The sequence below is a fragment of the Dipodomys spectabilis genome, unplaced genomic scaffold (genome assembly GCF_019054845.1).
Source record: "Dipodomys spectabilis isolate Male_0828 unplaced genomic scaffold, ASM1905484v1 ptg000039l, whole genome shotgun sequence".
Taxonomy (NCBI): domain Eukaryota; kingdom Metazoa; phylum Chordata; class Mammalia; order Rodentia; family Heteromyidae; genus Dipodomys; species Dipodomys spectabilis.
Window position 1 is genome coordinate 10,761,397 of NW_024870716.1, and position 69,853 is coordinate 10,831,249.

Below are 69,853 nucleotides of genomic sequence, written 5' to 3' on the forward strand. Positions count from 1 at the left end.
CAGTGGTGGGTGGGAGTAGAATTAGGTGCAAGTGATGGAAGGAGTCAAAGTAGGAATAGTGCAAGGCAAGCTGCACTTCCCTGGGAGAAGTGTAGTATTGGAGGTATGCATTAGATTGAACAAAGAAGGAGGAGCCTTTAATCTTGGAATAGGCTAGGCAGATGTGCTGGGTAAGAAAGGCATTGAGGGGAATAGGGAGGGCAGAGTAAGCAGATGAGGAGTGAAACCAACAAATCCAGCCTCCATCTGCATATGAGATATGTTGTGACTTGGAGATAAAGTGAAGTTGAGGGATCTTTTCAGGCCTGTGGACTGAAGGAGAGGATTGCCTGCTACTCCCTTGAGAGGGAGGGAAGAAGAGAGAACAAGGCCAAAAAAGGGTGACAATTGACATGGCTGGTGGGCTGTTGTTTATCCACCAAGGTTGCTGGCAGTGGGCCTGTGGGAGAAAATGGGATGAGATTGGAGTCACTAGGTGACTCCAGAATAAAAAGGTAGAGTAGAAGAGGAGTGTGAAATTTTAAGCTAGGTTGGGGGAGTGTGAAATTTAAACTAGGTTGGGGACAGTGTGGTGGAAGAGTAGAGAAGAGAGAGAGGGAGTGGTATGGGTCAGAAAAGGGAGTGGTAGTTCATGGAAGGGTTTGACTAGAGAGAGATGGTACCAAGGGAACTGTTCTGGAAGGTTTACAGTGGTGGGGTAATTAGGGTGACCATGTAGGGACCAGCCCATTTTGATTGTAGGGACTTGGGAGAGTGAGTTTTGAGGAGGACCCTTTTGCCTGGGTGAACCTTAAGGTCATTTGGACTGGTAAGAACAGGTTGGGGTGAGAAGGAGTCTCCTTGTTCCTGAGGAGTTATCTAAAGAGCAGAAAGGTTAGAGGTGAAAAACCTGATTGCCGAGCAGAGGAAAGGAATAAAAAGAGGAAGCTATACATTGGTTCAAATGGGCTAAGGACAGAGGACTGCTACCCTAATCAAGTGAGGGCAAAGGGCAAGAGACAAGAGTTTACTAAGATGAGTTTTAATGATGTGGCTAGCCTTCTCAACCTTGCCAGAAGACTGAGGGCACTGGAGGATGTGAAAGTTCCTTTTTATGTGGAAGGCCTCAGCTGTGAGTTGGGTGAGCCTAGAAGGAAAGCCAGGCCCGTTATCAGATTGGAGAGAAGTATGAACACCAAAATGGAAAATGATTCCCGAGGATAAAATAGAGGCGACATTGGAAGCATCCTCTGTCGTGGGGGAGGGGGGATACCTCAATCCATCCTGAGAAGGTGTCTACCGTTGTGAGCAGGTATTTGACTTTTTGTGTGTGGATTCATATGTGTGAAATCAGCTTGCCAGTCCTTACCTGGCACATGGCTTTGGACTTGATGGGTAGGAAGGGGTGAACATGAAGTCCCCCTTGACTGGAGCATTTTTGACAAAGGAAGACAGGCATGGACAATAGATCATAGTAGCTGAGATAAGGGGTAAGTGTAAACTGTGTGACCTGTGTAAAGCAGGGGTTTAAAGGCCATGTGGGTAGAGGTGTGAATGTCAGTAAGAAATGGGCCTGGGAGTCAGGGAGGACATATAACCCATTAAGAATGAACCAGCCCTTTGACATAGTTGCCCCCTGGGTAGTGAGCTCACAATGTTCCTGAGGAGAGTATGTAGAAAGAAGAGTTGGAAAAGCAAGAAGCTGAGGAGCTGGAAGGGATGCAGGTGTGAGTATGGACTGGGCTGCTAGTTTAGCCATCTGGTCTGCAAAATTACTCCCCTTAGTAATGTGATCTGTGAAGGCCTGGTGTCCTTTACAAAGGAGCCTGGGAGGGGAGTTGGGCTGCCTCCAGGAGAGACTTAGTGAGGAATCCATTTTTAATGGAACCCCCTTGTGTGATCAGAAGTCCTTGTTCCTGCTAGATGACTGCACAAGAGCGGAAAATGAGGAAGACATATTTTGGGTCCATGGACATATCCAGTTGGACAGATATGATGCTGGGGGCTAAGGAACCCAAAAGCAGAACTCCAACAAAAAAAAAGCCTCAAGACTGAATCACACAGAGAATAAAGGATAATGACAGGTTAAGCAGAGTAAGGGCCAGGGCTAAGGGAAGTTCCTTTATGAGGGTGTGGGAGGGGGTTGAAATAGGTTTTGTGCAGTCTAAGGGTTCAGAAAGGTCACCGCTACACGCTTCTTAGAGGGACCTGGCAAGAAGAGAAAAGTTGGAAATCCACACCCAAAGAAGGAAAGAAGCTCCAATTTAGAAGTTGGGGTAGGGAGGGTAGAAAGGAGGGCTTTGTGGTCTGTCCTGATAGAACTGGTGGTTGGAGTGAGACACACACACCTCCAGGAAGGTAGCAGACTGTAAAGAGATCTGGGGCTTTTTTGGAGAAACAGAATAGCCATGGTCAGCCAGGAAGTTAAGGAGACAAACAGTGCTGGAGTGTTGGAAAGAAAGGCTACAGAGAAGATTATCCACGTACTGGAGGAGAAAACTTGGGGACAGGGCAAGGTGGAGTGAATCAGAAACAAAAGCCTGGCCAAAGAAATGTGGACTGTCCCAAAAGCCTTGAGCGAGGACTGTATAGGTGAGCTGCTGGGAATGACGTGTCCGGATCTGTCCAGGTAAAGGCAAAAAGGTCCTGACATTGTGGGTGTAGGGGAACAGTGAAAGAAGCATCTTTAAGGTCTAGGCTGGAAAAGTATTTGGCTTGTGGGAGATGGTGGATAAAAGGGTGTTGGAATTGGGCACTATTCTGTCAATGGGAAGGATAGCTTCATAGAGAAGGTGCAGGTCCTAAACAAGGCGAAAGGAGCCATCAGTGTGATAACAGGAAGGATGGAGTATTGCACAGAAAGTTGGTGAGTCCTGAGGTGAGAAGCCTGGTAATAATGAGCTTAAGGCCCCTAAGATGCTTAAGAGCAATAGGTTTGGGGGTGGAGGGAAGGTGAGGTAGGCCAGGAAGAGAGACCAATACCAGTATGAGGGGAGTGGCTATAATGGAAGTCCTGATATCCCGCATGGCAGGGTTTACTTCTGAAGGAGGGAATGAAGGATGTATATCTAGGAGCAAGTCAGGGACATTATGGGTGAGGAAGAGAGTCACAGAGGGAAAGTTGTACGCGTAGCCTTGAATCTGGAGAGCATTTGGCAGTCCAAAAAGGTCATGGAGCAGTGTGAAATAACTAAAAACAAATGGGAAAACTGTGAGCCCTGAAAGGTAGAGTAGAGGGGTGTCATGCTGGGATGCTAGATGATGCCATCAATACCCACCATCGTTACAGAATAGGGCATGGTGGTTCTCAATATTCAAGCAAGGTCAAAGAGGTGGCCCCAGTATTTATTCCAAAGGAAATCAGCTTACTTGACACTAAGATCATTACCCTGGGTTCTGAGCCCCTGATGTGCTTTGGGGCTGGGGACCCTCAGCAGAGTCTTCATGGGCTAGGCCTAAAAACCCAGGCTGGGGAGGGGCTCCCAACCCTCTCTGGGAAATGGAGCTGCCCTCCCTAGAAGGGGTGGTGGTCTATCAGTCCTTTGGCCCTTTGAGGAATGGAAGAATTGACCCCCCAGTGTCATGCTTGGCAGCAGTGAGGGCGTGGCCCAGGAATCCAGGAGGTGGTCTGGGGTTTGGGGCAGGCTCAGCACAATGTTCAGACTGAGAACAGTTAAAGCAGGGCCCTGAAGGCTTTGTCCAAGAAGACTTGGCAAGCTGGTCTTGGAAACACTTGGCGAACCCTGTAGAGCATTAGCCAGAAGCTGATATTTGGCCTGGTCTCGTTGGAAGTGTGTCACAAACTTGCATGTACTTTTTAATTATTGAGACACTAGAAAATAAGGCTCAAATGAATCATGCAGTAATTTCAAGAATTTCAAAGAATTGACAGTCTGGAGATTGAATTACTGCAAAAGCAATCACTTATTGATACATTTGTCTCACAAGAGACACAACAATGGAAGCATTATTTGGTCTTATCATGTACGTTTATGTTTTGTTGAAGAAAGCTTCAGACAATAACTATATAGATAAATAAAATCATTATAGGTTGCAGTAGTTGTTAAAAGGGAAAACAAATAGGGTACTTAAAAGAAATTTAGGGGCAGGTAGTTTAAAAATAGCATAGAACTTGTGGAGGAGATGGGGAAAAACCAGTTGTTTAAGGATACAGGTGGACCTGTTGCAACAATGAGAAGTACAAGTTGTCATGTCCAAAACGAGCTTTACAAGTTCAGTGTGGGGGAGGGGGTGGGGGGGGGTGGAGGAAGGGGGGAAAGGAGAAGGATTGGGATTGGGGGAGGGGTGAGGCTGGGAAGGGATGTGAAGGGTAAACAAAGGAGGAGGCTGCAATGCTTGGTAAGAAATGTACGCATTATCCTGCCCATGTAAGTGTAACCCCTCTGTACAGTATGTTCACAAATAAAACTAAATTAAATTAAAAAAAATAAAACAAATAAAAATAGCATAGAGAGTTCTGTCTTATGGAACACAGATCCAAAAATAATAAAATAGTAATAATAAAAATATAAATTCCTAATAAAAACAATTAGACAGGGCTGGGAAGGTTGCTCAGTGGTAGAGCGCTTGCCTTGCATGCTCAAGGCCCTGGGTTCGATTCCTCAGCACCGCATAAGCAAAAAGAAAAAAGCCAGAAGTGGCGCTGTGGCTCAAGTGGTAGAGCGCTAGCCTTCAGCTGAAGAGCTGAGGGACAGCGCCCAGGCCCAGAGTTCAGGCCCCATGACCGGACCCAAAAAAAAAAAAAAAAAAAAAGAATTTAAGAGGCATGAAAGAGAGAAATGATATTTCAGGTCCAGGCAATGATGAGTCATCTCATACCTAGAGGCAAAGGAAGAGATGGATATGGAGAAGACAAAACAAGATAACCTCACAGATAGACCTAGGCCTAGCAGGACTGAAAGCAGTTTTTATTTCTGTAATTGAGGAAGGGAAAAATCACTCCACCCAATTTTATGAGGAATAAGAAGGACCTCATGCAACTTTTAAAAATGTATATTTTCTTTCTCTCAGTTCAAGTCCAAGGCCTCATCATCTCTTTCTTAGTGTCAGTTTTCTTCCTGTATCCTCCAAAGGTAAAGGGAAGTGCATCACACAGTAGTGTGTGTGTGTGTGTGTGTGTGTGTGTGTGTGTGTGTGTGTGTGTGCATGCCACTACTAGGGTTTGAACTCAGGACCTCATGCTCTTACTTGGCATTTTTGGTCAAGGCTGGCATTCTACCATTTCAGCCGAAGCTCTACTTCCATAGGCAGGAGGTCTTTTTTGGTTTGTTTTTGTTTGTGCTCATACAAACACTTGAGCTCTAGGCCACTATCCCTGAATATTTTTCCTCAAGGCTAGTGCTGTACACTTGAGCCATAGATGCACTCCCACCTTTTTTGGTGGTTATTGGAGGTAAGAGTCTCAGAGATGTTCCTACATGGACTGGCTTTGAGCTTTGATCCTCAGGTCTCAGGCTCCTGAGTACCTAGGATTACAGGCATTGTCCATCAGCAGTAGCTGATGGAAATTCTGGGCTCTATGGATGGGCTTCAGGGCTCATCAGAATGCCTTAAGTAAGAAACAGGATTTTATATGTGTTTGTGTTCCTTGCTGTGGTTAGATTATTGTTAAAGAGCATCAGTGTTTCTCCCACGGGCCATTGTTTACATGAGGGGGAGGCAGTGCTACTAGGTCCAGGTTTTGAAGGACTCATGGCATCCTCAGAAACCTGCATGTTAAAAACCCAGTGTGCCTTCTTAGTCTTTTTAACCCCCAATGTAATTTCCATACACCAGATGCTGGCCAAAGTCCTTTGGATTGAAAATCACTGGGTATTACATTATCCCAAAGAAGATTTGAAAACTTTGCTTCCTAAGCTTTATTTGCTACATTTCAGGATGATTTTTTTTTGGGGGGGGAGTCCGGTCTTAAGGCCTGAACTCTGGGCCTGGGTGCTGTCCCTCAGCTCTTCAGCTCTACCACTTGAGCCACAGCGCTACTTTGGCTTTTTTCTTTTTGCTTATGTGGTGCTGAGGAATCGAACCCAGGGCCTCATGCATGCAAGGCAAGTGCTCTACCACTGAGTCACTTTCCCAGCCCAGGATGATTCTTTATGACTTGGCATAAACAACTTACAGAGACTGCACAGAGAGGGCTGGAATATCACTTAGATATATTAACACATTTTGGGGGGAACCCAGAGGAAAGAGAAACAAATACTAGACGTGTGCTGAATGACATGTATGAATCTGAGTTCAGAAGTTCAGGCTGAGCCACTGTCCCAGCCCAGGATGATTCTTTTATGACTTGTGATGAACAACTTACAGAGACTGCACAGAGAGGCTGGAAATATCACTTAGATAGATTAACACATTTTGGGGGGAACCCAGAGGAAAGAGAAACAAATACTAGACATGTGCTGAATGACATGTATGCATCTGAGTTCAGAAGTTCAGGCAATTCTAGAGGATCATAGATTTCACGGTGGCTGTAGAAATACATGGCTTCATATGCAACAACAAATATCTTTAGAAATGAAGAGGGTTTCTGGCCCAGTGGCCCACACCTGTAATTGCAGATTCCTGGGAGGATGAGAATAGGAGGATCATGATTCAAGGCCAACCTGGACAGAGACATTTGAGAGAGCCTATGTCAAATACAGAAAACAGAGCTAGAGTCATGACTCAAGTGGTAGAGCTGACCAGCCTAGCACAATTGAGGCCTTAGTACAAACCTCAGTATTGACAAAAGAGTTGGGGGAGGGAAAAGAATAGGTTCATCCATTAAATAAAAAGGCTGGGGATGATGTCAGGACAGGACAGTAGGAAAGTGTTGGGTCATAGAACTTTTCTACAAGTATGTATCTGGGAATTAGGGTTCAGGTAAGTTGCCTACCTTACCTGGTTGGTGATCAATTGATTTGCCCTGCACCATAGAACAAAAGAACAGAGAACCTGACATTGGAAAAGATATCTAGTATTCCGATAGGAAAGTACAAAGCAAAATACAATTGAATGGCAAACGTGGCTATATGACTTTCTTATCTCAGCTCGTTGATACATTAGGCAGGAGATCAGCTGAGCTTCAGCTGATCAGCTTGGGAAATATAGCCAGACCCCATTTCAAATTAACAACAACAACAACAATAATAGTTAATAATAAAATACTCTGGGGACAAATTAAGTACATGTATATCAATACATGCCTGGAAGGAATGCCATCATTTGTTGGAAAGAGACCTGACAATGTCTATGAATTACTTTTAAAGATAAAACTATCATGATGAGTAAAACAACCTATTTTCTGAAATTAAAGTACAAGTATATAATGAGACAAAATAAATATACAAACAGTATCAAGAGGCAAGATAGTTGTTGGGACTGAAAAGAGATAAGAAATAGTGATATGCTGAGAACGTAATATAAACTTGCAATAAGTTTCAAGAATTTTTCTGTTTTGTACATATTTGTATTATAAAAATACTGTACAGAGGTTACAGTTACATGAGTAAGATAATGAGTACATTTACCTCTTTGTTTTCCCCCTACCATCCCTTCACTTACCCACTCCTGAAATGCTCCCTGCCCCCTCCCAGAAGTTATAAAGTTCATTTTCAACATAGTGTCTTGTACATCTCATTGTTACAATGGGCCAACCTGTATCCTTATTTCAGCATTTTGTTTTTTCCTTTCCCCTCCCCAAATTAGAACAATGCATATACAAGATTCAGGGCACCAGAATCAACTACAGTGAAAATAAGGGTAATACCATACATAAGAAACAAAAAAATCGCATGGTACATTAAAAATACATTAAAAAACAACAGCAAGAAAGATACAACCACTTGTGTCTCTATCTTGGGGTTCATTTCACTTAGCATCATCTTATATGGTCATATGTACATAGCTTTTGAGCATTTCTGCTTGTCCTAGACATATACTAGTTATTGCAAATAAGGGAAACCATGACACCTATGTTTCTTTGGGCCTGGCTTACTTCACTTAATATAGTTTTTTCCAAGTCTATCAATTTGCTAACAAATGGGGCAATGTCATTCTTTCTGATGGAGGCATAGAACTCCAATATATGTATATATGTACCACATTTTCTTGACCCAGTCATCTACTGAGGGGTATCTGGGTTGGTTTCATTATCTTAGCTATGGTGAATAATACTGTGATAAACCGAGTTGTGTTGGTAGCTTTAGTATGGCCTTGTTTGTGATCATGTGGGTAAATGCTCGGAAGTGAGATTGCTGAGGGAGCTCTATGTGTAGTCTTTTGAGGAACCTCCATACTGCTTTCCAAAGTGGTTGAACAAGTTTACATTCCCACCAACAATGCAGTAGGGTTCCCTTTTGGCCACATCCCCTCCAGCATCTGTGGTTATTAGATTTCTTGTTATAGCCATTCTAACTTTGTGAGGTGGAATCTCAATGTTCTTTTGATTTGCATTTCTTTTATAGCCAGAGAAGTTGAGCATTTCTTCATGTGTCTATTGGCCATTCTTATTTCCTCTTCAGAGAAGTCTCTAAGTCTTTAGCCCACTTATTAATCAGGTGATTGTTTCTTTGAGGATTTATTGTTGGAGGAGTTAATTTTTTGAGGTCTAAGCATATTTTCAATGTGAGGCCCTTGTCTGTTGTATGGCTGGTGAGGGTCTTCTCCCAATCCGTGAGCTTTCTCTTGATGCCCAGCCATTCATGCATTTCTTATGTATTACTTTGAAAAGTCTCAGGATATACCTCAATAATAGAGTGCTTACCATCCAGGTGCAAGTTCTTGGGTTTGTTCTCCAGTGCATGAAAATATGTATATGACGTTAGAAGAGTGGTTTTGAAAAGAAATTGACAGCATTTAGAACTTAACAGGCATTCCCTGTCACATTTCTTGTTTCATTGCCTAAGTACTTCCTTTAAAATTATTCAGTGTTTTGATGTATTGCCTAAAACTAGAGTAATACTTTACCAAACATAGACCATCCATAGCCTTTAGATATAGATACACTATTGCAGGCCCTGAAATAAAGGAAAATGGGAAGAAAGAAGACAACTATCTTTCTCTACTCAAGGTGACAAAGAATTGTTAGAGGTAGATGGTATGTATTGCAGAACTCAGGCTACAAAGATGACTTCTTTAGGAAAAACTGTAACCATATTTCCAGGTTTTCCCCCTCCACACATTTGAGTTAATGCATTCTAGAAAGAGTGAGCTACAAACCTAGAAGTCATCGGCAAAATCCTCCCTTCCAGTTCCACAAGAACCATAAGTAGGTGGACAGGTGTGCGGTAGAGTGGCAGCCTTGTCACATCATCATGCTCTGCTTGTCCAGTTGTTGATCCAGCCAGAGGTTGCAACCCAATAAGGAATAAAGGACAACTTCATTCCAACCTGTCTTCAAGTTCCCAACTTTACTTATAACCTGGTATTAAAAGGGAATTAACTTTGGAATAAAATCCTTCATGGATGGTTTTAACTATATTATTTGCACATTATTTTGTACTTTATCCCTTAGTATCTGCATAGGATAGTAGCTGTATGGAGTTTTTATGAAGATGAAGTGGGCAAATACATGAAAGCTCACTGCCCACAACCTGCTCAGAAAATACTGTCAGTAGTTTGGGTTTTCCATTGGTCCTAGGCTTTGAACTCAGAGTGAGCTGGGCACTGTTCCTGAACTTTTCTGGCCCATGGCTAGTGCTCCACAACTTTATTCACAGCTTTTTGGTAGTTTACTGAAGCGACTCATAGACTTTCCTGCCTGAACTGACTTCACACCAGAATCCTCAGTTCTTAGCCTCTTGAGTAGCTAGAATTAAAGGCGTGAGCCACTAATCTATGTATTTCCTGCAGTCTGCCCCTGCACCCTCTTTTAATTTTCCTCTCACTGTCTAGCTCATTTACTGTCTTTCATTCCTGGCCCTTTGGCTTCTCTAAATGACATTTCTGTGGAGGAATTGGGATTCTTTGCTGTGCTTTTTATGAATAGCCACCAGAGGGCGACATAATAAGATACAGTGCTACTCACCTAATCACACTAGACATGCAAAGTAGCCCCTACTAGGTACCTGTGTGAAATCAGCCATTCAAAAATGAAGAGACCTTAGCCAGCTCCTCCACAGCTCCTTATTTTAAAAACGGAATGCTGAACATTTAAACACATTCAAGCAAGTAGGAAACTGACATGTCCAATTTGTATAACTACTTGATTATATATATATTATGTATTAAGCAAGTAATAATGTTTTAAGTGCTATTTCTAATTGTTTTTGGCCAAACTAGTGCTTTGCCACATGAGCCACAGCTCCACTTCCAGTTTTTGGGTGGTTACTGGGAGATAAGAGTCTCACAGCCTTTCGTGTCCAGGCTAGCTTCACACTGATTGTCTGATCTCAGCCTCTTGAGTAGCTAGAATTAGAGGCTGAGCCACTGGTGCCTGGCAAAAGTGTGTGTGTGTGTGTGTGTGTGTGTGCCTGTGTGGATTCTGTGTGTGCGTGTGTGTACATGCATGTGTATGTGCACCAACACACATCCCTATTCTGGTTCTTGAAGTCAAGGCCCTTTCCTTTTACTTGGACTTTTTGCTCAAAACTGTCACTTTACCACTTGAGCCATATTTCCACCTCCAGCTTTTGCTGGTAAAATAAAAATGAGAATCTTTTCTGTTTGTCTGCCTGTGCTGTTTTTGTTCACAGATCCTGAGGTCTCAGCCTTCTGAGTAGCTAGGATTACATTGTGAGCCACTATTACCCAGCATTAACCTAACACTTTATATTTATGGGACAACCCCAGTTCTGAATTTAACTGAAACTAATGGTTATGTGGAGATATTGAGAGGTACAGAAACATGGGAAGGAGAGTTTTCTGTTGCGGTTGTTCATATTTGTTTCAGAAAAAAGACCTGCAACTCTAATGTGTGTTGTGCTGTTCAGAGAGAAGAGAAAGCTTGAGACACTAATTGTAGAGAATGGGAGTCTGAATGAGGTAAAGAAATAGAGTGTCATTGAGATGACTAAAATGGTCTTAAGAATTCATCTGAAGTTGATGCTCATGAAGGTAAAATGGATATTATTCCTTGCTGAGTGGGTTTTCCAGCAGAACTAAAGTACCTTTGTGCTGGGGGAAATCACAGGTGATGAGAATCAGTGATTGGTCAGTACAGTTGGGAGCAATACGACAATGTCAAAATGTTCATTAAGATTATCAGCCTGGTATGGTTGTACACAACTGTCATGCCAATATTTCAGAGGTTGAGGCAGGGAAGTTCATGAACTTGGGACCAGCCTGGTCTATGTAGTGAAACTCTGTCTTAGCAAGCAGGCAACACACACACACACACACACACACACACACACACACACACACACACACACACACACACACACACACACACACACACACACACACACACAGAGACATCCAGAGAGAGAGAGACTTAGGTACTGACAAACCACAATTTTCCATCTCATTATAAAGAAAACTTCAATGGACACAGGTTTCAGAGTTCCCTGGGAAATGGAAATTCCCCTGAGAAGGTAAAGGAGAAGAGGAAGGACGCTTGCAGACAGCATGAAGTCCTAGGTCTCCAGGACCCCTGCTTTCCATCCTCTCATGGCTAAGGCCACGACTCAGGTTACCATAGTTCTGTTTCCTCTCAAGTCCCATTCTTCTTCTTACATTAACCTTCTTTGTGAAGATTTAGGGACACATTGAAATTGTTAAGGAACTGGGACCGTGATTTAGCTCTTTAGACCAACCCTCTTCCATGCAGCTTCCAGCTTCACGAAATGGTAGAAACCATAGGCAAGACAGGAGAGGCATCGTACCGTCTAGCATTTTAGAAATGAAAAAGTACAAAAAAAAGAAAGGTTATCTTTGATATGTGACTCTTTTTACATCTGCTAATCCTTCATTTATCAGTCAATTATTCTGCCAATTATTCCACAAGTTTATATTGAGTAAATATTATTCATCAGACACTGATCTTTCTCACCCCAAAGACTTTGTATTCAGACTTTGTGCTTCCTTTTTCAACAACATATCCCAAACCAATCATTTCCTAAGGGATACTGATGAGATTTCATTTATATAATTCAGTCCAATATGTGCATCATTGGGAATAACTGTAACCATATGCCAAGCTCTCTCCTTAGGACTTTATAAAAAAAAAGATGCATGTTTGTGCTTGTAACCTGCTATGAACTAAGCACTACTGTGATCTCCATTAATAATATGAACAAACCAATCCAGGTGCCATTGGTTCATGCTTGTAATCCTAGCTACTCAGGAGCCTGACATGTGATGATCATGTGTCAAAACCAGTCCAGGCAGGAAAATCCTTGATACTATACTTAACTACCGAAAAAAAAAAAGCCAGAAATGTACTTGTGGTTCACTTGATAGAGCACCTTCCTGGAGAAAAAAAAGCTCCAGACACAGCACCCAGACCCTCAACAGAGGTCCAAGGACTGATACTAAAAAACTTTTTTTTTTTTTTTTTTTGTTTTGTTTTTATTTATTTATTTTTTTTATTTTATTTTTTTATTGTAAAGCTACTATACAGAGGGTTACAGTTACATGAGTGAGGTTATGAGTACACTTCCTCTTGAACATTGTTACCCCCTCCATTGTTTTCCCCCTACCATCCCCTCCCTCCCTCCCTTCCCCGAGGTTCTTTTTTTTTTTTTTTTTTTGATTGTGATTAAATGATTACATAATTTCAAAGTCACAAGTTCATTCTAACTTCCCTGGAGCAAATTGTCTACCACAGTCTGTAATATATAACAGTGTTCACATGTTATATACCATATTTGTGATCAGCAGCATGAGGATATTTAGTAGTGGTTCAACCAGATGAGCGGGAGTTCTTTGTTTCTTAAGTCCTGTTAGTTTTGTCGTATCACTAACCTTTTGGATTTAGCATCCACTTATGAGGGAGACCATGTACCGTTTGTCTCTTCGTTCTTGGCTTACCTCGCTCAACATGATTCCTTCTAGCTCCATCCATTTCCCTGCAAATGCCATTATTTTGTCATTTCTAATGGCTGCATAATATTCCATTGTGTATAGATACCACAATTTTTGGATCCATTCATCTGTGGTGGGGCACCTAGGTTGTTTCCATATCCTAGCTATTGCGAACAGTGCTGCAATAAACATGGAGGTGCACGTGTCCTTGTATATTGGTTCCTGTTGTTCAGGGTAGATGCCTAGAAGTGGTATGACTGGGTCGTAAGGGAGGTCAATCTTTAGCTTTCTAAGGACCCTCCAGACTGCTTTCCAAAGTGGTTGTATAAGTGTACATTCCCACCAGCAGTGTAATAGGGTTCCTCTTTCTCCACATCCCCTCCAGCATTTGTCGTTGGCTGATTTGTGGATGTGGGACATTCTGACTGGGGTAAGGTGGTATCTCAGGGTTGTCTTTATTTGCATTTCCTTCACCACCAGGGATGATGAACATTTCCTCATGTGTTTCTTTGCCATTTTTATTTCTTCATTTGAGAAGTCCCTCTTTAGTTCCCTTGCCCATTTAGTAATTGGTTTGTTAGGTTTGGGAGGGATTAGTTTCTTGAGTTCCCTGTATATACAGGATGTTAACCCCTTGTCTGATATATTGCTGGTAAATATTTTTTCCCAATTAGTTGGTTGTCTTTCTAGCTTAGTTGCGATAGATTTAGCTGTGCAGAAGCTTTTTATTTTAAGGTAGTCCCATTTGTCGAGTCTCTCTCCAACTTGTTGTGACCCTGGGACTCTGTTCAGGAAGTTCCTTCCTGTGCCTATTAGTTCAAGTGTCTCTCCTACTCTGTCCTGCAGTAGTTTCAGAGATTCAGGTTTAATGTTAAGGTCTTTAATCCATTTTGAGTTGATGTTGGTGCATGGTGATAGGCTGGGGTCCACTTTTAGTTTTCTGCATGTGGCTGCCCAGTTTTCCCAGCACCAGCGGTTGAAGAGGCTGTGTTTCTTCCATTGTATGTCTTTGGCTCCTTTGTCGAATATCAGCTGGCTGTAGGCCTGTGGATTTATATCTGGATCTTCTATTCTGTTCCATTGGTCTTCGGGTCTGTTTTTGTGCCAGTACCATGCTGTCTTTGTGATTATAGCTCTGTAGTAGAGTTTGAAGTTCGGCATGGATAGCCCTCCCATATTGTCTTTATCCCCTAGAATTGTTTTGGCTATTCTAGGTCTTTTGTTGTTCCATATAAATTTTTGGACTGTTTTCTGTATTTCAGTGATGTACGTCATTGGGATTTTAATAGGAATTGCATTGAATTTGTATATTAATTTTGGAAGTATCACCATCTTTACTATATTAAGTCGGCCTATCCAGGAGCATGGGAGGTCTTTCCATTTCCTAGTGTCTTCTGCAATTTCTTTCTTTAACTTTTTATAGTTCTCATTAAATAGTTCTTTTACATCTTTGGTTAGGTTAATTCCTAAATATTTTATTTTTTGGGAGGTTATTGTGAATGGGGTTGCTCCCTTTATTTCCCTCTCTTCCTGTGCGTTATCAGTGTATAGGAAGGCAACTGATTTTTGTGGGTTTATTTTGTATCCTGCTATTTTGCCGAAGTGACTTATGATTTCTAAAAGTTTGGGGATGGAGTTTTTGGGATCGTGGAGGTATAGTATCATGTCGTCTGCAAAAAGGGATAGTTTCACTTCTTCTTTCCCTATGCGGATCCCTTTAATGTCTTTTTCTTGCCTTATTGCCCTGGCTAAGGGTTCTAGGACTATGTTGAAGAGGAGTGGAGACAGTGGACATCCTTGCCTTGTTCCTGTTTTTAGGAGGATTGGTTGTAGCTTTTCCCCATTAAGTATAATATTGGCTATTGGTCTGTCATAAATGGCTTTTACTGTTTTTAGAAATGTTCCTTCTATTCCTATTTTCTCCAGAGCTTTTAGCATGAATGAATGTTGAATTTTATCAAAGGCCTTTTCTGCATCTGTGGCGATAATCATGTGATTCTTGACCTTGGCTCTGTTGATATGCTGGATTACATTTATTGACTTACGTATGTTAAACCATCCCTGTGTCTCTGGGATGAAGCCTACCTGATCATAGTGTATTATTTTTTTTATGTGTTTCTGGATTCTGTTAGCTAGAATCTTGTTAAGGATCTTTGCATCTGTGTTCATCAAGGAGATTGGCCTGTAATTCTCCTTTTTGGTTGGGTCTTTGCCTGGTTTGGGGATGAGTGTGATATTGGCTTCGTAGAATGAGTTTGGGATAGCTCCCTCCTTCTCTGTTTCTCTGAAGAGCTTGAGGAGTATGGGTATTAGTTCTTCTTTAAAGGTCTTATAGAATTCTGCTGTGAATCCATCTGGTCCTGGGCTTTTTTTTGTTGGAAGACTTTTGATAGCTTCCTGTATCTCATTATAGGATATTGGCTTATTTAATTGGTTAACTTCTTCTTTGCTCAGTTTGGGTAACTTGTATTTCTCTAAAAATGCATCCATTTCCGCCAGATTTTCTTCCTTTAGAGAGTATAGCTTTTGAAAGTAGTCTGTTAGAATTGTTTGGATGTCTTGGGTACGTGTTGTGATGTTTCCCGTGGCATCCCTAATCCTATTAATATGGGTTTCCTCTCTTCTTTTTTTAATTAATCTTGCCAACGGGCCATCAATTTTGTTTATTTTTTCAAAGAACCAGCTTTTTGTTTGGTTTATTTTGGTTATGGTTTTCTGATTTTCTAATTGGTTAATCTCTGCTCTCAATTTGGTTATCTGGCTTCGTCTAGTAGCTTTAGGTCCCATTTTTTCTTGTTTTTCTAGCTGTTTTAGTTGCAACATGAGGTTATTTACTTGGTCTGTCTCCATTCTCTTGATGTGGGCACTGAGGGCAATAAATTTGCCCCTCAGGACTGCTTTTGCTGTGTCCCACAAGTTTCTTTGTGAGGTGTTTTCATTTTCATTGAGTTCTAGGAAATGCTTTATTTCTTCTCTGATCTCTTCTGTTACCCAGGCCTTGTTAAGGAGTGTGCTGTTCAATTTCCATGTATTAGAGAAATTTCTGCGGTATGCTTTGTTATTGAGAGCTAGCTTGATTCCACTGTGGTCAGATAGGATACAGGGGATTATGTCGATCCCTTTGTATTTGCTTAAGTTCCTTGAATGAACTATGATATGGTCTATTTTGGAGAAAGTTCCATGAGCTGCTGAGAAGAATGTGTACTGTGTTGTTTTAGGGTGAAATACTCGGTAGATGTCAGTTAATTCCGCTTGAAGTATGGCCTCACTTAATTTGGTAGCTTCTTTGCCAATCCTCTGGTTGGTAGACCTGTCCTTTGGTGAGAGTGGCGTGTTAAAGTCTCCTAGTATTATCGTATTGGGATCTATTTTATTCTGTAAGTTTGAGAGCATTTGTTTAACATACCTGGGTGCACCGATATTTGGGGCATATAAGTTGATGATGGTTATATCCTCCTCTTGGATTGTTCCCTTTATTAATATGTAGTGTCCGTCCTTGTCTTTCTGTACTGATTTTAATGAAAAGTTTATTTTGTCAGATATCAGGATAGCTACACCTGCTTTCTTATTGGGGGAATTTGATTGGTAGATCCTTTTCCACCCCTTCACTCTGAGTTTGTTTGTATGTTTGGCTGAGAGGTGGGTCTCCTGAAGGCAACAGATGGATGGGTCTTGTTTTCTGATCCAGTCCTCAGTTCGTTTTCTTTTAATTGGCGAATTCAGCCCATTTATATTAAGAGAAAGTATAGAGAGATGCATTGTTGTCCCTGCCATTCCGTTTTCCTAAGTTTTTCTTCTTTCCTTTCCTCCTGTGCTTGCTCAGTTAGACTTTGAGTAATGCCTGTTTGGGGCAGGTCCCAGTTCCTGGTTGCTTTCTTCAGGTTGTGTCCCCCCTCTTAGAATTCTTTGTAATGCTGGCTTAATGTTTATGTATTCATTTAGTTTTTCTTTGCTATTAAAAGTTTTCAGTTCTCCATCGAATGTGAATGCTAGCTTTGCCGGGTATATCAGTCTGGGTTGGCAGTTATTGGCTCTCAGGGCTCGTATGGTGCTTTCCCAGGCTTTTCTTGCATTCATTGTTTGTGTGGAGAGATCTGCAGTGATTCTAATTTTTTTCCCGTTGTAGTATAGCTCCTTCTTCATTTTTGCTGCATGCAGGATTGTTTCCTTATTATTCAGATCCATCATTGTTACTATTATGTGCCTAGAAGTGTTTCTCCTGGGATCTTGCTTGTTGGGTGTTCGATAAGCTTTTGTGATGTAGTTAAGATGGTCGTTTTTGAGGTGGGGAAAATTTTCATTGACTATCTTGTTAAATAGGTGTTGCATTCCCTTGCTCTGGAATTCCTCACCTTCGTCCACTCCGATTATGCGAAGGTTAAATTTTTTAGCATTATCTGCTTGCTCTTGAATTTCCCTTTGGTTTAATTTGAGTGATTTTTCCATATCTGTCACTTTTTGGTCCAGTTGGTGTATTCTGTCTTCTGTATCTGACACTCTACCTTCCATTTCATTCACTCTGTTGACCGTGGCTTCTATTGTGGTTTGCATGGTGGAAATGGATCCCTTTATGGATTCAATGTTGGTTCTCAGAGTACTGATCTCACCTCTCAATGAGGTGATATCAGTATGCATTACCTCTAATTTGGCGTTTATCTCACTTCTTACTGAGGTTTGTGCAGCTTCTATTTTTGCATCCAATTTTTGTTTGATATCCTGTATATCTTTTGATAGTTCATCCTTGTGCTCTTTCAATTTCTGATCCATTTCTCGCTTTATTTCTTGAGTCATTGCCTCCAGCAACCCTTGGATGTAGTTTTTGTCTTCCATTCCTGCTTTGCTCCCACTGGGGCTCTCCCCTGCGTGGCTGCTGGCTTTTGAGGTGAGCTTGCTGTCCTGGGTAGTGGTAAACCTTGTGATTTTTCTCTGTGATTTTCGCATGGGGGTTCAGGAGACTGCTCTTCAATCTTGTTTTGGTGTGTCTGTCTTTGCTTGGTTGCTGATTCTCTATTGGTAGAGAGAGTCTGTGCCTGATCTGGATTCTGTTGGGAGCCTATTTCCAGCTGCTATTCACTTAGGATTCTCAGCTCTCTGCTGTAGCAATTCCCGCCTTTGGAAGGGTTGAGCAGCCTAGACTGCTTGTGTTTGCTCCTGCGGGTGCTCTTGGGAAGATCAGATGCTCTGGATGCACTCTCCCAAATACTGGAGTCTGCTATGGGCTCCTGATGTGTTTTTGTTTGTTTGTTTTGGGCTGGTTGTGGGCTTGAACTCTAGGTTTGGGTGCTGTCCCTCAGCTCTTCAGCTCAGGGCTGGCACCCTACCATTTGAGCCACAGCCCCACTTCTGACCCTTTTTGCTTTGTTCAGGCGCCGGTCCCCTGGCCTGGTTCCGGCCCCAGCCTGGAGCGCGCTCGTTAGGCCTGTGCTAATGTGTATACCACCTTGGTTATGCAGCCTGGAGGACACAGTTCAAATTTCTTCTACTGTTGGTAGTCTTGACCCAGGGGCACTGTTCCTGGCTTGAGCATTTAAGCTCCCTTCCCGGGGCGCTCTTGCTCTGGCCTGGCCAGCAGAGTGTGCTCCACCGGCTGGTGGGGCTCTCGAACAGTTCCCAGTTTTAGTGGGTCCTGTGCTCCGGGTGTTGGGGTAGGGAGTCTAGGTCAGGGTCTGGGGATTCCCTCCAGCTCTGGTCTCCCTTGATGGATTCCCTGTCCCCTGATGGGTACTCACCCTGTAGGTCGTCAGTTGTTGTTGCAGTCCGTCAGTTGTTGTTGCAGTCCGAGTTCAGTTGGGGTGGTTGCGGGCTGGGTTGGGCGGCCCCCCGCCGGGTCGTTGCGATCGCGATTGGGCGGGTAGTCTGCTGACAGGTCCCTTTGTGGCGCTGCTGGTGCCGGGCGGCTTTGGCGGGATGGAGCCTCTCCGCTCCGGTGGAGAGTGATGGGTGGGGTGGGATCCTCCTGGAGACTCCCGGCTGGTAGGTTTCTCTGTTTCTGGCGATCCGCTGTTCTGCAATCCGGTACCTGGTGATCTGCAAGCAGCCCCCTGTGTCTCTGTGGCTCCGGCAGCCCCCGCCGGGCCGGCTGGCCGGCGGCTTGGCGCACTGCCGCGCGGCCAGTAAAGGTTGGGGGAGGGGTCTTCGCTCTTCTCTGTTCTGAAATTCTTCTTTTCCTCTCTTTCTTTTTTTGTTATTTTCCACCTCTGGTTTTTCTCTGAGTGTTCGTCTTTTTGTTGTTGTCGGTCTCTTGGGGAGATTAAAGGTTGGAACTCGAACTCTCTTTTTGGTTGGAGAGAGCTGTGGCGTTTCCCTACTGCCCCGTCGCCATCTTGAGAACCCCGTCTCCTAAAAAACTTTTTAAAAATAAATCTGCCATGGTCACTTTTATATGTATTCCTAGCTACTCAGGATGCAAGGCTAGCTCCAGGCAAAAAACACAAGGCCCTTACTATATGGAAGAGCAACCTATACTTTAATACTACTTGCTTTATTGTTTACAATATCCAAGGCATGGAATCAGTGTATCTGCTAATATATGTGTGAATAAAGAAAATTATACACACATATGTATATTCATATATATAGATATGTACATGATACACATAAATCACTAAAACTATCTATGTTTGTTTATATTTGCATTATTATATATCATGTAACATGTACAGAATACCTATATCAAATATATCACCTTCTATGCATGTATAAATATATACACACCCACAGAGAGGAATCATTTTCTGTGATAAATCCCAAGGAAATCCTGCCATTATCAACAGCATTTCTGAACCTGGAAGACATCCTACTAGTGAAATAAGTCAGATGCTGAGACAGATATGAATACATCCATTTACACATGGGAAATAAAACAACTGTGCTGTGTAGGCGCGCGCGCACACACACACACACACACACACACACACACACACACACACACAAAATATGAAATTTCCAGGTAGATAATCCAAGTTATATTAAGCATTTGAAAGCAAACATGTATTATTCTATGTAATACAAAGATAGCAATACAGTTCAAACAGACCCCAAATCTCAGTTGTACAGAACAAAAATATCATTAATGAAAATGCAGCTTTGATTCTGACTTCAGTATTCTTTCTTTATTTTTTTAATTGTCAGGGTTGTGTATAGAGGGGTTTCAGTTACATAAGTAAGCTAATGAATACATCTCTGTCAACTTTGTTTCTTTTTTTTTTATTATTATTGTGAGACTACCTTACAGAGGGGTTACAACTACATGGGCAAGATAAAGAGTACATTTCTTATCAAGCATTGTAGCCTCCTCCTTTGATTCCCCTTCATATCCCTTCCATTCCTCCCTCCGCCCCCCCCCACGCAATCCTCCCCGCCTCCCCCCCCACCAAAGTTGTAAAGTTCATTTTCGACATAACGACTTGTACATCTCATTGTTGCAATGGGTCCACCTGTATCCCTATTTAAACGATTTGTTTTTCCCCTTCCCCTCCACAAATTATACCGATATCAAATACAGTGAAAGCAGGGGTTAAACTGGGGGAGGGACATACAAACAACAAAGAAATAATCTTATAAATCTGTTAGAAACAATCACATGAAAGAAAAAAAACATTTGAACACATATCTTAGGGTTCATTTCCCCAATATCACCTTATTTATTTATTTATTTTTATTGTGAAAATACTATAGAGAGGGGTTACAATTACATAGGCAAGATAATGAGTACATTTCTTATCAAGGATTGTTGCCTCCTCCTTTGTTTCCCCTTACCATTTCTTCCCATACTCCCTCCCCCATCCTCGCCCCCCCCCAAGGTTGTAAAATTCGTTTTTCTTTTTGTTTTTTGGGGTCCGGTCATGGGCCTGAACTATGGGCTGAGCGCTGTCCCTCAGCTCTTCAGCTCAAGGCTAGCACTCTACCACTTGAGCCATAGCACCACTTCCGGCTTTTTTTTCTGGTTATGTGGTGCTAAGGAATCGAACTCAGGGCCTCATGCATGCAAGGCAAGCACCTTCCCAGCCCCTAAAGTTCGTTTTTCTACGTAACGACTTGTTGTTTCATTTCTTCATACGATTCGTGTAGAACTTTATATGAAGATGTTGACTCTTCTCATTTGCTTTTTTTTTTTTTTTTTTGGCTTGTCCTGGAGATTGAAATCTAGGCATGGGTGCTGTCCCTGAGTTTCTTTTGCTCAAGGGCAGCACTGTACCTCTTGAGCCATAGCACCACTATGGTCTTTTTGGGGTAGTTTATTGGAGATAAGAGTCTCATGGAGTTTTCTGCTCAAGCTGGCTTCAAACCAGGATCCTCAGCTCTCAGCCTCCTGAATAGCTGGGATTAGAGGCATGAGCTAGATGTTGACTTTTATTATTTTTTTATTTTTTTTTGAGTCTGGTGGTGGGGCCTGAACTATGGGCCTAGGCGCTGTCCCTCAGCTCTTCAGCTCAAGGCAAGCACTCTACCACTTGAGCCACAGTGCCACTTCCAGCTTTTTTCTTTTTGTTTATGTGGTGCTGAGGAATCGAACCCAGGACCTCAGGCATGCAAGGCAAGCGCTCTACCACTGAGCCACCTTCCTAGCCCCTAGATGTTGACTTTTAACATGTCTCCATATTGTAAATTTTTGGGTTCATTTGTTTTTCCATTCGTTTACTGATTTCTTTAACTTCAACTCATGTCATTACCCTGCTCCTTACAGGGGAACTGAGGCAGAATGAGGCCCCCTAGGCTCCTCTGTAGAATTTATATCGAACCTTCTCTTGTCCTGGCCATCAAAAGTAAGAATACACAAATATGCTTTGAGGTGTTTTCTGATGGGTTTTATGAATATATATTAATTAGATATAAACAGGAAGAACTTTTTATGTGTATGCCGGTCATGGGGAAGAACTCAGGGCCTGGGCACTGTGTGTTCAAGGCAAACACTCTAACACTTGAGCCATAACTCCACTGCTAGATTGGTGGTGGCTAATTGGTGATAAGAGTCTTAGGAACTTTCCTGCTGATACTTGCTTCAAACTGTAATCCTCAGATTTCATTCTGTTGAGTAGCTAGGGTTATAGCAGTTAGTCTATGGCACCCAGCCCAGCAAGAACTTTTGTCAGTGTATGTGGTGCTTGGAAGGGAATTGTAGCTCGTGCCTCGCACAGCCTGTGCTAGTGCTCTAACACTGGACTCCACAGCCAACCCAGGAACATTCTTAAAATTAAGGAATAGTAATATGCTTTGTGGTCACTTGTTTTCTAGGAGAGATAGACCACAGTGGACAGCCTATAGCACACATAGCTATGTTGATGCCCTTCCAGCCTCTGCATGAGTCCTTTCCTCTTAGACATAAAGTTGGCAAGAGAATATTCATTTCTCTTCTATGAATGCTTTTTTATATGCAGTGTGAGGGTTTGGACTAGTGGTTTTGCACTGGCTAGTTGAGCACTATACTACTGGAGCCAAGTCCCCTGTCCTTTAGCTAATATTATCTTTTTTTGTTTTTTTTGTGGTCCTGGGGCCTGAACTCTGGGCCTGGGCGCTGTCCCTCAGGTCTTTAGCTCAAGGCTAGCGCTCTTCCACTTGAGCCACAGTGCCACTTTCTGGCTTTTTTCTTTTTGCTTATGTGGTGCTAAGGAATCAAACCCAGGGTCTCATGCATGCAAGGCAAGTGCTCTACCACTGAGCCACCTTCCCAGCCCCTAATATTATCTTTTTATTATAATAACATTTATTCAGTTATTACATACTTATCAAGTATCTGACATAGACCAGGCAAACAGAACAGAAACAGGAATTACTTTTCATTCTTTCAGCAATGGCTACATCTTCATCATGAAAAAAAAATCAGCCTACTGAGTTCGCCTCCATCCATTGTTTGGTTAATCTTTACATATAGGTTTTTTTTTTTTTGGTCGGTCGTGGGGCTTGAACTCTGGGCCTGGGCGTTGTCCCTAAGCTCTTCAGCTCAAGGCGAGCGCACTACCACTTGAGCTACAGCGCCACTTCCGGTTTTCTGGTAGTTTATTGGAGATAGGAGTCTCACGGTCTCTCCTGCCCGGGCTGGCTTTGAACCACAATCCTCAGATCTCAGCCTCCTGAGGAGCTAGGATTACAGGCGTGAGCCACCAGCGCCCGGCTAGGTTTTAAGTGTGCTTTCATATACTGCATAATGTCATAGACTATTAACTAGTCCAAAGCATGTCTGAAAGATCATAGGACTTACCATTAGTTTAATTTCTGTTTGACAAAGCAGCACCCAGTGAAGTAAAACTCTTCCTTTTGGTGGCATGGAACAGTATGGTACTTGACTGCCAGACGTCCATTTTTAGAAAAAGCCAAAGCACTGGGATGTAGTATACCACATAGTGTACTAAACTGCAAACTTCTCAGGATGCAGTTTTCCTTGCATCCTGAACACAAAGCATCAGTTACAAGGAGCTTGTAAGTAACTACTGAAGATAAAAATGGAAGCATAGCCAATGATGAATATGTCTTCAAAGTATCATAATTGACTTTCAAGCAGCTCCTGAAGACCAAGTTTGCTGATATTCCAGAGTTGCTAGCTGTTGTTCCAAGCAGGATTGTTCCATTTATATTTAAGGCCTTTTCTAAGTGATTCAATTTTTTTCTATGATATGCATGACTACTTGTCTTCTAAGTTTTGCATCTCTTAGGGAAGGAGTTGGATGACCAGGTGGGTATACCGCTATCTTGGTGTCCTCGGGCCCACGTCTCTCACCGGAACCATACCTCCTAACATTATCTTTTTGAGATAGAATCTCCCTAACTTTTCCTGGACTGGCCTCAAACCACAATTTCTCTGTCTCAGTTTCCTGAGTCAGTGGGATTATATGCATGCATCAATCATCCTGCAAAGCAGTCTTCTTTTATGAATCCCAAATAAATGCAACATGGATAGATAAATTACTCTCAAAATGTATACATTCTATAGTATCTATATCCTTATATATATAATACTTGTATACTTCAAAGCAACCTTCTTATAAGTGTATCACACAAGAAGCAAATAAAGATATAACAGTCTAGCCAGGTGCCAGTGGCTCACACCTGTAATTCTAGCTACTAAGGAAGCTGATTTCTGAAGATCAAGATTTGAAGCCATCCCAGGCAGGAAACTGTGAGATGCTTATGTCCAATTAATCACAGAGAAAGATGGAAGTGGCACTGTGGCTCAAGTGATAAAGTGCTAGCCTTGAGCAAAAGGAGCTCAGGGACAGCCCCCAGGACCAGAGTTCAGCCCCACGACCAGCCAAAAAAATTAAAACTAAAACTAAAAAATAAATATCTCTTCTGTCACACAACATAATTTCAAGGTAAGAATTCGTCTAGAGAATTGGAATATGCTTGGTTGAAAGGCAAAATGTGAGAGGAAAACAAATTAACCTAATTCCATTACACTAAATGTACTACTAATTAGTACTTTACTAGCTGACTTTTCACGTATTTTAAAAGTTGAACTAGGCCAGGTGCTGGTGGCTCACGCCTGTAATCCTAGCTACTCAGGAGGCTGAGATCTGAGAATCACAGTTCAAAACCAGCTCAGGCAGGAAAGTCCATGAGACTCTTATCTCCAATAAACCATTCAGAAAACTGAAGTGGCACTGTGGCTCAAGAGGTAGAGTACTCACATTAAGCTGAAGAGCTGAGGGACAGCACCAGGCCCAGAGTTCAAGGCGCATGACCGACAAAAAAAAAAAATTGAACTACCTCAGTTCTGTTAGCATTTTAGGAAGTTTATGCAGAAATTGAATCAGGGACACTAAAGTATGTGAGAATATTCAGATCTGTGTAATTTACCAAGTGAAATTGGAGATGGAGACAGAATCAGAAAAGAACTTGGAGTTACATGATTTTACCGCCTGAGTGCGCTAGAGATGGCAGGATTCAGTTCTCATGAAGCAGGAGACTTTCAAAGGCAGCTTTTCCAAGCAAGTGATCTTCCCATTGTCCCTGCTCCCTTCACTGCCACCTGCACGACAGACAGGTGTCATGACAGATGTACCATTTTGTGTCAGAAATCACAAAGATGATTACAGTTTAAAAGACAGAAATTTTACTTGTTTGCTTTCTGAATTACATTTTCTCTGATAGACCACAATCTGAAATGTTGTTTGTATGGGAAGAAGGAAAACATTTCTGTGTTCATAGAATGAAAAAGATAATGTTTTTCTGCTCACAGAGGAAACAAAATACATTTTTACTTACTAATATTTGACAAAACAGTAAACTATACTAACTCTGAGAAAGTGACAGTATTGAGGGAGGGGGAAGGAAGAAGGCTGATACTCAGGTTGGAATTCAGAGGTTTGTGCTGTTGGTTTTTTTGAGTTTTTGTTTTTTTTGTTTTATTGTTTTATTTTTGCTGATGGCTGGCTCTACCACTTGAGCCAGTTCAGCTTTTTTGGTGGTTAATTGGAAAAACTGTCTCTCAGACTTTTTGCCTGGCCTGGCTTTGAAATTCAATTGTCTAGGTCTCTGTCGCATAAACACCTGAATTATAGGTGACTGACTGAAGCGTTATCATGTATCCTGTCTCTTTGTTTTGTACTTTGTTGTAACTTTGAGTCTTTTGTCTACCTGAACTCTTACTATTGTAGTCTACTTTGCTCTCATTCAGGACAGTGCAGGGTGGGTGGGTCATAAGACCGGACTGAAGGCCACACAACCTGTGACAGGAGACTGATGATTTAGTGGTGGCTCAGGCCATGTAGAGACCTGAACAATCTTCCTTTGCTAGCTCCTGCTCACTTTAAAATGCCTGTGGCTTAAAGTAAGGGTGAAGTGGCTAGATCACCTGCTCACAAGCAAGAAATCCTGGCTCACACATAACGTTACCTGCCAAAAAGTACTCTGAATTGAAACCTATCCATTTTTCATGCATTCTGATGATGGTCTCTAACTTGCAAGCTTTTCATAACAAGTAAGAACCACATTGTTGGGAAAGCACCACACACAATTCATTCCCTGAGAAGACTGTGGTCTCTGTTTTGTTCTACCTTTAGTTTCTCCACGCTACCTTGGAGTTTATCTGCTTCTGCTACCTGTGGAATATTTATTTCATCTCTTTCCTACTTTTGGGGGTGGGGGGCTGTGGGGCTTGAATTCAAGCCCTGGGCATTGTCCCTGAGTTCTTTTGCTCAAGTCTTGCTACCACTTGATCCACAGCATCACTTCCAGCCTTTTCTGAGTTGTTTATTGAAGATAAGAGTCCATGGACTTTTCTTCCTGGTCTGGCTTTGTGAATCATGAACTTCAGATATCTCAGCCTTCTGAGTAGCCTGGATTACAGATTTGAGCCAGCAGCCCCAGGCTAGGGATATATTATATATAATTATTCCTCTGATATCAAGGAGATATCAAATATCTACCCAAAGCCCTGCGTTGGTGGCTCATGCCTGTGATCAGAGCTTCTCAGGAGGCTGAGATCTGAGGATCTCTGTTCAAAGCCACACCAGGCAGAAAAGTCCATGAGACTCTTCTCTACACTAAGCCACCAGAAAACTGGAAGTAGCACTGTGGCTCAAGCTGTAGAGCACTCGCCTTGAGCTAAAGAGCACAAACTAGGACACTACCCAGATCCAGAGTTCAAGCCCCACAATCGACAAAGAAAAAATTACCCACTTTTCTTTGTATTGAAATAGGAATATCATGTTTTTAAAGTTTTTTATAGCATAGGTGATACACAGAGTGGTTATAGTTACATAAATTAGGAATTAAGTACATTTCTTTTGGAATAGTGTCACCCCTCCTTTATTTTCTCCCATATTTGCCCTTACTTCCCTCTCCCCAGAAGTCATACAGTTCAAACAGTGTCTAGTGAGTAACACTGCTGAATTAGCTTACTCATTGTCATACTGTTTCTGTGCTTTCCCTTCCTCTCCTCACATCCAATAAAACTGCATACACAATAAAGATACAGAAATTGAAAACAGCGACAAAAGGGAAAAAATAGGAAGTGCAAACATTAGAATAAAAACCCTCTTGTTAATGGAGGGGGTAACAATGTTCAAGAGGAAGTGTACTCATTACCTCACTCATGTAACTGTAACCCTCTGTATAGTATCTTTACAATAAAAAAAAAAAACAAACCCTCTTGTTCCATTCCTTGGAATTCTTTTCAATAAGCATCATTTTATATGATCACATGCACATAGCTATTGAGCCTTTGTGATGAAGTCTGAATACCTTTGTTTGTTTGTTTGTTTATGCACATCCTGTGGATTGAAGTCAGGCCTTGGGTGCTACCCCTGAACTTTCTTTGCTCAAGACTAGTACTCTACCACTTGAGCCACAACTCTAATTCTGTCTTTTAGTGATTAAGTGGACATAGAGCCTCATGGACATTCCTACCTCATCTTGCTTCCAAACATGATCCTCAGATCTCAGCCTCCTGAGTAGTTTAAATTATAGGCAAGAGTCACTGGCTCCGGGCCTGAGTTTCCTTCTTATACTGAAGCCTAGTGTATATTACGTAGCATGTTTGTATATCACAGGGGCTCCTAATTTGATTTTCTCCCCTACAGATAAGTCACTTCAGTTCTTTGTTTTGTTACTTGAAGTGACAAGCAATCAATCTTAAGAAATCCATTACCTGATCCTGTTTACTCCCAGTAGGCCTGAATTGATCAAAATCCTTTCTTAGGGTTTTTGTTAATATAAAGTAGCCAAGGTTTTATTAGAAAAATGATTTTTATGCAAGAAAACATTAACCACATGGAGCTTCTGAGAGCATTAGAACTCTCATAGTTGGCTGCATAGAATTTTAGAAAAAAAATGTTAGTAGTATCATCATACCTACAGATTCATTCTTTGCAAGTTGGGTTGAACTCCTCCAGCCGTCCAAGAAAACTTGTCCATGAACTCTTCTCACAGTAGCATGCTCTTCCAGCCCATTTCACTCAAGGTGATGGAAATCTTTCATTCCACTTAATAGAGCCATCAGCCTGCCGAGTGGGCCACAACCTGGAGTCCCAGGAGTGATGAGAGGTTAGATGGGCAGCAAAGAGCCAGGGAGAGAGGGGCCGGACCTGAAAGAGCATCTTAGGACACGTGCAGAGATGGCCTGTGGGACTTGTCCTCTGAGAGCAGCCTGCCTCCAGGGAGGGGAATGCAGTCAGGGCAGCGACACCGAGTTTTCTGCACACAAACGGATTCTGTTCCCTCTTTACTACTCATGCTTAAGTAGCTTCTAGATGATTTGGGAACTACTGAGGAAAAAGTTGATAGAGTGTGTGAAACATGAAATCTCCTAATTTTTTTGTACCCTTGACATTTTTTTTCAATTAGAATGTGTTTAGTCACAAGTAATGGAGAATTCATAGCTATTTCTATGTGTGGAGCTGTTAGGGGTGTTGATTTTGCTTTTCTCACAGATTGTTAGTTCAGTAGGTAGTAGTTATACAAATCAATGTTCCAAATCTTTTATTTTTTGTGTTATTGTTATAAATGGTAATTCCTGGTAATGGGAAAGAGTACCAAAAATACCTGTAGTAGTCAAGATGTTAATTTGCCGACTCTGCTTGAAAACACGAAGGCCACAAACCAAGCAATCATTAGCTCTTCTACTTCCAAGAATATTGAAGAGGATCTCAGAAAAAGAAGAAAACCACCCAAATTTGTAGGTGTGGGTACTTTCTGTTTTTGCTTTATGCAAAGAACAAACCTGAATGTTGCCTGCCGAGTTGGCTTCTTTTGAAAACCCTGTGGTCTAAATGCTCTATCTCCCAAAATAGTGCAGAAATGAGCTGGAGAGATGAACTTTGATGAACTGAACTGGAGAGATGAACTGATCCCAATCAGATGGATCCATGAGGTGGGGGCTTTGGGGAGATGATTAGGTCATGAACTCTAATAATGGGATTTGTGCCCTGGAAAAAGAGCCCCCAGGAACTGTCTTGCCCCTTCCCATACATAATATACTGAGGACATGCCATCTTTGAGAAAAGTGTTTTGTTCTAGAAGCCCCAACAGATGAAGAAGAATGAAACTCTGTTCCTGCCATGTCTGTCTGTAGTTTCTCAGATGGTTACTTCATAGTACACTTAATCTTTGAGTATTCATCTTATTTCTAAGTGTTTTACATGGGCTACTATTAATGAATCTTTCAGTTTGAGAAATGTCTTCTTGACTTCTAAGTAAGGATTGAAGGTTTGTCCCTCTTCCTCTCTTAGCTGCCCAATTAGAAAACACGGAGTATACCTTATTTAAAGACTATGTAGATACTTATGTAAGTGGCAGAATTGTATGATTATATTTCTGTTTTTGAACAATTTGTACTGTTTTGTCCTTGTTGAGAATGAATAATGATCATCTTTGGCATGAACTTAATGTACTCTGTGCTTAGCACTAATGAAATGTCTCCCATTTTCCTACTAGGAGTTCTTAACATCGCTATTCTAACATCACAGTGCCCTCTTCCATCTTCCTAGAAATCCTCATCCACCTGATTTTCCATTTCACAGTGTAAATATTTTAGACCTTTCATGAGTGAAGATGTCTTTAGTATATGTTCAGACTTGATTATTCTAGTTGAGATAGATAAAAAAACCACTTTACATATAATTTCACTTAAGACTTGTCTACACTTTAGATTCTATTTTCATTTTGTTTTTGTTTTTGTTTTTTTGGGGTCTGGTCGTGGGGCCTGAACTCTGGGCCTGGGTGCTGTCCCTCAGCTCTTCTGCTCAAGGCTAGCGATCTACCTCTTGAGCCACAGCGCCACCACAGGCTTTTTTCTTTTTGCTTATGTTATGCTGAGGAATCGAACCCAAGGCCTCAGGCAAGCAAGGCAAGCGGTCTACCACTGAGCCACCTTCCCAGCCCCTCTATTCTCATTTTGAATAAGAACTATATCCTAATTCTACCTGGATTGTGTAGGGGTGGGTGCACCCATGCATGGGCTTGAATTCAGTGCCCAGGTGGTATACCTTGGCTTTTTTGCTGAAGGCTTCTGTTCTACCACTTGTGCCACAGTTCAACTTCCAGATGTTCGATGGTTAATTGGAACTAAGAGTATTGTGGTCTTTTGTGCCTGGTCTGGTTATGAGCCACAACACTCAGATCTAAGCTTCCTGAGCAGTTTTGTTTACAGACATGGGGTACGAACACCTGGTTCGTTGGAATTCTTTTTCAATGATAAGGTCTCCTTCTGCCTCCCTACATCTTCCTATGTCAGCTTCTATATGCTCATCCTAAGTTTTTATATTTTCTATGAGTCACTTAATTTTACCTCTTATTCTCATTGCATTAGGTAGAGAAAGGAACGAGTCACCAATTACAGAATTGCATGCCTCGGTTGAGATGGAGCTGGGATCGGCATCTGAGTGACTTTCCTGAAGATCTGGATCATAGTCAGAAGAGGTTGACCACTGCCTCTGGAAGCTGAGGACTGGAGGAACGGTAGGGGCAGGTATGGACTTGCCCATGGAGGGTCACACTCCCGGGCTCCCTTTGGGTACCTGAGGATCCTTCACAAAAGTGACAGCTGTGTGTGGTGTGAGGGGCTTACAAGGCAGGTCCTGAGAGGGAATGTAGACAGAGTTGGTTACACTGGCGGTGTGAGTCCAACCATCGTCACAGAGAGGATCTTTGACCTTGCCCTTCCATCTGTAGCCAAGGACTCTTCATATTCATAAAATATCTGGGCTCTTCAAGAAACGCTTGCTTGGCTTTTAGCTTTGAATGTAGAGCTTGTTTTGAATATACTACTAGATTAGTTTTAAATTGAGTGAATTTCTTCTATGTGGATTAATATCAATACATGCCCAGGGCTAAGGAGGTGGTTCAGTGGTAGAGCGCTTGCCTTGCATGCACGAGGCCCTGGGTTCCATTCCTCAGCACCACATAAGCAAAAAGAAAAAAGCCACAAGTGGTGCTGTGGCTCAAGTGGTAGAGCGCTAGCCTTGAGATGAAGAGCTGAGGGACAGCACCCTGGCCCAGAAGTTCAGGCCCCATGACCGGAACAACAAAAAAGAAAATACATGCCCATCCACATAATCTTACCATCTCATAAGGCCGAATTTGGAGAGATCAAGGTTTAAGGCCAATTTAGGCAAAGAGTTAGCAAGACCCAAACTAAAGAAAAAGCTGAGTGCTTGGTCATGGGTCTATACTTCCAACTATGTAAGAGTCATAGGTAGTACAAGAGCCTACCTGAAAAAAAAAAAAAAAAAACCCAGTCTAAATGAAGAGGCAAATCTAAATAAATAAAAATGAAATGAATAAGTTTTCTTTTTGTTTTGGTCGGTACTGGGGCTTGATCTCTGGGGCTGAGGGCTGTCCCTCAGCTCTTCAGCTCAAGGAAGCACTCTTAAGCCATAACACCACTTCCAGTTTTCTGCTGGGTTTATTTGTAGATAAGAGTCTCACAGACTTTCCTGCCCAGTGGCTTTGAACCGCAATCCTCAGATCTTAACTCCTGAGTAGCTAGGATTATAGGCATGAGCCACCAGATATGAAATAAGATTTTTAAACTAGTAAAGTACCTACCACACATATATTGACCTTGATTTCAAATCCCAGCAAAAGAAAAATAAATAAAGTAGAAAATAAAATAAACATTTGGGTAACATTATTTTTCTCATGATATGCTGACATTTCTTCATATTTGCCAAATGCAGGGATTCTAAAAGACAACAGAAATAAATAAAATCATTTTTCACATTGCAGTTCAACAAGATGTGGTCTGATTCTTACAAGTCCAGTTTGAGTCCACAGTGAATGGTATGCTTTTGCTTCAGTTCTGTCCCTGACCAGCTCCATCTTCCTGGCTAATGAACAGCTTTTACTGCTCACATCAATACTGAGAAAGTACCAGTCTTGCTTTGAAGGAACTTATAATCCAAATTTAATTTTAAAAACTCATTAGGAAATTACAAGATGATTAGTATTGAATCAAGAAGAGGTTAAAGGCCAGATAATTTTTCTTTTTCCTTCTGTACCTGCTTGAACTCAGGGCCTCAGCACTGTCCCTGAGCTTTTCTCCTCAAGGCTCGTGCTCTTCAGCCACAGCTCCAGTTCCAGCTTTTTGGTAGTTAATTGGAGATAAGAATCTCATGCCCAGGATGGCTTCAAAACTTCAATCGTTAGGTCTCAGCCTACTGAGTAACTAGGATTCCAGGTGTGAGCCACTGGCGGCTCGAAGGCCAAAGGACTTTAAAAGAAGGAAATTCTGGGATTGTTTTTTCAGCATTTCATTTCATGGAAAAAATTGATATGTACTAGTGTTAGCTCTTCTTTAACAGCCTTCTGTAATTCTGCTGTGAATCCCTTGGACTTTCCCTGGTTGGGAGACTCTTCATTTTTTTCTCTGATAACTTTGCTTCCTGGGATTTTGTTTAAGTGATTCATGTCTTTTTCATTCAGTTTTGGCATCTTGTATGTCTCTAGAACTTTCTCCATTTCTTGGAAATTTTACAACTTTCCTGGGTATTTGTTGTGATGTTTCCTTTTCCATTTCTAATTTTGTTGGTTTGGTTCTCTTTAAGGTTAGTGTTCTGCCACTTGGGCCATACCTCCTCTTCCTACCTTTTGCTAGTCATTTGGAGATGAGTCTCACAGACGTTCCTGTCCTAGCTGACTTCAGCCCCTGATCATCAGATCTCAACCTCCTGATTAACCAGAATAATAGGCATGAACCACAAGCTTGAAAAACATTGTAGAGTCCATTAACTATGAGTTCAGGCATGTGTCTAATAACATACCTGTAGAACTCTTGGGGCTGTTCTTTGTGACCAAATCTAATTCTGAATATACCACCATTAATTCTGTCCAGCTTGGAAAGACTTCCCAAAGAGCATGGGAAATTCAGAGTTTGCAAGTCACGTTCCCTTGTTTTATACAGATACATACATTTAGGGCTGGGAAGGTGGCTCAGGGGTAGAATGCTTGCCTTGCATGCATGAGGCCCTGGGCTTAATTCTTCAGCACCACATAAGCAGAAAAAGCCGCAAGTGGTACTGTGGCTCAAGTGATAGAGCAGTAGCCTTGAGCTGAAGAGCTGAGAGACAGAGCCCAAGTCCAGAGATCAGGCCACACACACACACACACACACACACACAAACACACACACACACACATTGAGAAGAGGAAATGACAGTATTAGGTACAGATATGTCCCAGGCAATTTACTTCCTGTTCTGGAATCTGTGACCTGAGGGAATCAGGCCTAGAGGTTTCTACTCATCCTCTACAGGAAGAACAGCTGGCTTAGCTGAGTAACAGTGGTTTTCAGGTATTGCACTGGAATTGAAGCTCACTTTGCTAGATATCTAAGTGGAAAACATTTGGGCTCTTTTCCTAGAAAATTAAAACTAATGATTATATCTTTGTATATGTTAGCATGTTTGGGTGTTGTTGATTCATTCCTATAATTGTAGCCACTGGGGAGGCTGAGGTTCAAGCTTCTTCAAGCTAGCCCATGCAGCGTTTGCTCTGTAAGTGAGATACAATCAAACTGGGAATCATGAACAGAAATGTCTTTGGAACATTGAGAAACTAAACATGTTTGTAATTAACCCATGAGTTTGAAGAGGAAGTCTCCAGGGAAGCTATTGTAATAATGCATCTAATTGAATAAAACTGAAAATACAACATACCAAACTTTGTGGGACACAGCTAAATACATGCTGAGAAAAATGTTTAGCAATAACTGTTTACATAAAATAATTTCACTAATATATCTTACACCTTCCATAAATGTGTATCAGGTGGTACATCAAGCGCCTTCATTTCTCATTCTTTGATAATCTACATATGGTATAGGCATTATATCAAATGATTCAACAATTTCTTTCTTTGAATTTAGGAAGACTTTTCTCTCTTGTGCTAACTGTATTTGAATAAGCCATGCATTGCTTTTACTGAAATGTTTTGATAGGCAGTAAAAGTAGAAATACTGACCAAAATTGGTGATGGATTTGTTCAGCTAATCCTAGAAAGGATTAGCTGTAATGGGTAGAGCTCCCTGAGAAGCCCCAGTTTCCTCACTGTCTGTCTGAAGTCTCAGAACTGCCTTGTGAAAAGTGTGTACAGTCAGGACAGCTCTTTCCAACTGTGTAAAAACCAGAAAGAAACCTCCATGCACCTGTTTCACTGGTACAGCAACAGCTCAGCAGGAGAAATGAGTGAGCTCAGTAGTTCCTTGTCAAACAAGAGGGAAAATTGTTCTGCTGGGTTCAATTCCCCAGCATCACATAAGCAAAAAAAGGAGGGAGTGGTGCTGTGGCTCAAGTGGTAGAGTTCTATCCTTAAGCTGAAGAACTAAGAGACAGCACCTAGGCCCAGAGTTCAAGCTGCATAAAACCTTCAGTGATGAATAAACTGGTATTTCCTCAAAACAAATTGCAATTTTACAAAGGGATGACATGAATGTATAAATAGTATCAAGAGGAAGGATAGGTGTTGGGCAGTACAAGAGATAATAAATGAATAAATAATATATTGGGAACAGTATATGAGCAAAGAACTCACATTTGTGTTTTCTTTTGGTTAATCATAGGGCTTGAAATCAGGGCCAGGGCACTGTCCCTGAGACACTTTTGCTCAAAGCTCCTGTGCTGCCACTTTGATCCACTCCTCTATTTCTGGCTTTTTGGTGGTCAATTGGAGACAAGACTGTCGTGGACTTTCCTGCACAGGTTGGCTTCAAACAGTAATCCTCAGATCTTTCTCTTGGGTAGCTATAATTATAGGTGTGAGCCACCAGTGCCTGGCTCCAAATTATTTGTGTACTTAATATTTTTTAGAACAAAATACCTATTCAAGTTTTAAGTCAAATGATCATGTAGAGGTTTGTTGTAGTGAGAACTACTTGACAGAAAATTTCTTATGATGTATGTTAAGTATTCTATCGATGAATTTCTTTCATGGGTGTGTGGTCCTGTGCTTAATCTCCCAGCCTGGGTGCTTTCCCTGAGATATTTTGTTCAAGGCTCATACTCTACCACTTAAACCATAGCTCCACTTCTGTCTTTTTGGTAGTACTTGGAGATAAGAGTTTCAGGGCCTTTTGTGCCAGGACTGGCTTTGAACTGTGATCCTTAGATGTTAGTTTCCTGGGTAGCCAGCATCACTTTTCATTTTCATTTTAAAAGACTGGAGATGTGGCTCCATAATAGAGCACTTACTTTCTGTGTGGAAGTCCTTGGGTTTGATCTCCAGCACAAGAAAATATATGTATTATGTTAGATGATTAGTTTTAGAAAGAAATTCACAAGTAACATTTAGAATTTTATAGGCATTCCCTGTCACAGTCTTGCTTCATTTCTTAAAAACATTTCTTAAAGTGATTCACAGTGTTTATGTATTCCTGGAATCAGAATAGTATTTTACCAAGCATTGCCCATCTCTAGCCTTTAGCTATAGATACAGTAATATAAGCCATGAAATTGATAGAGAAAAATAAAGGCAGTGGGAAAATGAGAGGAATTAGGCTGTAATCTCTCTCAAGTCTAGGGGATAGAAAATGGTTACAGGTGGTTGATAGGCATTGCAGAACCTGAGATATGGAAATCACTTCCTTAGGAACAATTTTAACAGTATTTCTTGGTTTGTTCCCACTCTACTGATACGAGTTAGTACATTCTAGAAAGAGTGAGCTACAAACCTGGGAGTCATCAGCAAACTCCACCCCTCCCCTCCAGTTCCATAGGAACCATAAGTAGGTGGATAGCCAACATGATGTTGCATCCCAGTAAGGAATAAAGGCTGACTTCATTCCAACCTGTCTTCAATGTTCCCAACTTTGCTTGTAACCTGATCGTAAAAGGGCATTGACTTTGGAATCAATCACTTCCCCTATAGTTTCTGGTTACATTATTTGGCACATTATTTTGACCTTCCATTGAAAAGCTCTGTGTAAAAACAGAGGTTGTACTATCTTTTTGGAGTTTTTCAAGAAGATTAAATTAGCAAACATGAAAGCATTGTTGAAAGCCTGCTTTGTAAATACTGAGTCTGAATTTTCTTTTTTTTTTCATTTTTTTATGGGTCCGGTCATGGGGCCTGAACTCTGGGCCTGGACTCTGTCCCTCAGCTCTACAGCTCAAGGCTAGCGCTCTACCACTTGAGCCACAGCGCCACTTCCGGCTTTTTTCTTTTTGCTTATGTGGTGCTGAGGTATTGAACCCAGGGCCTCATGCATGCAAGGCAAGCGCTCTACCACTGAGCCACCTTCCCAGCCCCTGAATCTTCTTATCTAAGTGCTTCCTATAGTTTTCCCCTGTGTCCTATTTTATTTTTCCTCTTGCTGTCTAGATGATTTGCTGTCTATCCCTACTGGCCTTTTTATTTCTTCAAATGACTTTTCTGTGTAACAGTTTTTTAAATTCTCTTTAATTTGTTGCCACTAGAGGGCAACATAGATGCATTACTACTCACCTGACCACACTGGGAATGGCAGGATGGGACCACATTACCTGGGTGAAATCCATCATTGCAAATTGAAGAGACTTTAGAAACCACTTCCATACATTCTCATTTTAAAGGCTGGAATGCTAGACATTTAAACAAATACAAGCATGTAGTAAACTCATAGTTGAATTAAAACTTCTTTGTATAACTACTTAAACATGATTTTTAAAATTCTATTTAGAAAACAGTAGGTAGGATGGGTAGGTGGCTCATGTCTGTAATCCTAGCTACATGGGAGTCTGAGATCTGAGGATCCTACTAGCTTTGGCAGGAAAGTCCATGAGATTCTCATCTCCAATTATCCACCCCAAAGCCAGAAGGGGTGCTGTGGCTCAAGTGATAGGGAGCTAGCCAGCGCACAGAAACTCAGAAACATCACCTAGGCCCTGAGTTCCAGCCCTAAGACTGGCGTGAGCATGTGCACTCGCACGCACACACATACACAGCAGGTGATAATGTTTTTTAAATCACCAACTCCTCTCTACAAATTTTACCTAAAAATAAATTTTATTTTCTCACCTATGATGTGTGTTTTTAAAAAGATGTGCAAGAGCAAATGAGTCTTTTTACAAAGCTCATTTGCACATTTTTCAAAATTTACTGTGACTAATATAATTCAAAACTGAATTCACTTAGTCATTAAAATAGAAAACTGAGGTACATTCTAACCTTTATTTTCACTTGCAACAAATTAAATACTGAATGTACTTAGATGTCTGACTACTTCAAACCATTCAATGATTTAGCTTTAAACAACCATACATTCTAAAATATATAAATGTTACACAAGAAATATTTATGTTTGTCGATGAATAAATAGAATGAAATAGAAATATTTTATAGGATTAAAAATAGACATACCCAAGGTAAACAAAAAAATTTTAAATCAATGTGAAGCACCCATTTCTCAACCCTTTATATTTATTTACATAGGTTCCTTATGTCAGGAGAGTTTTTTTTATTGTTTGTTTGTTTGTGTCAGTCATGGGACTTGAACTCTGGGCCTAGGTGCTGTCCCTCAGCTCTTTAGCTCAGGGTGAGCGCTCTACCACTTGAGCCACAATGCTGCGTCTGGTTTTCTAGTGGCTTATTGGAGATAAGAGTCTCGCAGACTTTTCTGCCTGGGCTGGCTTTGAACCCTGATCCTCAGATCTCTGCTTCCTGAATAGCTAGGATTACAGACATGAACCACCGTCCCCCGACTTGCCAGGAGAGTTTTATGTTTCCTATTTCTCTTTGTTGCTTGCACTGTTGCCTCATTTGAATAGTGTTGCTGTGATCCTCTTGGGGACGGTGCTCACACCACTGCAGACACTTACATGTCTGCAGTGCTGTTGGTAGTGACAGCGCTGTCTGGCCTCAGCTGCTCCAGACACAATGCAGCTGCCAGGCCAGTGCCTCTAACATCCCACCAGTTTGCACAGTTCCACTTTATTCTGATGTTCAACTTACCCCTTGAGAAAAGACATATAATTTTGCCCATAAAATATTATTTAAGTTGATATAACTAACCTGGTGTGTGGGTGTGTGTGTGTGTGTGTGTGTGTGTGTGTGTGTGTGTGTGTGTGTACGTGGGCGCACGCACGCTCAAGGATGGTTAGTTTCTTGGAGATCAGAGTCTCACAGGCTTTCTTGCCATGGCTGGCTTTGAACTACAATCCTTAGATCTCAGCCTCCTGATTAGCTAGGATTACATGCATGAGTTACCAGGTATTGGATAATCTTAGGAGTTTTGATGCATGAAAGCTTGCTAGTATTTAAATTTAGAGTTGTAAATGAGTATTTTCTTGTCTTTTTTCTGATTAATTTTAGAGATTCCAGGGCTTGAACTCAGGGGATTGAACTAACTTCAATTGCTTGCTTGGCAAGAATTCTATCATTGGACATATACTCCCAGCTTCACTTTTTACTCCTTCACTGGAGGTGGAGTCTTCTGACTTCTGATTGCCTGGGTTCAAATCTCGGTCTTGCAGATATCTTCTGTTAGCAAACCATGCATTGTCCCACTGCTTTCCAGGAGGCCATCTTAAAAGATACAAGAAGGCATCAAAGGATTAGAAAAAGGATGGGGTGAACTCCAGAGAGGCGATTATGGATATGAACTTACAGGGCAAGATGAACTTGGCCAATCCAATTAGCCTTAGGGGAGAGATTTCTAAGACAGAAATATTTGGAACCAAGTTGTAAAATGAGGAGAGGGACTCTACAGGGATGCACTGTGCCTGTTGTCCTTCCTTAGTCTCCACCTGAGTCCTGGGATGCCACCACCTGAGCCCTTGTCATGAATGTCTATAATACAGGACCTCTCAGGATCATCTGGGACTAGAAATGTGGGATGGAGGTCATGGTCTGTAAAGTTACAAGTAGAGCTGTGCAGGTTCCCAGCTAGAGCTGGTCCCTAACTGTCCCCCATGTGGGCGGGGCTAGATAGGGGGGACTGCAGGTGCAGCTGTTATTGGACCTTGGCTGTTCTGCCTGGATGAGAAGATTCTGGCCACACCTCCAATTTTTTCATGTTTCTCTGACCAATAGGATATGAGTTGAGGCCACGCCCACATTCCATGCTGCCTAGTAGCACTGGGATCCCCTCTATTGGCTCACACCACTACAGGAGTTGAAGGAGGTAGAGGTGGTGAGTGGTGAGTGTGCAAATTGAGCTGATTTTGAAGAAATAGTTGGAGGTAGATATTTGAGTTACTGGTGATAGAACAGAGTTGAGTTTAGGCAGCCTGGGAATGTGGCCCCCCCACCTTCGCCGTCCCAGAGCTGGGATGTCTGACAAAAAAAGAGAAAAAAAAGTAGCTGCAGGAAGGAAACTACTGCAACAATACCAGCAGAGGAATGGTCCTGCTAGACCTGCAGAATCCAAGAAGAGGAAAATGAAAGAGGGAGGTAACCCCAAGACAAACACCGCTGGGGACTGTCCTTTACTCAAGGGTGCGGCCCAAGACCACGCAGACCCTGAGCCTCCCCCTCCCCTGGGCACTGTCACAGCTGCCAGGGTCCAGAGTGTCACAGGTCCCAATAACACCAAGGACCTGGAGAGACACAACCAACACCTGGTGCTTGCCCTGGACTCCAGCACAATGCAAAAGCAGCAGCTCTGCACTGAGATCCAAGAGCTGCAGGATCAACAGGGAAAAGACAAGGAGAAGATGGCCTGTGTGCACGAAGCCCTGAAAGCAGAGCTGGAGCAGCACAAGCTGTCGATACAGATGCTGATTAGAGAAAAAGCAGACTTACAATCTGCCCTGGCCCACAAGCAGCAAGAGGCCGATGAAAGAGCACTGGAGCAGGAGGGTCTTACCAGCTGCCTGCAGGCTGCACAGCAGCGCGTAACAGAACTGGAAACAACATTGTCTGCAGTCAACACCACGCAGAATGAAACTGAGAACAACAACATAGAGCTCATGAAAGCCCTGAATCGCGTGAAGCTGCAGCTCCAGGAAAAGGCCAGAAGTATTGAAGACCTGGAGGATGAGAACACCGAGCTGCAGGAGAGGCTGGAAGTGCTCCTGACACAGAAGGCCGACATGAAAATGGAAATCCACAAGTTCCAAGAGGAACTAGTGGAGCGGGCAGAGTTGGAAAGCCAACTCAACAACATGAAGGAGTTGGTGGCAAAATTAAAGGAGGAGAGAGACACTTTTGCGGAGGACCTGAGGCTGGAGAGCTCCACGGGGAAGGAGAAAGTCCAGCAGCTGCTAGAGCAGGTGAGCCAGCTGAGAGAGGAGAAGGAGCAAGGGGTGAGGCAGGTGTTGGAGTTGGAGAGCAAGCTGGTGGAGCTGAGAGAGCAGCTGTCAGAGCTGCGGCCCCCAGAGCCGCCTGCAGGGCCAGCTCAGGCTGAGCAGCAGCTGCAGGCCCACACCCTGCAGTTGCAGAAGGAGCTCAAGACCCTGGAGGAGCAACTTCACCTCCAGGTGGAGGAGAACCAGAGCCTCAGTCTCCAGAACCTGGAGCAGCAGCAGCGGCTGTGGATACTGGAAAAGAAGGCTGAGGAATGGGCACAGCATGCCGAGGACCGGCGCAAGATCCTGGAGACCATGGAGAAGGAACAGGAGACCTTGAAACGCACGCTGGTGCACAACCGCCAGCTGAAAGAAGAGCTGGCCCAGCTGCAGGATGCCTTGCAGAGGCTGAGCGCTGAGAAGGGGGAGCTCGCCAGCATCCTGCACACAGAGCAGCAGGAGAAGACAACCCTGCAGGCGAAGCTGGATGAGCTGGAGGAGGAATTCAAAGAAGGAAAAGACGTGGCAGAGTTCAAGCGCCAAGCAGCTGAGGAGCTGCAGGAGCTGCATGACAAGTACCTGGCCCAGGTGCAGGAGCTGAGCGCCACCTGCAAACAGCACAAGGCCACCAGCCAGCAGCTGATGTCAGAGAAGGAGGCCCTGCAGCAGCACCTGCTGAATCAGAGCCATCTGATGGAGCAGCTGAAGCAGGAGCAGGTGCAGAGCAAGTTGCTGGCCCAGATGGAAAGGGAGAAGTTACAGGACACTCTGAAGTGTCTGGAAGCAACAAGACAGGAGAATGCGCAGCTGCGGGCCCAGCTGAGCGCCCTGGCTTTCCCCAGGGAAGATGAAGGCCTGAGCCAAGACGAAGACAAGGGTGAGGAGGCGACTCCCCATGATGTGACTGTTCCAGACGACGTAGACAACCCGCAGAGCATGTGGGATTTTTACATGGACGCACTGTCCATCGCAGAAGGCAGGAAGGCGAGGATGAGCCGGCAGCTGCAGGAGCAGCAGGCCCGCTGCGGGTGCCTGAGTCAGCTGGCAGCCCAGTGCCAGAGAAAGCTGGAGAGCCAGGCCGCCTTCCCCCAGCGCTGCATCCACAGGCTGTTCGGCAAGAGGAAGCAGGACACACAGGCGCCCAAGAAGCAGCTGCACATCTGCTTCCCCGAAGACCTGGCCAGCAAGGGATACCCCCAGAGTCACGTGGATGACCTCCACCATCGCTGCAGCCAGCTGACCCAACACCTGACCACCATGGAAGAGACCATCGTGCTGTACAAGGAACAGCTAGAAGTCCTGGAGAAGCTGTGTCAGGAGAAAGAGCAGTGTGTGAGCCAGCTGTCCCAGGAGAAGAGGAGGAAGAGGAAGGAGCTGAAGGACCTGTTGCTGCGCCTTACAGGGGAGAGCACAGAGTGCCAGGACATGATGCTGGCAGCCGCCCAGGCCCCTGCTACCGAGGCCCCCGAGGACCTCTCAGTCCCCCTGAAGACCAAGGTCAGGGAGGAGCAGCAAGGCTGTGAAGATATGCATCTTCAAGAAAGCTTGAAGCCTGTCCCTGAAGAGGCTGGGGCGCCTGGGCCCCTGGAGAACCCCACTGCAGAGCCTCCTGTGCCGCTGCTGCCTGCCATCCAGCCCCAGCAAGAGCCCACAGACGGGGGCGAAGAGTCCTGCCTCCCTTTCTTCTATAAGCCACAAGCAGATGATGTATTTGAAATCATCACCATCTAAAGACATGGCCTTCTATTGTCTAAAATGTATTTATAGCATGATGATGGGTAGCACTGTCTAAGGCCTTACTTTAATGAGTGGCATTTGGGGAGGAGTATCCATATCCCAGACAGAGCAAAGGCTGCTGGGAGTGGCCTCAACTTGAAGGACATCTAACAGTCCACTTGTTGTTAGGGAGGGGGCCCAGATATGGGTCACCATTAAGAGAAAAATAAAATGAAGATGGGAGTGATGGTAGGGTTTATAGTTCATGTTTTATTAGTGACATTTTATGAAGTGCTTCTTTATTCAGATGCTCACTGCATTATTTTCTGATATCTTAAAGAAGTACTTTTCATAATTGATTTATGGAAAAGGTTTATGTTATTCTTGAATTATTTCATTTTTTAACATTATATGTTGATGCAGTCATGCATTTTTTCAAAATGAACTCTGTCCCAGCAACAGGGAATGTTCTTTTTTGTATTGTAACATGCTGCAATGAGAATATTGCAGTGAAAACATAGTAATGAGTGTGAAAAAGAAGAAAAATATAATGTTGAAAGTTTGCAAAAAAAAAAAACCTCACCATGAGTAGAACAAATGAAGGTGTTCTACAATTGAAAATCAGCAAAGACAGTGCAAAAATGGCATACAAAAAATAAGAATACATAATTATAGAATATCTACAGTATGTCAACTGCCTTAGTAATATTTCAGTGATGTGCTGATGTGATGTTGGATATTATTCATTGAATAAAATTATTAAAATTCAATTTCTTGGTTCTTTTTAAAATTTGCTGATTGTAGCTATTAGAAACTTAAAAATTACTCTGGGTACCTGAGAGGTCTAAGACAGCCTCAGCAGCAGGGGCCTGGCTATAATCCTAGCAAGCCAGGAGGCTGTGGTCTTATCATTGTTCAAAGCCCACTTTAGCAGCAAAGTCCTTGAGACTCTTCCTAAACTACCAAAAAGCCAGAAGTAGAGTTAGGATACAAGTGATAGCTAGCCTTGAGCAAAAATGCTTAGGGACAGAGCCCAGGCCCTGAGTTCAAGCCCCAGGAGAGGTACAAAAAAAGAAAGGACAGGAAGGAATGAGGGAAGGAGGGAAGGAAGGAGGAAGGAAGGAAGGAGGGAAGGAAGGAAGGATGAAGGAAGAAAGGAAGGAAGGAAGAAAGGGAGGGAGGGAGGAAGAGAGGGAAGGGAGGGAAGGAAAGGGGGAGGGAGGGAGGGAGGGAAGGAAGGAAAGAAAAAGAAAGAAAGGAAAGAAAGAAAAGAAGGAAGGGGGGCTGGGAAGGTGGCTTACTGGTAGAGCGCTTGTCTTGCAAGCCTGAGGCCCTGGGTTCGATTCCTCAGCACTACATAAGAAAAAAGAAAAAAGCCAGAAGTGGCACTGTGGCTCAAGTGGTAGAGTGCTAGCCTTGAGCTCAAGAGCTGAGGGACAGCGCCCAGGCCCAGAGTTTAGGTCCCACAACCAGACCGCCCCCCCAAAAAAAGAAAAAATGGAAGAAAAGGAGGGAGGAAAAAAATATAAAAAAAGAAAAAATTAAAAATTATATATGGGGCCAGGCGCTGGTGGCTCACGCCTGTAATCATAGTTACTCAAGAGGCTGAAATCTGAGGATCACGGTTCAAAGCCAGCCCAGTCCGGAAAGTTCGTGAGACATTTATCTCCAATAAACCACTAGAAAACCAGAAGTGGCACTGGCTCAAATGGTAGAGCACTAGCCTTGAGCTGAAGAGCTCAGGGACAGTGCCCAGGCCCCGTGTTCAAGCCCCACAACTGATTTAAATAAATAAAAATAAATAAATTTAAATAAATAAATAAATAACATGGGTTGGGTCAGGTCACCCATGGCTCATGCCTTTAGCTACTCAAGAGTCAGAGATCTGAGGATCACAGTTTGAAACTAACTCCAGCAGAAAAGTCAGTGAGATTCTTATCTCCAATAAACTACTCAGAAAAAGTTGAAGTGGCACTGTGGCTCAAGTGGTAGAGCGATAGCCTTGAGCACAAAGAGACCCCAGGACCTGCAAACTTAAAATAAAAACACAAAACATATGGAACTTCTTGTTTGCAGTTCACCACTGGCCTAGATTGTGGGAACATGACACAAAACTAGTGCTACCGAAAGGAAAACAAGTACAAGCTTCCTCTGATATGATCGTCACCCCAGTCCTCGTACTGCAGAAAAGATGTGATCAGAATTGCCTACACGCATTGTGGTTGTCTACTTCAGCACTTGCCAGGATTATTCTCCTGTGAATAAGCAGTCTCTCTTCTCTCCTGTAGGGAGAGTTAGTTCTTTCTTTGAATCTGTACTGGAATTGTAGCCCATGGTAATCAGAATGAAGTGGTGGAAATATTGCTCTTTTATTTTTCCCCAAACTCTTTTTATTAGCATACATTAGCCACACAAGGAAGGGGGTATTTCATTGTGAGATTTATTTCCATGTGTGTTCCTATGATGGTGGGAACACGCATGTACTCCCTTCCTACTACAATTTGCAAAGGTTACATTCTTCTATCTTCATTCATGCTGACAATCTACTTCAACCTTTAAGACCAAACCCCTCTCAGGAGTACCTCTACACAGAATCTGTTTTCTCAACTCCACCCCTACTCTTAACAGCTTCCAGGATAGTCCTTTATAAAATTTTCACATGCACTTGCAATGTATTTCAAAAATTTGCACCCTCTATTTTCTCTTTGTCCTCAGTAGGCCCTTAGTAAGTCTCAGTTATCTATATATGCAATTATGTATACAGGTGTGTGTATATGTACATATATGTATTTGTCCATGATTGTAAATGTATTTTAGGTCTAGTTTCCACTTTTGAACAAAAACAATATTGTTTGTTTTTTGTTTGTTTGTGTGTGTGTGTGTGTGTGTGTGTGTGTGTGTGTGTGTGTGTGTGTGTGTGTCCCAGTGTTGGGCTTGAATCAGAGCCTGGGAGCTCTTTCTTAGCTTCTTCTATTTAAGGTTTATCCATTCTACCACTTGAGCCACTCTTCTACTCTCAGTTGTTTTGGTGATTAATTGGAGAGAGGATTCTCTCAGATTTGTCCACCTGCACTGGCTTCAAACCTGAATCTTCACATATCAGCCTGTGGAATAGCTAGGATTATAGGCATGAGCCCCAGGCAACTAGCCATAGCTTGTTTTATGAGCCTGACTATTCTCAATAGGCTGTTCTCCAATTTTATCCATTTTCTTTAAAACGACATGATTTCATGTTTCTCTAAACTTTGCATAACTTTCATACCTTAGTATATTTTGAAAATATGTTAGTGTATATATACAATATTAGTATACAGGTGTGCATATATACATATATACATATTCTTTACCCATTCATCTTTTTAAATATATTTATATGTGCATGTATATAGAAATATAAATGTGATGTGAAGCATATGCATGAAGCCTTTTTTTTTTAATTTAATTTTATTTTATTTGAGAACATACTGTACAGAGGGGTTACAATTACATGGGCAGGATAATGCATACATTTCTTACCAAGCATTGCAGCCTCCTCCTTTGTTTACCCTTCACCTCCCTTCCCAGCCTCCCCGCTCCCCCCCACCCGATCATACCCCCCCTCCCCCCTCCCCCCCCACACCGACATTGTAAAGCTGGTTTTGACATGACATTTTGTACTTCTCATTGTTGCAACAGGTCCACCTGAATCCTTAAACGACTTGTTTGTCCCCATCTCCTCCACATGTTACACTGACATCAAATATAGTGAAAGCGGGGGTTACACTGTGGGGGAGGGACATACAAAGCAACAAAGAAATAATCTTATAAATGTGTTAGAAACACATGCATGAAAGAAACAAAAACATTAAAATACATATTTAAGGGTTCGTTTTCCTAACATCACATTATCTGACCTTTTCCGCTTGACTCATACCTATACTAGATATTGCAAATAAGAGAAACCATGGGACCTATGTTTCTTCGGGCCTGGCTTACTTCACTTAATATAATTTTTTCCAAGCCTTTCCATTTCCTAACAAATGGGGAAATGTCATTATTTCTGATGGAGGCATAGAATTCCATTGTGTATATATACCACATTTTCTTTTTTTTTTTTTTTAATTTAATTTAATTTTATTTGTGAACATACTGTACAGAGGAGTTACAGTTACATGGGCAGGATAATGCGTACATTTCTTACCAAGCATTGCAGCCTCCTCCTTTGTTTATCCTTCACATCCCTTCCCAGCCTCCCCCCTCCCCCCCTAATCCCAATCCTTCCCCCCCCCCCCCCCCCCGCACCAACGTTGTAAAGCTCGTTTTGGACATGACAACTTGTACTTCTCATTGTTGCAACAGGTCCACCTGTATCGTTAAACAACTGGTTTTTCCCCATCTCCTCCACAAGTTATACTGACATCAAATATAGTGAAAGCAGGGGTTATACTGTGGAGGAGGGACATACAAAGCAACAAAGAGATAATCTTATAAATGTGTTAGAAACACATGCATGAAAGAAAAAAAACATTAAAATACACATCTAAGGGTTCATTTTCTTGACATCACATTATCTGACCTTTTCCGTTTGACTCATACATATACTAGATATTACAAATAAGGGAAACCATGGGACCTACGTTTCTTTGGGCCTGGCTTACTTCACTTAATATAATTTTTTCCAAGTTTTTCCATTTCCTAACAAATGGGGCAATGTCATTCTTTCTGATGGAGGCATAGAATTCCATTGTGTATATATACCACATTTTCTTGATCCATTCATCTACTGAGGGGCATCTGGGTTGGTTCCAGATCTTAGCTATGGTAAATAATGCTGCAATAAACATAGTTGTGCTGGTAGCTTTAGTGTGGTCTTTTTCGTAAACATTAGGGTAAATGCCCAAAAGTGGGATTGCTGGGTCATAGGGGAGTTCTATGTGAAGTCTTTTGAGGAACCTCCATACTGCTTTCCAAAGTGGTTGAACAAGTTTACATTCCCACCAACAATGAAGTAAGGTTCCTTTCTGTCCACATCCCCTCCAGCATCTGTTGTTGTTAGAGTTCTTGAATTTTTCCTGTTCTAACCGGAGTGAGGTGATATCTCAATGTTGTTTTGATTTACATTTCTTTTATGGCTAGGGATGTTGAACATTTCTTCATGTGTCTATTGGCCATCCTTCTTTCTTCTTCAGAGAAGCTTCTCTTTAATTCTTTCGCCCACTTATTTATTGAGCAGTTGTTTTTTTGAGGATTTGTTGTTGGGTGGTTTAATTTTTTGAGTTCCAAGTATATTTTAGATATGAGACCCTTGTCCGTTGTATGGCTAGTAAAGATCTTCTCCCAATCCATGGGCTTTCTATTGATCTTGCTAGCTGTCATTTGCCCTGCAGAAGCTCTGCAACCTTATGCAATCCCATTTGTCCTACCTTTCTTTGATTTGTTGTGTTTCCGGGTCTCTATTCATAAAATTTTGGCCTGAGCCAAGGAGACCTAGGGTTTCTCCTATTCCATCCTGTAATGTTTTCAGAGTGTCTGCTTTGACTTCAAGGTCTTTGATCCATTTGGAGTTGATTCTGGTGCAGGGTGATATATAAGGATCTAGCTTTAGTTTTCTATATGTAGTTAACCAATTTTGCCAGCACCATTTACTGAAGAGGCTGTCTTTCTTCCATTCTATTGTTTTAGCTCCCTTATCGAAGATTAGATGGCTATAGATCTGTAGGTTCATTTCTGGGTTTTCAGTTCTATTCCATTGGTCCTGAGGTCCGTTCTTATGCCAATACCAAGCTGTTTTGATTACTATGGCTTTATAGTAGAGTTTGAAATTTGGTATTGATATTCTTCCAGCAGTGTTCTTTCCGTTGAGGAGCGTTTTTGCTATTCGGGGTCTTTTATTGTTCCATATGAATATTTGGATTGCCTCTTCTATTTCCTTGAAGAATGAGGGTGGAATTTTGATAGGTATTGCGTTGAATTTGTAGATAGCCTTGGGAAGTATTGCCATTTTCACGATGTTAATCTTTCCAATCCAGGAGCATGGGAGGTTTTGCCATTTTTTAAGTTCTGTGTTGATTTCCTTTTTCAAGATTTTAAAGTTTTCATCATAGAGGTCCTTCACTTCTTTAGTTAAGTTAATTCCTAGGTATTTTATTTTTTGTGGGGCTATTACAAATGGAGTTGCTTTCCTAATTTCAGCCACACTTTTCTCATTGTTGGCATACAGAAAAGCCATTGATTTTGGGGGGTTAATTTTATAACCTGCTACTTTGCCAAAGTTTTGAATCAGCTTGAGTAATTTGGGAGTGGAGTCTATGGGCTTCTTTAAATACAAGATCATGTCATCTGCAAAGAGGGAGAGTTTTATTTCTTCTTTCCCTATTTGGATCCCCTTTATGTCTGCATCTTGTCTTACTGCTGTAGCTAGGCATTCTAATACTAGATTGAAGAGAAGTGGAGAGAGTGGGCATCCTTGTCTTGTTCCTGAGTTAAGAGGAAATGGCTTTAGTTTTTCACCATTGAGTATAATGCTGGCTGTAGGTTTGTCATATACAGCCTTTATTGTATTGAGGAATGTTCCATGGATTCCTAATTTTTCCAAAACCTTCATCATGAAGGGGTGTTGGATCTTGTCGAATGCTTTTTCTGCATCTATTGAGATAACCATGTGGTTCTTATTCTTGCTCCTGTTGATGTGATGAATAATATTAATTGATTTGCGTATATTGAACCAGCTTTGCATCCCTGAAATGAATCCTGTTTGATCGTGGTGTATGAATTTTTGGATGAATTGTTGAAGTCGATTGGCCAAAATTTTGTTGAGAAGTTTTGCATCAATGTTCCTCAAGGAAATGGGTCTATAGTTCTCTTTCTTTGAGGAGTCCCTGCCTGGTTTTGGGATGAGGGTTATGATGGCTTCATAGAAAGAGTTTGGTAGTAAACTTTCACTTTCAATTTCATTGAAGAGTTCAAGAATTATTGGTGTGAGTTCTTCAAGCCCGGAATTTAAGCCTCATAATTGGCACCAAAAATTAAATAAATAAATAGAAATAAGGACTAAACACAAAATCTTTGGTGCTACAACCTTACAGGAAACAGAATAGCAATTCACCAACCTGAAAGCTGTCTTCAAGAACTCCAAGTTTCCTGTTTAAGCCACAGCCAGGTGCAATAATGACAAAGACTTCAGGATGATGACTCCATCAGGATAAAATGCAGTCTTCCTATAGCATATCTGTCCTATGTGCTCTCTTTTTCTGCCATATTTTTTTCTAATAAACTTTCCTGTCACCTTTACTTATGTGTGTCTTTTGCCTGAAGTCTTCTTTTGGGAGACTGAAGGACTGAAGTCAATTTAGCTGCATTAAATTTTTTGTATTTGGTGTATCAGCCAGGAAGTTAGGGAATATGGATGTCTTTTTCTGACTTGTAACACCAACCGAATAGTACCAGTCAGTACTAATTAACTAGTCAACCTTGAGCAAATTGCTTAAAACCTCTTGGATCTCAATTTTCTTTCCTGGTAACCTAGGAGCAGTGAATTCAACTTGCAGACTCAGCTTTGAGAATCAGCTCTGTGTATGTCAGGTTCTGTATGTGAATTTACCCTCTATTTCTGCTTCTCTGTTATTGGCTTGATGTCAGTGTCTCCATTTATAAAGCAAATGTGTTCATAAGAGTACCCCCTCACAATGCTAGTTAATTTTTACCATAATGGAACTGTGAATGAAAAATACGGCTCTGTGAATGCTTCCGTGTCCACTAAGCAGACACCAGAAGCTCCACAGTGAACATGGACAAGTCTAATGGAACCAAGTAAGAAATCCACGTCTGATCAGAGCAGATAAACATAAACGTCTCCTACCACACACTTGCTTCTTACCCTCCAAGCAAATCTACTTGTTATCAAAACATCCACTAAGATAAGGTTCGGAAACATTTTTTAAAAATCATGGTAACTGTAAGAAGTGCTTGAAGGTACTTTTGCTACAGAAACACTGACTTCTTACTTGGGATTATGACTTAAGCAGAGCAGGACAAAAGCTAGACATCCCAGTTTTCTCCATTATAGTAGCTATGTCCTTTGAACCAAGCTATTTTCTCCAGGATGTCACTTTGTAGACATCTTGGTAGAGAGGAGGAGCCGCAGAAGACTAGACCACTTGCCACCCTGCCAATAACTCTTAGGATAACTAGGTCTCACCTGAGTCAGCCTGAGTCAGTGAACTGTCTGGCTCCCTCTGACCACCTCCAGTCACCTCTGATCATCTCTCAACATACCTGTGTCTTGGGACTGTCTTATGAATATCTGTTGCCCTCTGTGCCTACTTCCCTGTTTAAGTGTATAGCTTGTGTCTGAAGTGTTATCTTCCCATGGCATGCCCTCCTCTCTCTGTCCTTCATCATATCTTTTCATTTGATATGTGTAGGTCAGTAGCTGGATTTAACTTGAGACTGGTGGACTTTAGGCCTGGGTTCTGAAAACTCTGGTTTCACCACTGTAGTAATCTACTGTTCTAAAGAATGATGAGCAAAAACCCCACAAAAAAACACAAGGCAGAGTGGTCATTGGAATGTTTCTTTGCTTGTGGAGTGGAAACAGGGAGACAAGATGGAGGGCAAAATAGGTAACTGGTTAAAATTATCTTCAGGTTAAAATTAACTTCAGATTGTCTACCTGTATGAGCTAAGGCAGAGGGAACTTCATTATCTTGCCAGCTGAAACTGGTATGTTGAGATCTTTGTTATTTCTTTAATCCTGAACTCTCCATAGGTCAGATTAAAAAAAAAAAAAAAAGCGTAGTTTCAATTGGGTGACTTGAAACTTCTAGTGTGAGTAACTGCATTTTGATTTTTAGCCTAGTTCCTTAGGGCCTAATGCAGAAGCAAATTTCCAAATAATGCTTCATAGAAATTTATATTACCACCAGATTCTCAATTTTATCAGTGTATAGATTTCCACAAATTACAAAGACCTCTCAAAGCTGAGAGGTGGTGGCTCAAACCTGTAATCCTAGCTATTCAGGAAGCTGAGAACTGAGGAATCCAGACTGAAGCCAGCCTGGGCAGTCCATGAGATTCTTATCTCCAATAAAACTACTCAGAAAAACCAGAAGTGATGCTATGGCTCAAGTGAGAGTTCACTAACAGTAAGCAAAAGGACTCAGGAACAGTGCCCAGACCCTGAATTCAAGTCCAGGACTGACACACTCAATAATACACACACACACACACACACACACACACACACACACACACACAGATTGCTAAGATCATTTAAACACTAATCATTATCTTTCAGGGCAATACAGCCAAAACATTGTAGTTATCCTTTCTGTTAGAAAGATAACTTTGAGGGGCTGGGAAGGTGGCTCAGTGGTAGAGCGCTTGCCTTGCATGCCTGAGGCCCTGAGTTCGATTCCTCAGCACCACATAAGCAAAAAAGAAAAAAGCCGGAAGTGGCCTGTGGCTCAAGTGGTAGAGCGCCAGCCTTGAGCTGAAGAGCTGAGGGACAGCGCCCAGGCCCAGAGTTCAGGCCCACGACTGGACCAAAAAAAAAAAAAAAGAAAGATAACTTTGACGGATACAATTACCAGTAGGTAATCTGGGAAATCTATTTCACCAACCATTTAGGGTTTTCCTTAACTAATTTAGCCAGGAAAAAAAAGAAAGAAAATGAAGCAAATATGTTTTGATATATATTTAAAAAATAGTATTTTTCCAGTGGTGCTGGCAGAGGTGATGATCCCAGATTCCTGGAGCCTCCAACAAAGAATGGAAAGCAGATACACACAAAAGCATCAAAGCAAAGGGTATAACAGAGTATAAAAGAAAGAAAGGGGCTGGGAAGGTGGCTCAGTGGAAGTGCCCAGAGTTCAGGCCCCACACCTGACAAAAGAAAAAAGAAAAAAAAAGAACAAAGAACAAAAGAAAAAGAAAAGAAAAGAAAGTACACCATGGAAGGAAATGGCAGGATCAACCTATGCAGTTCAGGAACAAATGCACTGTTAAGAATTTTAGTTTTCTAAGATTTAGAGTATGGGAGAAGTTCATAGTAATGACAGTGGGCTTTCCTTAGTGAAATAAGAAGCCATGACTTGGCAGAGTTTTGGAAGGGATCCACACATAGGCAAGATTCCCATCCTATGATTTTAAACTATATACTTATATATAGTTTATATTTATATATTTTATTTATTCATTTATTAATTTTGGGGGGGTCCGTTCATAGGGCCTGAACTCTGGGCCTGGGCACTGTCCTTCAGCTCTTCAGCTCAAGGCTAACGCTCTACCACTTGAGCCACAGCACCACTTCCGGCTTTTTTCTTTTTGCTTATGTGGTGCTGAGGAATCGAACCCAGAGCCTCATGCATGCAAGGCAAGCACTCTACCACTGAGCCACCTTCCCAGCCCAATATATATTTTAAACTATATTATATATTTTAAACTATATAGTTTAAAATATACTATATATATAAAACAAACTATATAGTTTCAAATATATATTTAAAATTTGTAATCAATGTATTAATTAACAATCAAATATAACCTAATATAAATATATTATAATAAATGCAAATGAATACAAATATAAATTAATAATTAACTATGTCGAAATTTTTACATATTAAATATATTTATATGTGCATGTATATAGAAATATAAATGTGATGTGAAGCATATGCATGAAGCCTTAAGTAGGAGTTTAATTGTAAAAGTCAGGCTAAGGAGTCAAAAATTCTGCTGCTCAATTATTTACCATAGCTAAGATATGGAACCAACCCAGATGCCCCTCAGTAGATGAATGGATCAAGAAAATGTGGTATGTATACACAATGGAATTCTATGCCTCCATCAGAAAGAATGACATTTCCCCATTTGTTAGGAAATGGAAAGGCTTGGAAAAAATTATATTAAGTGAAGTAAGCCAGGCCCAAAGAAACATAGGTCCCATGGTTTCCCTTATTTGCAATATCTAGTATATGTATGGGTCAAGCAGAAAAGGTCAGATAATGTGATGTTAGGAAAATGAACCCTTAGATATGTATTTAAAGGTATTTTTCTTTCATGCATTTGTTTCTAACTCATTTGTAAGATTATTTCTTTGTAGCTTTGTATGTCCCTCCCCCACAGTATAACCCCTGCTTTCACTATATTTGATGTCGGTATAACTTGTAGAGGAGAGGGGGAAAAACAAGTCGTTTAAGGATACAGGTGGACCCGTTGCAACAATGAGAAGTACAAGTTGTCATGTCAAAAACGAATTTTACAACTTTGGTGGGGAGGGGGAGGATAGGGGGGGCGGATGGAGCCTGGGAAGGGATGTGAAGGGCAAACAAAGGAGGAGGCTGCAATGCTTGATAAGAAATGTACTCATTATCTTGCCCATGTAATTATAACCCCTCTGTACAGTATGTTCACAAAAAATAAAAAAATAAATTAAAAAAAAAATTCTGCTGCTCAGATGCCTTAGTTTGGTCAGGTGTGACCTGGAGGTTTTCTAGCCCTTGGGAGAAGTCCTAACCTGTAATCACTACACTGATCTACTGGGTGAGGACCTTAAAACCAGGTGAAAAAGGTGGGCTACAGTTGGGTCCAGATGTGAGACAAAAGCAAACACATATCAATGGGGTGTTAGAAGGTCCCTGGCAACTTTTCAGCTCGGATTCATTGCTGGAGTAGAATCCCAAAAGAACTGGTTAAAAGCAATGCCTTCTCGTATTGGAACATGGTCCAAAAGTGGGAGAGGAGCAGTAGCTAGGAAATGGATCCAGCACTGGATCCAGATGACAGGATATCAGATCTGCTACCAGGACCAGGATATTTCCAGGAAGGTGAAGAGGAGTTGTGGAACTAGGGCAATCTTGAGGGAATTGATGGCCAACACCTCAGAGGCAAATTCTAAGATATGAAAATATGGGGCTAAGTTGTGAAATGAGGAAAGGGCCTATAGAGAGACTCTCTCTCCTGCCAAGTACTCACTCACCACTTGAGCTCTGGGATCTGATAATGTTGCCTGAGATTCTGCAGCACTAGAGAGGTTAGGGCAGTGATCTGAGAATGACCTCTCAAGATCACTCAGTGAATACAATTGTGTGATGGAGGTCATGGTCATGAAAAGTTTCCAGTACAGCTAAGCAGGATGCCAGCTAGAAATGGTCCTATCCCATCCCCCCAAGTGGGCTGGGCTGAGTAGGGGAGGGGCCACAGGAGCAACTCTCATCCTGAACACACTGATTCTGCTTGGATCACAAGATTCTGGCCACACTCCTATTGGTTATGTTTCCCTTTGGCCAATGGGATACAAGATTTGGGGCCACACCCACATTCCATGCTGCCTAGTAGCACTGGGATCCCCTCTATTGGCTCACACCACTACAGGAGTTGAAGGAGGTAGAGGTGGTGGAGTGGAGAGTGGGTGAATCGAGGTAATTTTGAAGAAATAGTTGGAGGTAGAGTTACTGGTGATAGAACAGAGTTGAGTTTAGGCAGCCTGGGAATGTGGCCCCCCCACCTTCGCCGTCCCAGAGCTGGGATGTCTGAGAAAAAAAGAGAAAAAAAAGTAGCTGCAGGAAGGAAACTACTGCAACAATACCAGCAGAGGAATGGTCCTGCTAGACCTGCAGAATCCAAGAAGAGGAAAATGAAAGAGGGAGGTAACCCCAAGACAAACACCGCTGGGGACTGTCCTTTACTCAAGGGTGCGGCCCAAGACCACGCAGACCCTGAGCCTCCCCCTCCCCTGGGCACTGTCACAGCTGCCAGGGTCCAGAGTGTCACAGGTCCCAATAACACCAAGGACCTGGAGAGACACAACCAACACCTGGTGCTTGCCCTGGACTCCAGCACAATGCAAAAGCAGCAGCTCTGCACTGAGATCCAAGAGCTGCAGGATCAACAGGGAAAAGACAAGGAGAAGATGGCCTGTGTGCACGAAGCCCTGAAAGCAGAGCTGGAGCAGCACAAGCTGTCGATACAGATGCTGATTCGAGAAAAAGCAGACTTACAATCTGCCCTGGCCCACAAGCAGCAAGAGGCCGATGAAAGAGCACTGGAGCAGGAGGGTCTTACCAGCTGCCTGCAGGCTGCACAGCAGCGCGTAACAGAACTGGAAACAACATTGTCTGCAGTCAACACCACGCAGAATGAAACTGAGAACAACAACATAGAGCTCATGAAAGCCCTGAATCGCGTGAAGCTGCAGCTCCAGGAAAAGGCCAGAAGTATTGAAGACCTGGAGGATGAGAACACCGAGCTGCAGGAGAGGCTGGAAGTGCTCCTGACACAGAAGGCCGACATGAAAATGGAAATCCACAAGTTCCAAGAGGAACTAGTGGAGCGGGCAGAGTTGGAAAGCCAACTCAACAACATGAAGGAGTTGGTGGCAAAATTAAAGGAGGACAGAGACACCTTTGCGGAGGACCTGAGGCTGGAGAGCTCCACGGGGAAGGAGAAAGTCCAGCAGCTGCTAGAGCAGGTGAGCCAGCTGAGAGAGGAGAAGGAGCAAGGGGTGAGGCAGGTGTTGGAGTTGGAGAGCAAGCTGGTGGAGCTGAGAGAGCAGCTGTCAGAGCTGCGGCCCCCAGAGCCGCCTGCAGGGCCAGCTCAGGCTGAGCAGCAGCTGCAGGCCCACACCCTACAGTTGCAGAAGGAGCTCAAGACCCTGGAGGAGCAACTTCACCTCCAGGTGGAGGAGAACCAGAGCCTCAGTCTCCAGAACCTGGAGCAGCAGCAGCGGCTGTGGATACTGGAAAAGAAGGCTGAGGAATGGGCACAGCATGCCGAGGACCGGCGCAAGATCCTGGAGACCATGGAGAAGGAACAGGAGACCTTGAAACGCACGCTGGTGCACAACCGCCAGCTGAAAGAAGAGCTGGCCCAGCTGCAGGATGCCTTGCAGAGGCTGAGCGCTGAGAAGGGGGAGCTCGCCAGCATCCTGCACACAGAGCAGCAGGAGAAGACAACCCTGCAGGCGAAGCTGGATGAGCTGGAGGAGGAATTCAAAGAAGGAAAAGACGTGGCAGAGTTCAAGCGCCAAGCAGCTGAGGATCTGCAGGAGCTGCATGACAAGTACCTGGCCCAGGTGCAGGAGCTGAGCGCCACCTGCAAACAGCACAAGGCCACCAGCCAGCAGCTGATGTCAGAGAAGGAGGCCCTGCAGCAGCACCTGCTGAATCAGAGCCATCTGATGGAGCAGCTGAAGCAGGAGCAGGTGCAGAGCAAGTTGCTGGCCCAGATGGAAAGGGAGAAGTTACAGGACACTCTGAAGTGTCTGGAAGCAACAAGACAGGAGAATGCGCAGCTGCGGGCCCAGCTGAGCGCCCTGGCTTTCCCCAGGGAAGATGAAGGCCTGAGCCAAGACGAAGACAAGGGTGAGGAGGCGACTCCCCATGATGTGACTGTTCCAGACGACGTAGACAACCCGCAGAGCATGTGGGATTTTTACATGGACGCACTGTCCATCGCAGAAGGCAGGAAGGCGAGGATGAGCCGGCAGCTGCAGGAGCAGCAGGCCCGCTGCGGGTGCCTGAGTCAGCTGGCAGCCCAGTGCCAGAGAAAGCTGGAGAGCCAGGCCGCCTTCCCCCAGCGCTGCATCCACAGGCTGTTCGGCAAGAGGAAGCAGGACACACAGGCGCCCAAGAAGCAGCTGCACATCTGCTTCCCCGAAGACCTGGCCAGCAAGGGATACCCCCAGAGTCACGTGGATGACCTCCACCATCGCTGCAGCCAGCTGACCCAACACCTGACCACCATGGAAGAGACCATCGTGCTGTACAAGGAACAGCTAGAAGTCCTGGAGAAGCTGTGTCAGGAGAAAGAGCAGTGTGTGAGCCAGCTGTCCCAGGAGAAGAGGAGGAAGAGGAAGGAGCTGAAGGACCTGTTGCTGCGCCTTACAGGGGAGAGCACAGAGTGCCAGGACATGATGCTGGCAGCCGCCCAGGCCCCTGCTACCGAGGCCCCCTCAGACCTCTCAGTCCCCCTGAAGACCAAGGTCAGGGAGGAGCAGCAAGGCTGTGAAGATATGCATCTTCAAGAAAGCTTGAAGCCTGTCCCTGAAGAGGCTGGGGCGCCTGGGCCCCTGGAGAACCCCACTGCAGAGCCTCCTGTGCCGCTGCTGCCTGCCATCCAGCCCCAGCAAGAGCCCACAGACGGGGGCGAAGAGTCCTGCCTCCCTTTCTTCTATAAGCCACAAGCAGATGATGTATTTGAAATCATCACCATCTAAAGACATGGCCTTCTATTGTCTAAAATGTATTTATAGCATGATGATGGGTAGCACTGTCTAAGGCCTTACTTTAATGAGTGGCATTTGGGGAGGAGTATCCATATCCCAGACAGAGCAAAGGCTGCTGGGAGTGGCCTCAACTTGAAGGACATCTAACAGTCCACTTGTTGTTAGGGAGGGGGCCCAGATATGGGTCACCATTAAGAGAAAAATAAAATGAAGATGGGAGTGATGGTAGGGTTTATAGTTCATGTTTTATTAGTGACATTTTATGAAGTGCTTCTTTATTCAGATGCTCACTGCACTATTTTCTGATATCTTAAGGAAGTACTTTTCATAATTGATTTATGGAAAAGGTTTATGTTATTCTTGAATTATTTCATTTTTTAACATTATATGTTGATGCAGTCATGCATTTTTTCAAAATGAACTCTGTCCCAGCAACAGGGAATGTTCTTTTTTGTATTGTAGCATGCTGCAATGAGAATATTGCAGTGAAAACATAGTAATGAGTGTGAAAAAGAAGAAAAATATAATGTTGAAAGTTTGCAAAAAAAAAAACCTCACCATGAGTAGAACAAATGAAGGTGTTCTACAATTGAAAATCAGCAAAGACAGTGCAAAAATGGCATACAAAAAATAAGAATACATAATTATAGAATATCTACAGTATGTCAACTGCCTTAGTAATATTTCAGTGATTTGCTGATGTGATGTTGGATATTATTCATTGAATAAAATTATTAAAATTCAATTTCTTGGTTCTTTTTAAAATTTGCTGATTGTAGCTATTAGAAACTTAAAAATTACTCTGGGGACCTGAGAGGTCTAAGACAGCCTCAGCAGCAGGGGCCTGGCTATAATCCTAGCAAGCCAGGAGGCTGTGGTCTTATCATTGTTCAAAGCCCACTTTAGCAGCAAAGTCCTTGAGACTCTTCCTAAACTACCAAAAAGCCAGAAGTAGAGTTAGGATACAAGTGATAGCTAGCCTTGAGCAAAAATGCTTAGGGACAGAGCCCAGGCCCTGAGTTCAAGCCCCAGGAGAGGTACAAAAAAAGAAAGGACAGGAAGGAATGAGGGAAGGAGGGAAGGAAGAAGGAAGGAAGGAAGGAAGGAAGAAAGGGAGGGAGGGAGGAAGAGAGGGAAGGGAGGGAAGGAAAGGGGGAGGGAGGGAGGGAGGGAAGGAAGGAAAGAAAAAGAAAGGAAAGAAAGAAAAGAAAGAAGGGGGGCTGGGAAGGTGGCTTACTGGTAGAGCGCTTGTCTTGCAAGCCTGAGGCCCTGGGTTCGATTCCTCAGCACTACATAAGAAAAAAGAAAAAAGCCAGAAGTGGCACTGTGGCTCAAGTGGTAGAGTGCTAGCCTTGAGCTCAAGAGCTGAGGGACAGCGCCCAGGCCCAGAGTTTAGGTCCCACAACCAGACCGCCCCCCCAAAAAAAGAAAAAATGGAAGAAAAGGAGGGAGGAAAAAAATATAAAAAAAGAAAAAATTAAAAATTATATATGGGGCCAGGCGCCGGTGGCTCACGCCTGTAATCATAGTTACTCAAGAGGCTGAAATCTGAGGATCACGGTTCAAAGCCAGCCCAGTCCGGAAAGTTCGTGAGACATTTATCTCCAATAAACCACTAGAAAACCAGAAGTGGCACTGGCTCAAATGGTAGAGCACTAGCCTTGAGCTGAAGAGCTCAGGGACAGTGCCCAGGCCCCGTGTTCAAGCCCCACAACTGATTTAAATAAATAAAAATAAATAAATTTAAATAAATAAATAAATAACATGGGTTGGGTCAGGTCACCCATGGCTCATGCCTTTAGCTACTCAAGAGTCAGAGATCTGAGGATCACAGTTTGAAACTAACTCCAGCAGAAAAGTCAGTGAGATTCTTATCTCCAATAAACTACTCAGAAAAAGTTGAAGTGGCACTGTGGCTCAAGTGGTAGAGCGATAGCCTTGAGCACAAAGAGACCCCAGGACCTGCAAACTTAAAATAAAAACACAAAACATATGGAACTTCTTGTTTGCAGTTCACCACTGGCCTAGATTGTGGGAACATGACACAAAACTAGTGCTACCGAAAGGAAAACAAGTACAAGCTTCCTCTGATATGATCGTCACCCCAGTCCTCGTACTGCAGAAAAGATGTGATCAGAATTGCCTACACGCATTGTGGTTGTCTACTTCAGCACTTGCCAGGATTATTCTCCTGTGAATAAGCAGTCTCTCTTCTCTCCTGTAGGTAGAGTTAGTTCTTTCTTTGAATCTGTACTGGAATTGTAGCCCATGGTAATCAGAATGAAGTGGTGGAAATATTGCTCTTTTATTTTTCCCCAAACTCTTTTTATTAGCATACATTAGCCACACAAGGAAGGGGGTATTTCATTGTGAGATTTCCATGTGTGTTCCTATGATGGTGGGAACACGCATGTACTCCCTTCCTACTACAATTTGCAAAGGTTACATTCTTCTATCTTCATTCATGCTGACAATCTACTTCAACCTTTAAGACCAAACCCCTCTCAGGAGTACCTCTACACAGAATCTGTTTTCTCAACGCCACCCCTACTCTTAACAGCTTCCAGGATAGTCCTTTATAAAATTTTCACATGCACTTGCAATGTATTTCAAAAATTTGCACCCTCTATTATTTTCTCTGTGTCCTCAGTAGGCCCTTAGTTAGTCTCAGTTATCTATATATGCAATTATGTATACAGGTGTGTGTATATGTACATATATGTATTTGTCCATGATTATGAATGTAATTTAGGTCTAGTTTCCACTTTTGAACAAAAACAACATTGTTTGTTTTTTGTTTGTTTGTGTGTGTGTGTGTGTGTGTGTGTGTGTGTGTGTGTGTGTGTGTTTGTGTGTCCCAGTGTTGGGCTTGAATCAGAGCCTGGGAGCTCTTTCTTAGCTTTTTCTATTTAAGGTTTATCCATTCTACCACTTGAGCCACCTTCCCCCAGCGCTGCATCCACAGGCTGTTCGGCAAGAAGAAGCAGGACACACAGGCGCCCAAGAAGCAGCTGCACATCTGCTTCTCTGAAGACCTGGCTGGCAAGGGGCACCCCCAGAGTCACGTGGATGACCTTCACCATCGCTGCAGCCAGCTGACCCAACACCTGACCACCATGGAAGAGACCATCGTGCTGTACAAGGAACAGCTAGAAGTCCTGGAGAAGCTGTGTCAGGAGAAAGAGCAGTGTGTGAGCCAGCTGTCCCAGGAGAAGAGGAGGAAGAGGAAGGAGCTGAAGGAGCTGTTACTGCGCCTTGCAGGAGAGAGCACAGAGTGCCAGGACATGATGCTGGCAGCCGCCCAGGCCCCTGCTGCCGAGGCCCCATCAGACCTCTCAGTCCCCCTGAAGACAGAGGTCAGGCAGGAGCAGCAAGGATGTGAAGATGTGCATCTTCAAGAAAACTTGAAGCCTGTCCCTGGAGAGGCTGGGGCCCCTGGGCCACTGGAGAACCCCATTGTAGAGCCTCCTGTGCCGCTGCTGCCTGCCATCCAGCCCCAGCAAGAGCCCACAGATGGGGGCGAAGAGTCCTGCCTCCCTTTCTTCTATAAGCCACAAGCAGATGATGTATTTGAAATCATCACCATCTAATGAATGACTGGGGCTCCAGCGCCCAGGCCCAGAATTCAAGCCCCATGTCCCACAAAAAAAAAAGAAAAAAAAAAGGAGCTATTTCCTCCAAAAGATACTATGGGCATGAGAGTTTCAATGTAATGGGGTGGTGGGAAAGGGGTAACTGTAGGCCAGACAGAGCCGAGGTTGCTAGGAGGTGGCTCATATCTAGAGACATTAAGAATCCATAGGTTCCTGGGAAGAGGCCCAGGTGAGGGTTATTACAAGGAGTCAATCCTTTACAAAGAAAGGTGGGCAGCAATGCCCTCAGTTCATATTACTATTTCATAGCACTAATAGTAATTAATGGAATAATTTAATATATGTTGATTCATAAACTTCATTTTTACATAATATCACATAGGTGATATTAATCATTTCATATTATATGTTGGTACATTGCTGTGCAGTCATTTGCATTTTCAAAATGTACTAAACTGGACCAACAATAGGAAATTTTCTTGAGTATTAAAATGCAACAGTGGGGATATTGAGATTAGGCAATCATCAAAAGTGTAGAAAACAAGAAAAGTTTCTGAATATTGAATCTTTGCTAAAAGAAAAAAATGTGACACTAACAATTGGAGCTATGTGTAATTGCATAACACTTTCCAAATGGGGTACAGAATTGTAATTCTAAAAGAAGAATACAGCATTATAGAGGATGTATAGAATATCACATATCTGAACTTTTTCAGTGAACTATACTGTAATATGTTCAGTATTCTTTCTTTAATAAATAAAATAATAACACTTATTTCTCTTGTTTTTCTTTTAAATTTAAGATCATTTAAGATAATTTTTAAGAAATAAGAAAATTGGGCGCTGGGAAGGTGGCTCAGTGGTAGAGCGCTTGCCTTGCATGCATGAGGCCCTGGGTTAGATTCCTCAGCACCACATGAGCAAAAAGAAAGCAGAAGTGCCGCTGTGCCTCAAGTGTTAGAGCGCTAGCCTTGAGCTTAAGAGCTGAGGGACAGCGCCCAGGCCCAGAGTTCAGGCCCAAGACCAGACCCCCCCCCCCAAAAAAAAAAAAAAAAAAAAAAAACAGAAGAAAATTGAAAGTTCTGTATAGTGAAATGTTGTACTCTACCCAGAAGACCATGTAGACAAAGTCACATCGAACAAAAAGGGGTTATTGTCAGTGGAGCTGACAAGGCCAAATTTCCCACAAGGGAGGGTAAAAAAGGTGCCTGTCTGTCTCCCAGGGGGACCCTTATACAGCCAGGAGGCTAGAGATGGGAGGTATTCTACATGCCCAGCAGGTACCACCAGTGAGTAGGCAGGGCAGAACTTAGGTCTGGATGGGGGCATTCCACTGACTTCATTCCCCACTTTGTTGTTGAATAGGTACCAGTACCAAGCAGGGAGTATGGGCCAGGGTCTGTTCTTTGAAAGCTTCTTCCTGCTGAGAGGGGGCAAGGTAGTCAATAGGAGCGTCAGGTACTGTCCAAGTGGACCAAGGCTGTACTGTTAGACACATGTTACTTGTCCAGAGTAGGGTCCTTCAGGTCCTCAGTGACTGGAGGAAGACTGTGTCCAATCTTGTTTTATCCATAGAGACGGGTCCAGTTGGCTAGAGGTATATGAAGGTGGATCACACAGGTGACGTTTGATGTGCCAGAGATGAATCCAGTGTGGATGGCCTGAAACCTGCACCTCTGTGGGAATAAAGTTACTAGAAAAGGTCCTTCCCACTTAGCAGAAAAGTTGGTGGAACTTGATGCCTGTGGCAGGTAAGTTTTTGAAATGTACACTAGGTCCCCAGCATCGATGAGGGCTCAGAGGATGACAGGGAAGGCGGAGGGCTATATTGGTCAGCATATTTCCAAAGAGAAGTAGGCAGGTGCTGAGGGAGAGAAGACAGCATTGGGGAGGGTAACAGAGAATCCAAAGCCTGAAACGAGGAAGGCAAAGGTAGGCGGCCATACATCACTTCAAAAGCACTTCGTATTAAAGGCTTTTTTGGGTAAAACATGCAGACGATAAAGAGCCAAGGATGAAAGCCTTAACCAATCTCAGGTTAGAGACAGTTTGGTCAAGAGCTGTTTGAGGGGGCGCTTGGCAGGTTCCCCCTTCCCCAAGGGCTGAGGGGGATAGGGAATATGAAAGAGCCAGGAAGTGTTCAAAGACTTAGCCAAGTGCTGGCTTATGTAGGAAACGAGTTCCAAGACAAGGTCCATCTGGAAGGAAGCTGGCAGGCCAAAGAAGGGAATTCTTTCCTGCAAAAGAAGCTGAGACACAAGAGGAGGCTCTCTGGGTGGTGGTGGGAAATGCCTCTGTCCATCCTGTAAAGGTGTCTACAAGAACAAGCAGATGCTTGTACCTGTGAACAGTTGGCATAGGGGTAAAAGCAACTTGCCAATCCATTTCTGGGAGGTCACCTCGAGCCTGATGGGTTGGGAAGATGGCTGCACATTGGTATTGGGGTTGGCCTTTTGGCATACTTTGCAGGTCTGTGAAAGCTGTGTGAGAAACTGTGTTGGGCAGGTTTAGGGGGCTGCTTTGTTGAAGGAACTCCCGTAAGGCACCTGTACGGGGGTGGAGAAGGTGGTGCACTCTAGCAGGAGTGTGCCAGTCAAGATGACATACACATCATGCTAGGATTCCTCCTAGGCTGGACAACAAGCTGCTACTCCGTGATGTAGGTGGTGGGACTGGAAGAGAAAGAGCCCAGGCGCGTTTCCATCTGGGATGCATCAGTTAGTGAAAAAGGAACATGGACATCTAATATGCCCTCTGCTCCTGTCACCTCGCATGAGGGGAGAAGGGAAGCTGGGGCAGAACCTGACCTTGAGTGGGCTCCAGAGTCTGGACCTGGGTAAGGGCGACCCCAACATTGCTGCAAGATGTCCGTCCAACAACCTCCAGGACACCACCGAGTTGGTCATCTGGCGGCTGGCTCACGAGGCTGGGTTGGACTCATCTTTGTCCCATCAGGGAATCAGGGGGCCTGACGAGGAAAAGGGGGTGCTGAAGGAGGAGAGCATAGACCTTGGAGGGTGCAAGTGCTCGGGTGATTGGTGGGTTGAAGAAAGCTGGGGGTTGAGGGTGGGAGGAAGTACCACCACGTAGAGGAGGTTCCTCCTCCTCTGGTGGAAGTCCAGGCTTTTCTGATGGAAGTCCCACCTCCTTTGTAGAAGTCCCGCCTCAGCAGGAGTGGGAGCTGGTAATGTCTTTGCCTAAAATGGCTACAATTTATCTGTAGCATCAAAGGAGGTGTTTGGGCATATGATGGAGGCCTCATGGCTAGGAGAAGTTGGCCAGCTGAGCATGAGCACCAAAGAAACAATTTAGAACCCAGAAAAGAGAAGGCCTCTAAGTAGCTGGCAGCTTTTAACTTGCCAGAACACTTGCAGAAGTTACATAGGTCCTGTATAGCATCGGGATACAGTGTCCCATGAACAGGTCACATAGCCTGGTGATCCAGCGAATATTGGGCCAAAGCTGATTATATAAGCATATAAGCTCCCAAGGGTTCATGTCTGATTCAAGCTTAAGAGTCTTTTGGTTGTTTAAAAAACAAGCCCAAAGGAGACTCCTGAGGGATGTTAGACTGTGCCCCTCCCATGGGGAGCAACCACAGAGCTGAATCTAGAGTCAGATACCAAGTGTCCTCAGTGCTCCTCTGTTCAGCTAACATGGAGGGAGGAAACAGCAAAAGGGGTGGTCACCTGGAGTTGTGGGGTCCCTTGGCCTTCAGCCCGGTAGCCTATGGCCCCTGGAGTGGGGCTTGGAACTTGCACCAAGATTTTTCTCTAATGGCCCAGTGGCCTTACTGAAGTTGGCTTCTGAGCCCTGGGCTTACTGTAAACGGTCACTTACCTGGAGAGTGAGGGCAAATCTGCTGCTCTTGGGTGGGTAAAAGTTCAGTCAATAGGAAGCCAGCTCGGCAGTCCTGTGGGTTAGCTAAGGACTGGGACAGCTTGTCGGACCCACCCCCTTTTCCATGGGGGAAACTGTCCAAGTCAAGTACCACTGAAAGGTAGTAAACGGAGAAGACCACATGGACGCAGAGCCAAAAGACGGTTTATTGCCAATGGAACTGACAAGGCCAAGTCTCCCACAAGGGAGAGAGAAAATGACCCCTTCAGACAGTCATGAGGCAGAGGTGGAAGGTATTCCATCTGCCTAGCAGGTACTACCAGGTAGTAGGCGGAGCTTCGATCTGGGTGAGGGGTGTTGTACTGACTTACACCTAGAAAACTGAGCCTAAGTCAGAGTGATTTGTATCTTTATAAAAACCTAAGATTAAATGAGTAGAATTTAACTCCATACTAAATATGTGGGCTATTTATGCCAGGACTAACTTAACTGTTATGCAGAAATTGTACTGGGTGTATGAAGTTAATGCATGCAAGATGGCAGGCAGGCGCTCTCATTTTACACAATATACACTGAGCTGAGGACATTGTATATTTGAGATGCACTTGTGCAGTAGAAAAGTCTATTTGGGTTCACTGGTACTCTTCCATCTAACTTGGGAGAGATCTAAAATTAGAATCCATATCAGTGACGTCAGCCTATATCTTACCTAGCCAAAGATTCTAAATTTTACTCCAAGGAAAAAGAAAAGGTAATACAGATGTGTGACAGTTTGTGTAACTATGACCTTAATTGTTGCTGGCTCTTGTATTTAAGTGTATTTGTGTGCCCCAAGTGTGTAACACAGCCTTCTAAAATGCTGAACTTTACACAAGTTTATGAAGCTGGCAATCTCTAATTTAGTGATGTGTATGTGTAGTCCTAATTGCAATAGGAACTTGATAGTATGGGTATAAATCTGTGAATCAAAAGTATATCCTAAATGTCATATGGATGTCAATAGGAATGACAAGACTTTTGTAAATTGCTAAATTTTATCTATGGATATACTAAATTCTTACAGTTTGGATCTTAAGATATTTATGATTAAAATCATGGAAAACAATTCTAGCAAGTACTTTGTAAAACTACTATAATCTTAGTTTTAGAAGGGATAACTTTAAATCTGATGCTCAAAATAGCCAAGAAGATTAATAAAGCTCTATCTCTTTGGCTCAGGGTAGTACATCAGACCCTAAACCTATTGCAACTAAAAGCACATTAACAACAGAATTAAGGCTTTTTATAAACTGTGGGCAGTTAGCCAAGTGTGTACATAGCTCCTTAATTTCTTAGGGTCTGTAGGATATTGCTTACAAAGGGCATAGCACTCTTCTAGACCACATTTTAACTCCAGGGTAACTAACTTCTGCTACAAAAAAAATTAGGCTTGAGACTTTGAAATTACTACAGGAAAGTGTAGGAGAAACACTAGGAATTATTGTCACAGAAAGAAACTTGTTAAATAGCATTCAAGAGGCTAGGCAAATAGGAAAGGAAATTGACAAATCAGATTGCATCAAGCTAAAAAGCTCTGCACAACTAACAATATAGTCACTAAGCTAAAAACTTTGTATTTATGGTTCCTTCAAGAAAAATTTTATTAACCAACCATATAGGAAATACTGTTTGGATTAAAGGATGCTTTGTTACTAATATCTCTGACTTCTCTCTTAGTTAAAAGAATAACTGATACCTTCTGGTCCTGATTATATTCTGACCCTCATGGTGGCAGCATTTCAAGTGAATTTCTTGCCTACTCTATTTCCAGTGCCACCACCTCAACTATGTAAGGAAATGACTTTTTGGTTCCACTTTTTTTTTTCTACTTCTCCTTATTGTAACCATATTGTACTAAAATATATTATTGCTAAAACCCAAAAAAGTGAAAAGAAATGCCAAGAAGGTTTACTGAAATCCAAGTATCTGTTCCCCGTCCTGAGACATGAAGTACTTTTACTTGAGGCTCTTTTACTAACACCTTCTATTCTCTCGTGTCAACTTAATCATGTTCTTAATTACATTCTACACAGGACCATGGCCCACTGTGATAACATTCAAGTCTACCACTCATGGCAAATCATCTCATTATATGATATAACTTTAACCATTTTCCCCTCTAGAGATTGGAAAAAAAGGACGTAGGAAATTCTGCATTTCAAGGGGTACATCAATGACAAGATAATTCTACAACTAATGGAACTTTTGAAAAGTCTGCAGTTTAGTGTATATTGGAAATGTCTTACATTATGTGTTTTGAGAAGCCTTATTTTAATTAGGTCTTATCTGTGTGTGTGAGTGTGTGTGTGTGTGTGTGTGTGTGTGTACTAAGACTTTAGCTCAGGGCCTGTGTGCTCATTAGCTTTTTTTCAAGGCTAGCAATCTATCTCTAGAGCTGCAGCTCCATTTCTCTCTTTCTGCTGATTTATTGGAGATGATACTCTCACAAACTTTCCTGCCCAGACTAGCTTAGACTCGTGATCCTCAGCTCTTAGCCTTCTAAGTAGCTAGTACTGCAATTCTGTATCACTAGCACCTAATATGTCTGAATATTTTGTCAGTTGGCACTAGGGCTATCCCTTCCCTTTTTCACTCAAAGCTGATCGGTACTCTACCTACCACATGAGCCACAGCTCTGCTTTTGTCTTTTTGCTGATTAATTGGAGATTAGATTCTCATGGGCTTTCTTGACTTGCCTGGTATTGAATGATGATCCTCAGATCTCAGTCTCCTGAGTAGCTAGGATTACACTTTAGCCACCAACACCTAGCTCAAGCCTGACTTTTATAATCAAAATTCAAAGAGAAATGTGAACACTGTTCATGAAGGTCTCATTGGCAGATATACAGACACTAATTGCTGAAGCTTAGTCTTTAGTTTCAAGACTATGCTTTAGTCACTAAATGACATTAAGACTTCTAGTCTTGCTACTTTCATGGTAAAATATGATTTGATCACAATTTTTATTTAGCTAAACATATGAGCTATTTTGGTCAGTATTGGGATTTAAACACAAAGCGTTGTCTATGGTTTGTTTGCTTGACTACCAGCCAAGCTTTGTGCTGGTTATTGTAGAGAAAGAGTGCTGTGGACTTTTTGAGGTGGCTTGGAACTTCGATCCTCCAGCTTTCAGCCTCATGAGTAGTTACAATTATAGGCCATGAGGCAGCAGCACCTGGCTTCACTGTAACCTATTTTTTTTTTTTATTTTTGCTGGTCCTGGGACTTAATATCTGGGCCTGGACAGTATCCCTGAGCCTCTGTGTTCAAGGCTAGAGCTCTGCCACTTTTGCCACAGCAACACTTCTGGTTTTTTACTAGTGGTTTATTGGAAGATAAGAGTCTCACAGACTTTCCTGCCCATTCTGGCTTCGACCTACAGTCCTCAGATCTCAGCCTCCTGAGTAGCTAGGATTACAGGCGTGAGCTACCAGTGCCCAGCTCATTGCAACCTTTGATGGAGACTCAGCTGCCGCCTTGGTCACCGCCGCCGCCCAGGCTCTCCTCCCAATGTGGGGGACACAGACAGGAGACCCGGGGAGTCGCGGCCTGAGCAGCCGGGACGGCGGCCCCCGTATCGCACACAAGAGGACCAGCGGAGGTTACTCTGAAGTATGACCAGAAGTGGGCCACTGAGGCCGGTTGGGGGCCAGTGGGTTCCACTGGGGGGAGGGCATCACTTCCGGTTCTGCGCAGTGGCGTGCAACCCTGCCCACGCAGCCAGAGAGAAACCAGGGGATCTCCTTTATGTCTCATTTGAAAGACTTCATCTCTGACCCCAGAAGTAGTCATCTGACACGGGTGAGCATGCAGGCGTCCACGGAGCAGTCTGCTAGCGCATAGCTTTCTTGGCCTCATCAGAAAGGGGAGGAGAGAGTCCATTCCCCAGGTGGCGCCTGTCATCCTAGTACTCAGGAGGCTGAGATCTGAGGGTCTCTGCTCAAAGCCAGCCTGAGAGGGAAAGTCCGTGAGACTCTTCTCTCCAGTGAACTACTGGAGAACCGGAAGTGGCGCTGTGGCTCAAGTGGTAGAGCGCTGGCCTTGAGCTGAAGAGCTGAGGGACAGTGCCCAGGCCCAGAGTTCAAGCCCCACGACCGACAGCAACAACAAAAAAATCTCAGCAACAGTGCCCGGGCCCAGAGTGCAAGTCCCAGGAGTGGCAAAAAAAATTACTTAAAGGAAGAAATGCTGCTGCTTCTGCTTTAAGTGTGGCAGGAGGACAGCTGAATACCCCTAACCAGAGTTTTGGACAGTATGGAATTTCGGCAGGAATTTTGGTGTGCACATGTGTGATCAATAACATTTACACAGGCATTTCCTTTCACATCTGCTTTCATTGCCTGAGAACTTCCTTAAATTCAGTGTTTCTGTGTATTACCCTGAACCAGAGTGATGTTTTGACAAACACAGCCATCCCTAGCCTTTGGTTATAGATACAGTATTATATGCCATGAAATAGATAAGAAAATATAAGGGCACTAGGAAAATGAAGGATTAGGGCTACTATTTTTCTCAACTCAAGCTGATTTAAAAAAAATAAACTCTTTTTTTTTGGGGGGGGGGTCTGGTGTTGGTGCCTGAACTCTGGGCCTGGGCGCTGTCCCTCAGCTCTTCAGCTCAAGGCTAGCGCTCTACCACTTGAGCCACAGTGCCACTTCCGGCTTTTTTCTTTTTGCTTATGTGGTGCTGGGGAATCGAACCCAGGGCCTCAGGCATGCAAAGCAAGCACTCTACCACTGAGCCACCTTCCCAGCCCTAAAAAAATAAACTTTTATAAGTGGATGGTGTGTATTTCAGAAACTGGGATTCAGAAATCACTTCTTTAGGAAAAATTGTAACAGTGTTTCTGAGTTTTTTCCCTCCACCATTTGAGTTAATGCATTCTGGAAAGAGTGAGCTACAAACTAGGATTCATCAGCAAACTCAATCCCTCACCTCCAGTTCCACAAGAACCATAAGTAGATGCACAGCTATGCAGTAAGATGCTAGCCTTGTCACATCCCACATCACCTGCTAGCGCAGCAAGAGGTTAAAACCCCTAAAGAGTCAAAGACAGCTTCATCCCAATCTATCTTTACTATTCCCAACTGCATTTAATATTAAGAGGGCATTGGCTTTGAAATCCCTTGCTGGAAATATTGGTTGGCACATTGGTTTTTCCCATCTGTCCTTAATTTCTGTATTAGCTAGTATAGATTGTACGATCTTTCTGGAGTTTTTATAAAGATTAAGCCAGCAAAGATATGAAATACTCATTGTACAAAACCTGCTCAGGAGATGGTGATTCAGTGTTTTATTTATGTACTTCTTGCAGTCTGCTCCTACATCCTACTTTAGTTTTCCTCACACTGTCTAGTTCCTTTATACTCTATTTTTCCTGG

General features: G+C 43.0%; 2 protein-coding genes and 1 pseudogene across 2 annotated transcripts; 2 read left to right on the forward strand and 1 right to left on the reverse strand.

Annotated features, from left to right (window-relative positions):
- Positions 1-23,056: 23,056 nt before the first annotated feature.
- On the reverse strand, positions 23,057-36,371 carry LOC122106222 (annotated as a pseudogene).
- A 2,751-nt stretch (positions 36,372-39,122) lies between these two features.
- Positions 39,123-41,810, forward strand: LOC122106223 (golgin subfamily A member 2-like). Its single transcript, XM_042677515.1, has 2 exons — positions 39,123-39,335; positions 39,387-41,810. The coding sequence occupies exons 1-2, from the start codon at positions 39,123-39,125 to the stop codon at positions 41,808-41,810; spliced, it is 2,637 nt and encodes an 878-aa protein (XP_042533449.1).
- A 12,808-nt stretch (positions 41,811-54,618) lies between these two features.
- LOC122106224 (golgin subfamily A member 2-like) lies at positions 54,619-56,991 on the forward strand. The gene has a single exon (XM_042677516.1). The coding sequence runs from the start codon at positions 54,619-54,621 to the stop codon at positions 56,989-56,991; it is 2,373 nt and encodes a 790-aa protein (XP_042533450.1).
- Positions 56,992-69,853: the final 12,862 nt, after the last annotated feature.

What these genes read in the sequence shown, in the direction of transcription:
- LOC122106224 (XM_042677516.1), top strand. Translation starts at nt 54,619, where the DNA reads ATGCAAAAGCAGCAGCTCTGCACTGAGATCCAAGAGCTGCAGGATCAA.
- LOC122106223 (XM_042677515.1), top strand. Translation starts at nt 39,123, where the DNA reads ATGTCTGACAAAAAAAGAGAAAAAAAAGTAGCTGCAGGAAGGAAACTA. An exon ending in AGCCTCCCCCTCCCCTGGGC is followed by an intron (nt 39,336 to 39,386) that starts ACTGTCACAGCT and finishes AATAACACCAAG; the next exon opens with GACCTGGAGAGACACAACCA.